Genomic DNA, 72,089 nt, shown 5'->3' on the forward strand with positions numbered 1-72,089 from the left:
TTAAAATGAGGAGCTTTCTGTGAAGATGCTATAAGGACATGTGTAATATGTTTATGTCATACGTTTAAGGTATATTTGGAAAAGCTTGATGCCCATAATAACTACACTAGGGTGTAACCATGGAGCAGAAATCTAGAGTAACATTTATAGCAATGGATTGAAGAATAAGCATATTATTCAAATCCTTGTCCATTAAGGGAGTTTGTGGGTCTAATTTTATGTGGAAATAGTATCAGCCTTGTGGGCATAATCTTATTTCTAATGTGGGATCTGTGTCTCTGTGGCAATGAGATGATTCTGGTCACGGAGACAGGAGAAGGCCCTTTGGGACATTCCTGCTTCTCCTGAAGATACTTTCAGAAGAATCTCTTCCTTCTCCCAGTCCCTGTTTGGGTCTGCCTGTCACCTTTGGGAATGCTGCCACTATGTCCACCCATGATGTGGGTTACCTGGCATTGGGAAGTGCCATAAAATTGATTTTACATCAAGATACTGGAGGCAACCTGGACGTCATTTCTCTCAGATCATCTGCAGTCTCTCACCTCTTTGGTGTCACGAGGTGTTATCAAAGTCTGGTAGTTAAATGTTCTGTTGTAACATGGTGCAAATTAGAGAAAAATTGGTTACAACCTTGATTCAGGACTTGGAAGGAAACTCAGAAAGAGAGTCAGAATATTTCCTTCTCGTGTGTCATCTTCAGCAGCAACTTTCTGGGGAACCTGAAAGGTGGAACATTGTGAGAAACCAGTCTTCAGGAGCCCACAGCACACAGGTAGATGGACTTAATCCCATGTCCACCCTCAATGGCACATGCATATGTTTTATTTCTTGTATGTGCCCTTTCCTACATTGTGAAGTCATTTCTGAAGCCTCCATTCCTTCCTGCAGATGAAAGTCTTCTAGATTTGTGTTTCCATCCTGGGTCAAACCAGCTTTTATATCCAATGGCTGAGGTTCACACCTGACAGCTGTCACCTCATGGTGGGACAATGGTGCACGGTGTGGTTCAGAGTCAGATACCACAAGACCATCATACCCACAGTCTCTGGAAAGGTTGAGAAAAGAGTATCCATAAAGTAAATTTACACAATCTCTCAGAGAAGCATGGACTCTGTTGTCCACAGATACTCCCACTGGCACTGATGGTTAGTGGTCAATGGACTCAAGAGCACATGCCTAATCTCCCTGTGACATAGTACCTGGAGAGGCCATGCATTTAGAAATATTTCCTCCAATTCTAGTCTCTGCCCTATTGCATTCTGCGGTGGGACATTTAAAAAGGATTCATGCATCATATCCCTCCTAAACTAACAAAGTCAATCTGCCTGTCCACTGTAAGTTTTTGGTGGATTATTTGACTTTCTTTCTCCAAATATTTCATTTTTCTCAGTGTTCCAAGCCCTTTGCCTTTCACTTAGTAAATTCAGTCTAATGGGAGAGCAGTAAATAAATAAATAATACATAAATAAATAAAAAATAAATTAAAAAAGAAGGACTTACAGGGACTGTTGACAACAGACGCAGCAGGGAAATTCAATTCCAATTCAGCCTCACGTTGCAGCTCTGATCTATCTGTTTTCATTTTCTCAGATCAGACTCTTTGACCTTGATGCATGAGTTCAGGACTTCTGTTCTCCACATCCCCCAGTTTCCATCCCTGAATGCATCATGTGCTGCAGGAAGACTGCAAACTGGCCATGCCATCCAAAATGCACCTGTGTTCACTGCACAGAGACATGGAGTGGTGCTAGTAATATTCCTGCAATCCTTGTCCTTCGGGAGAGCCCCTCACTACTTGCTCATAGCCCCAGGCTCACTGCCAGGAGGTGCATTCTTCTCTGAGTCTCCTAGTGAGAGACGTTATGTCGGTGGACAAAATATGTCAACCATTAATGCAAAATAATATAATAATTGCATAATATTTAATCAATTTGCTCATTCAAAGAGCAAGTGAACCATAAGACAACTGGATCAGAGCAAAGAGAGAAATAAATTAGGATATTCTGAAATAAAACACTGGATTTCAACTTTGAGCTTCAGCAATAAGAAGGAGTTATATGCTGTTATAAGAAGGAGCTGATCACACCCTCTTTGCTACAAGAAAATGTGGGACGGAGTAGTTAGGATGGTGGAGAAGGGGTCGCTATGCTTGGATTTCTGGAATACAGCTAGGTAGTCATCAAGTCATTCTGAGCAGCCAAGAAGACAATCAGAGGTCTGATAGAAGAAAACCCACAAGTCTTCAAATAGAAAACCGACCTCCTTTTGTTATGTAATAGGTGCAGAGTTGTCTTGGGACAGATAGAGCTGTGGGGGTGACATCAGGGATGGAGCCTGCATCTGGAAGCTACCCCAATGTATTGTAGCAGCAGAGCACAAAATATGAACTTTTAGAAGTGTGCTACTGTGGGGATGTGGCTGGCATAAAGGTGCTGATGTGGCAAAGTGAGGCAGAATTCCAGGGTCTGAGGTCTGCTGAGGCACAAGAAGGATGTGTTGTACCATTGTGATGCACAGATGCTAGGCAAAGAGCCAGGAACCCGGTTGAACAGTGAGTCTAAGTGCGGGCTTTCTGGTCTGATTTGCCATAAACAGTGAACCACAATCTGGTCATGGGATGTATTTCCTGAGACCTGTAGGAAAATGGAAAAAGATATAATACTCTCCCCTGGAGGAATAGCATGGGTCCACACCATAGGAGTCCCTAGAAGTTTTGAAACTCTATCATGTGCCTGAGATACAGCAGCTCAGTTACAGGTAGGGTGAACATGGGTTTCAGATGGAAACATTGGAGAGAAAGGGGTTGATTGCTGCTCTGTGCGGGCTCACTGAAGAGTGGGGTGTATGTGAAATTTCAACCTCTGCCCAGAGAGAAGATGCTATGTTCAACCTACCCATCAGTGCCATCAGGAAGCAAAACAGTGGCACCTAGTGGAGGGCAGACACACCTACAGGAAGCCCTGTCCTCTGCTCCCAAGAGGTGCCTTTCCATGAGGGAAAAACCACCAAGAATAATCATAGCAGGCACCTCCGCCAGAAGATCCTCAGAACAATTCCATCTCAGCAAGTTTAATGATCATAGAATGTGGCACACTTTCCGTTCCCATGGAAGTAGGCTTAGCTTTCTTTCTTTTTATTCTTGTTTTTTTAATTTTTATTTTTGACTTATTTTCTGATTCATCTTTCTTTACATTTTATATTACTCCCTCCTCATTTTTTAGGTTTAATTTTTATAAATACACATTCTTATTTTTTCTATTTTTAATTTTTTCATTGATATATATTTTATTTTTTGTGATCTATATTCTATTTAAGAAGCATTCATTATGACAAATCCTAATTTATTTGTCTTAATTTATTCTGCTCATCTTATTTCATTCTCCAGGAAAAAAAACAGTGAATGGATGAACAGACACTTCTGCAATGAATACATACAAATGGCTAACACACATATGAAAAAATGTTCATCACCCTTAGCCATCAGGGAGATTCAAATCAAAACCATATTGAGATACCACTTTACACCAGTTAGATTGGCCAATATTAACAAGACAGTAAACAACCTGATTTGGAGAAGGTGTGCAGAAAGGGCAACCCTCTTACACTGTTGGTGGGAATGCAAGTAGGTGCAGCCACTTTGGAAAACAGTGTGGAGATTCCTCAAGAAATTAAAAATAGAGCTTCCCTATGACCCTGCCATTGCACTCCTGGGTATTTACCCCAAAGATACAGATGTCGTGAAAAGAAGGGCCATGTGTACCCCAATGTTTATAGCAGCAATGGCCACATTTGGAAACAGTGGAAAGGGTCAAGATGCCCATTAACAGACGAGTGGATAAAGATTTGGTTCATATATACAATGCAGTATTATGCCTGCATCATAAAGGATAAATATCCGCCTTATGCATCAACATGGACACGTCAAGAGGAGATGATGCTGAGTGAAGTCAGTCAAGCAGAGAGAGTCAATTATCACATGGTTTCACTTACTGGTGGAGCATAAGGAATAACACGGAAGATTTTTGGAGAAGGAGAGAAGAACAGAATTGGGGAAAACTGAGGGTGAGATGAATCCTGAGAAACTGGACTCTGAGAAAGAAACTGAGGGTTTTGGAGTAGGGGGTAGTGGGGGGTTAGGTGAGCCTGGTGGGGGACATTCTGAAGGGCACGTATTGCATGGAGCCCTGGGTGTGGTGCAAACACAATGATAATTGGAGCACTGAAAAAATAAAATAAAAATTGAAAAAAGAAGATATTGAAAAGAAATGAGAGGATGGAAGAATTCACCATAAAAGAATGAGTCAGATGTAGATCTCCTTCCCAGGTTTTTAATCAATACAAACATAAATATGAAGTCTGTACTAGAATTTAAAGTGGTGATTTTAAGTATACTAGCTGGCCTTGAAAAAAGGTTAGAAGACAATAAGAATCCCTTACTGCAGTGATAGATGAACTATAATTGAATCAGGTCCAAATTAAAAACAAACAAACAAGCTCTAAAACCAAGACACAATCCCAAGTGGAGGCCATAAAAAACAAGGATGGACGGAGAGGAGCCAATCGGCGGTATTCAAGATGAAATTATAGAAAGTAATGACTGAGAAGATGATGGAATCCAAGATAATGGACCGCAAAGGTGGACTTAGGGAACTCAGGGACCTTTTAAAAACATTATAATATTTGTATCATAAGCGTCTCTGGAGATGGACAGACAGAAAAGGAGGGATTAGGTTTATTCTGTAAGATAGTAGCTGAAAAGTTCCATAATATGCAGAAGGACACAGACATCAAAATCCAGGAAGTACAGGGAATTCACATTAAATGCAACAAAAGCTGATGATCTCTCAGGCATATCATAGTCAAACTGACAAAACACAACACAGAGAAGGAAAGAATCCTGAAAGGAACTAGGGAACAAAAGAGCTTAACCTTCAGGGCTTTCAGTACAACACTACTCTGTTGTGTGATGATCAGAATCAAATCCCACAGAGTCATCACATCCACATCTTCTGGGAAGTTTGAAAAATCATCACCCTTAAGTGAAAGTTCCAGAAATTCTAGGAAACCCTGACTCCCTTGTACCAAGGTCCTCCTTGTGCGTGTCCACTGCATCCTTTCACAGAGCCCTGGGATAGTCAACTGGTTAGTCCTGTCTGTGGGAGGGAACATGTGACAAGCCCACTCTGAATCTCACTGAAGGAACTTATCAGGTACTTTTCACAACAAAAGCAGCAGAGAAACTCCAGAGCATCAGTGCTTGGGTTCCTGTGTCACTAATGTCTTCATCTGTTCCAGCTGCTGTAACAAGGTACAAAGACTGGGTGACTTTAAACAACACACACCTACTTCCCACATTCTCTTCTGTAGTCTTGGAAGTCGCATGTCAAGGTGTAGACAGATCTGGAGACTGGAGAGCCTACACATCTTAGAGTGTCCTTTCCCTGTCACCTCACACGGGACCAGGAGGCAAGGATCTTTCCCAGTCCTGGTGGGTAAAGGCCCTAATACCATCATGAGATTGCTGTCTCCTGACCTAAGTGCTTCCCTGAGAGCCCTCCTCCTCCTCCTCCTCATCCCATTACATTGTCGTTAGGATTCCCTGTGATGGTAGAGGTCACACACATTGAGCTGACAGCAACAACTAAAGGATCAGTTAGTTATTCCCTGCAGGTGGAAGGCCCCTCCAATCCAGCATCTGAACCTGAGGATTCTCATGGATATAGTAGAAGCTTCTGGTCTCTGTGTGCACACAGGGAACACAAGACCTTCAGAACCACCTCGTGACCTTAAGGAGTGGACACCTCCCCCTGCAGACACTGGGTAGAAAACAGTCTACTTCTATCATTATCTTTTTACTGTGGTGCTTCTATGGATTGTTCTAATTTTCCAAGGATTCATACTATTTTCTAGTTAGAATGGTTAGTTTCCTCTTTTCTTCTTTCAGTTTCGCACATGTTTAGTGGAATTAGTGCCTTCTAGGTCCTTGACATTCATTCCTCTCTCTTTTCTTTCTGCCTCACAGATGAACCTAATCCCTCCTTTTCTCTTTGCCTGCTACATTTTTCCGTCATGTCCCCTATCCCAGAGAGTAATTGCAGTGAGTCAAACAATCCTTTTCTTTGGCCTTGGTCACTAAAGGTCATGTATTATGTGACCAGACATATTTCTCCTTTCTTCTGACTTATCTACAAGACTTATGGTCAATGTGTAACCGACTCCATCTTCTTTGTTGGTTGTTACCTACTTTCTAATAAATATGAGACTGAGGAGTTGTTCAGGGCGACAGTCATTTCTACTGTTGCCCCGTGGTACCATTCTCTTGCAGCTGACTTTTTTGTGGCTCATTCTTCTCCTATGCACCATCAGGAAGCTGCAATAAACTGTTCTTTTAATGATGGGCAACATTTCAAAGATAACATAGAGCACAATGTGTCCATTTTTAAGCTGGTGATTGGGCTTGGGATCGTTCCCAGTTTTTTTTTTTTTCATTTATTTATTTTCAGCATAACAGTATCATTTTTTTTTTCACCACACACAGTGCTCCATGCAATCTGTGCCCTCTATAATACCCACCACCTGGTACCCCAACCTCCCACCCTCCTGCCACCTCAAACCCCTCAGATTGTTTTTAAGAGTCCACAGTCTCTTACGGTTCACCTCCCCTTCCAATTTCCCTCAACTCCCTTCTCCTCTCCATCTCCCAATGTCCTCCGTGTTAGTTGTTATGCTCCACAAATAGATGAAACCATATGATAATCGACTCTCTCTGCTTGACTTATTTTACTCAGCATCATCTCCTCCAATAATGTCCATGTTGATACAAAAGTTGGGTATTCATCCTTTCTGATGGTGGCATAATACTCCATAGTGAATATGGACACATCTTCCTTATCCATCCATCCGTTGTAGGGCATCTTGATTCTTTCCACAGTTTGGGGACTTTGGCCATTGCTATGACTATGAACATTGGGGTACAGATGGCCCTTCTTTTCACTACATCAGTATCTTTGTTGTAAATACCCAGTAGGGCAATTGTAGGGTCATTGGGAAGCTCTATTTTTAATTTCCAAAGAATCTCCACACTATTTTCCAACGTGGCTGAAACAACTTGGATTCCCACCAACAGTGTGAGAGCATTCCCCTTTCTCCACATCCCCTCCAACACATGTTGTTTCCTGTCTTGCTAATTTTGGCCTTTCTAACTGGTGTAAGGTGGTATCTCAATGTAGTTTTGATTTGAATCTCCCTAATGGCTAGTGAGGATGAACATTTCTTCATGTGTCTGATAGCCATTTGTATGTCTTCTTTGGAGAAGTGTCTGTCCATGTCTTCTGCCCATTTTTCAACATGATTATCTGCTTTGTGTGTGTTGAGTTTGAGGAGTTCTTTATAGATCTTGGGTATCAGTCCTTTGTCTGACGTCATTTGTGACTATCTTCTCCCATTCCATGGGTTGCCTCTTTGTTTTGTTGACTGTTTCCTTTGATGTGCAGAAGGTTTTTATGTTGACAATGTCCCAAGAGTTCATCTTCTCTTTTGTTTCCTTTGCCTTTGGAGACATATCCTGAAAGATGTTGCTGTGGCTGATGTCGAAGACGTTACTGCCTATGTTCTCTTCTATAATTTTGATAGATTCCTGCCGCACATTGAGGCCTATTATCCATTTCAAGTTTATTTTTGTGTACCGTGTAAGACAATGGCCAAGTTTCATTCTTTTGCACGTAGCTTTCCAATTTTCCCAGCGCCATTCATTAAAGAGACTGTCTTTTTTCCACTAGATATTTTTTCCTGCTTTGTCAGAGATTATTTGATCATAGAGTTGCAGGTCCATTACTGGGGTCTCCGTTTTACTGGTCTATGTGTCTGTGTTTTGCCAGCACCATGCTGTCTTTGTGACAATACGTTTGTAGTATATCTTGAAATCAGGAAACGTGATGCCTCCAGTTTGGTTTTTCTTTTTCAACATTTCCTTAGCAATTCCGGGTGTTTTCTGGTTCCATACAAATTTTAGGATTGTTTGTTCCTGCCCAAAGTAATGAAAAAGCATTCCTTGCTCATGGATCGGAAGAATAAACATTGTTAAAATGTCCAGAACAGTCTGTACTTTCAGTGCCATCCCGATGAAAATTCCACCAGCATTTTTCAAAACAAGGACTTTGAATGACACACTCAATCAGACTGATTTCTTATATTATGCTTTAAATTATTTTAATTTAAATTCAGTTCAGTTAACACAGAGTGCATTACCGGTTTCAGAGGTAGATTTTGTGATTCATCAGTTGCCTATAATAGCTAGTGCTCATTCCATGAATTGCCCTCTTTAATGCCCTTTGGCCAGTTACCTCATCCCCCATAGCCATCCTTCGTTTAAACAAAAAATTTTGAAGATAATTTCAGGATTTGGATTGGGGAATGTTCATCCTAGAATTATAGCTTTATTTATTTATTTTCTCACAACATTATCTGCTTAAATTCTTTTTTTAAAATTATGTTCAGTTAGCCACCATATAGTACATCATTAATTTTTGATGCAGTGCTCAATAATTCATTATTTGTGTATAACTCCCACTGCTCCTCCCAGCATGTGCCCTCCTTACCACCCGTCCCCAAGTTACCCCATTCCCTGACCCCACCCCTCCAAAACTCTGTCTGTTCCACAGAGAAACATATTGATTTCTGGTTTTATTTATTTGGGGCTTTTTCTTTTCATTATGATAAATCTAGGCAGAGGTTTCTCGATTTTATTTTATTTTTTCCAAAGAACTAGACCTTGTTTTCTTTGATCTGTTCTGCTGTTTTTGGTTTTTATATCATTTATTTCTGCTCTAGTCTTTAGTATTTCCTTCCTTCTGCTGTATTTAGCTTCAGTCACTGCATTTTCTCTAGATCCTTTAAGTGTAATGTTAGGTGGTGTCTTTTAGATTTTTCTTGTTTCTTGAGGTCTTCCTGTATGCTTTGTATTTCTGTTTTTGGAACCATCTTTGCTGCGGAAAAATTAAGTAAGAGAAAGTTATGAAGGTTTTATACTCTTGTGTGTGTGTGTGTGTGTGTAATGTTCAGGCTCTACATCCACACCACACCTGGTGGGGTTTCACTGCTTTCTGATGTTGTCACTAACATTGATGCTATGAAGATTGTTTAAGACAGTGACACCCTTCTCCAAAGACCATTTCTTCTTCTTCTTAACTTTTTAAAAGAAATCAAAAAAAATTAAAGTTGTATCTAGGAAGTAGTGGTGGTTGTTCTCTTGTGTTTTTTTTTGGCTGGCTTTCTGTGGGAGGGGCCTGCTGTGTGTCTTTTCAGGAAGTCTTGCTATAGCTGAGTCCTTCTGTCCCCTCTCAAGGTTGGGCTCTGAGGAAACTGGCTTTTCTGGCTTTTGTTCTCTGGAGTTTTTTTTTTTTTCTCCCTTTGTGGATTTTGGCATTTCTTTGGAGGTCTAGAGGAAAATAAACTGCACCAGGATGTCTGCCTCAGAGAGAAGCCTCAGTCTGTTCCTGTCTGGGTGTTCCAGAGCACATAAATTACCCCCCTGCTAATGGAAGAACACATCCCTAGCCACGGTCTCAGTGGTCAGAAGAACACCCGCTTTTACCCAAAGCCATGAGAAATACTAGTCCAGAGAGCTGGCTTCCTATGGCTGCCTCTGCCATGGCTGTGCAGGTCCAGACCTCCAGAGAGGTCCCAAGTAGAGATAGCACACTGAGATTTACAAGCTCTCCCAGGCTGGGAGTGTTCAGACTCTCCAGGTCCTAGAGAGCACTGGCTAGGATCTCTCTCAGGGAAGGGTGTGGAGCATGACTCAGACCCCATTCGCAGAGTGTGCATGCAGAGTACAAAAAGTGGTTCTAGAGAGCTCCAGCTGGCATCCACACAAGACTCTCTCACGTGAGCCGCCATCCAGATGCTTTCATGCATGTTGGCAGTTCAGGGACCAAGGCCTGGTTATCTGCTGCACTCTCTCTGGCTCAGCACCAGGGGTAGTGGTCCTGGGTTCATGGTCTTAAACCCCTGTCCCTAACCACCTGATTCAACCAAATTCCCCTTAAGATCTTTTGCTCTTTTTGAGTGCTTTCAACCAGACTCCAAGTTAATGCTGGTTCCCAATCACAGGGCACTCTCATATTGGGGTATTACTTTCCAATGGGTCACTTTTGGTGTCTCCCTCTCCCTCTTATTTATCTTCCAATATCAATCCGATGTTCCCACTCCACTTTACCTGTCCACTGGCCTCTTCTGCCCCCACAGAGATCCAGAAGTGTATAATTCTAATCTCAGGCTGATTACATGGGTGATCAGAGTTCTTTGGTAGATAATCAGCTCACTTTAGGGGACCGGTTGGAACAGCATCTCCTATTTCTCTGCCATCCTGTCTCCTGAGAAAAGGTGTTTATCAGGTGTGAGAGTAATTATTCAAACATTTGAGAGAATAGGAAGTATCCTGAAAGTGGACTGCGAGGTAGCTGGCACGCTGGGAGAGAGTGCAGAGGAAATGGTCTTGCCTTCCTCATGGAGCAAACTCCTTCCCAGGCTGATTGGCAGCTGGAGGAGTGTGCCCTCTTGCTGCAGCTGGGGAAGCAGCCCAGGAAGAAGAGAAACAAAGCTAATTAAGCCTAACCTATTCATTAGAAGGGTAACAATTAAGATCAGAGCAGAGATCAGTGAAATAGAAAGCAGAAATACAGTAGATCACATCAACGAAACTAGAAGCTGGTTCTTTGAAAGAATTAGTAAGATAAATAAGCCACAGGCCAGATTATCCAAAAGTAAAGAGAAAGGACTGAAATTATTAAATTATTAAAGTATTAAGTTATGTAAATTAAATTAGTAAATTATTAAATTACGAATGAAAGTGGAGATATCATGACTAACACCAAGGAAATAGAAACAATCATCAGAAATTATTATCAACTGCTATATGTCAATATGTTAAGCAACCTAGAAGAAATGGATGCATTCCTGGAAACCCATACACTTCCAAGACTGAAACAGGAAGATATTGACAACCTGAATAGACCAATAACCAGTAACGAGATTGGAGCAATGATCACAAACCTCCCAAGAACAGGAGTCCAGGACATGCTGGACTCTGTGTGGAATTCTACCAAATACTCAAAGAAGAAATAATACCTATTCTCCTGAACCTTTTTCAAAAAAGTAGAAACAGATGGAAAAGTTCTGTACTTATTCTATGAGGCCAGGATTACCTTGACCCCAAACTAGGCAAAGACCCCATCAATTAGGAAAATTTCAGACCAATATCCCTGATAAATATGGGTGCCAAAATTGTCATGTAGATCCTAAATAATTGCATATTAGTACATTAAAATGATTATCCATCATGACCAAGTGGGATTTTCCCTGGGCTGACAGCTCCATTCAACATTTGCAAACCAGTCAGTGTGATAGAACAAATTAAGAAGAGAAGAGAGAAGAACCACATGGTCTTCTCAATTGATGCAGAAATAGCATTCAGTAAAATACAGCATCTTTTCCTGATTAAAACTCTTCAGAGTGTGGGATAGAGGGAACATTCCTCAATTTCATAAATTCCATCTATGAAAAACCACAGCAAATATCATTCCTTTAAGATCAGGAACATGACAAGGTTGCCCCCTTTAGCCACTATTGTTTAGCATAGTGCTAGAAGTTCTAGAAACAGCAATCAGAAAACAAAAAGAAATAAAAGGTATTCAAATGGGCAAAGAAGGAGTCAAACTCTCTTTCTTCACAGATGACATGGCACTTTAAGTGGAAAACCCAAACGACTCCACCTTCCAACAACTAGAACTCATACAGCAATTCAGTAACATGGCAGGACCAAAACCTATGCACAGAAATCAGTTGCTTTTGTATACACTAACAATGAACCTGTGGAAAGAGAAAATAGAGAATTGACTCCATTTACAATAGCACGAAAATAATAAGATATCTTGGAATACACCTAACCAAAGAGGTAAAGGATCTATACTCCAGAAACTACAGAACACTTATGAAATAAATAAAAAAAGACTCAAAAAGATGGAAAAAAATTTTATGTTCATGGTTTGGAAGAATAAGTATTGCTAATATTTCTATGTTGCCAAGAGCAACCTATACATTCAATGCCATCCTGATCAAGTGCTGGAATAAAGAATCCTAAAATTTGCACAGAACCAGAAAAGATCCTGAATCAATAAGGAAATGTTGAAAAAGGATAACAAAGCTGGGGTCATCACGTTGCCTGATTTCAAACTATATTACAGAGTAGTGATCACCAAGACAGCAACCTGAGGGTTTTGAAGGGGCAAGGGTGGGACATTGGGTGAGCATGGTAGTGGGTATTACGGAGTGAACATAATGCATGGAACACTGGGTGTGGTACATAAAGAGTGAATTCTGGTACACTGAAAAGAAACTAAAAAAAAAAAAAAAGAAGTATGGTACTGTACAAAAAGAGACACTTAGACCAATGGAACACAGTAGACAGTCCAGACATGAGCCCTCAGCTCTATGATCAAGTAATTGACAAAGCAGGAAAAAATATCCAATGGAAAAAAGACAGTCTCTTCAATAATTGGTGCTGGGGAAATTACCTATATACAGAAGAATGGAATTCGACCATTTACTTACACCATACACAAATATAAACTCAAGATGGATGAAAGACCTCAATATAAGATAGGAATCATCCAAATCCTAGAGGAGAACATAGGCAGTAACCACTCCGACATTGGCCAAGCTAATTCTTTCAAGACATGTCTCCAAAGGCAAAGAGGACAAAAGCAAAAATGATGTTTTGTGACTTCATCAAGATCAAAAGCTTCTGCACAGCAAAGGAAACAGTCAACAAAACAAAGAGACAATGTACAAATGGGAGAAGATATTTGCAGATATTAGACAAAGGGCTAATATCCAAGATGTAGAAAGAACTCAAACTCAACACTAAAAAGAAAAAAACAAAAAACAGATAATCACGTCAAAAAATGGGCAGAAGACATGAACAGACACTTCTCTAAAGGAGACATACGAATAACCAAGAGGCACATGAAAAAGTGTTCATCATCATTCGCCTTCAGGGAAATTCAAATCAAAATTGGAAGGGGAGATGAACCATGAGAAACTATGGACTCTGAAAAACAATCTGAGGGTTTTGAAGGGGTGTGGTGTGGGAGGTTGGGGGAGCCAGGTGTTGGGCATTATGGAGGGTACATATGGCATGGAGCCCTGGGTGTGGTGCATAAACAATGAATTCTGTTACACTGAAAAGAAATAAAAAAAAATAAAATACATACCAGTAACAACAACAACAAGAAAACCACACTGAGATACTACCTTACACGAGTTAGAATGGCACAAGTAACAATGCATATACAATGAATCTTGGAGCACTGAAAACAATGAAATAAAATTAAAAAAAAAGAGAAGCCAAGAAACAACAAATGTCGGAGAGTTGTGGAGCGAGGAGAAGCCTCTGACACTGTTGGGGAATGCAAGTTGGTACAGCCACACTGGAAAAAAGCTGGAGGTCCTAAAAATGATGAAATCAGAATTACTGTATGACCCAGCAATTGCACTACTGCGTATTTACCCCAAAGATACAAATTAGTGAAAAGAAGGGCCACATGAACCCCAGTGTTCATAGCAGCAATGTCCACAATTGCCAAACTGTGGAAACAGTTGAAATGCCCTTCAACAGAGGAATGGATAAGGAAGATGCAGTTCATATCTACAACAGAATATTACTCCTCCATCACAAAGGATGAATACCCAACTTTTGTATCAGCATGGATGGGACTGGAGGAAATTATACTGGGTGAAATAAGTTAAGTAGGGAAAGACCATTATCATAGGTTTCCCTTATTTGTGGAAGATAAGGAATAGCATGGAGGACATTAGAAGAAGGAGGGGGAAAATGAAGTTCTGGGAATCAGAGGGTGAAATGAACCACGAGACACTATGGATACTGAGAAATAAAGTGAGGGTTTTAGAGAGGAGGATATTGGGGGTTGGGTTAGCCTGGGATGGGTATTAAGGAGGGCACATGCTGCATGGAGCCCTGGGTGTTATATGCAAACAATGAGTCTTGGAACACTACATCAAAAACTAATGACGTACTGTATGGTGACTAAAATAACATAACAATAAAAAATAAAAAGTAAGTGCCTGGCCCTCGGTCATAGAGTGTCTTTAGCTTTGTTGTCCCTGTCACCTCCTCAGTCCAGCACAGATGAGCCTTCTACAGGTTTCTGACACAGGCAGGATGTGGGTTCTCACATCGTGTCTCTAGCACAGTAATACATGGCCGTGTCCTCAGAGTTCAGGCTGTTGATCTGTAGATAGGCTGTGCTGACAGAGGTGTCCATGGAGAAAACAAATCGACCGGAGAAGCCCTGGGCATATGTTGGTTTCCCAGTGTTAGTGTCGATCCATCCCATGTACTGCAGGCTCTTTCCTGGTGCCTGTCGCACCCAGCTCATTGCATAGCTGGTGAAGGTGTACCCAGATGCCTTGCAGGAGACCTTCACAGATTCCCCGGGCTTCCTTACCTCAGCCTCAGACTGCACCAGCTGCACCTGGGAGTGGACACCTGTGGAGAGGGAATAGGAGGCGATGAAGTCATGATGACTGGCCCTGTTCCCCTCCTCTGCCAAAGGACTGGGGGAATCCCTTGCCTGTAGCCAACACCACCAGGAAGAGGATTCTCCAGCTCCAGTCCATGGTGAGGTGCTGTGCTCTCATGGTATCTACAAAGGATTGTGTGCAGCTGTTGGGTGATGTTCTCAGGGCCCAAACATGTGTATATTTAAGAGAGTATACCTTGGCTCATTTGCATATTCACAAAGCAGAATATTTCATATCAGGCAATGGCTCTTTCAGAGAGGAGACACATCAGAGGGGAAACACATTCCTGGGATGCTAAGGTCCCACATCTGAACATCTCTTTGAGGATATACACCCTTGCCACAGCCCCAACTCTGTGTTACCAGGGTCTCTTTCCACTGAGAATGAGCCCGAGTACAGAGCTGTGGAGGCTACTGGGTAAGGCAATTTCCTTAGGAGCAGAAATGAGTGCTGATCTGGAACCAGGGGACCAGGGATGGCAAACCTGATGTGTCAGTCCCTGTGGGCCAGTGTCTGTGATGCCCTGTGCACCTCCCTTCTCAGGTGGAGACGTGGGGTCTGGGTAGACAAACACCTGAACCTGAGGCAGGTCACCAGGATGATGTGTCTGATAGACCCAAATGCACATATTGTAATGAAATGCTGGTAAACCTAACATAACCACGTGTGTAAAAATTACACATTCCTACAGAGTCTCTTCTAATCGTAATGTGTTCAAATGTTAACATCAAGAAGTCATCTCCCTATTTAAGATAAAAAGTCATGATCATCAAACTAAAAATGATTTAATGAATGAAAGATGTCTCATTTAATGGTAAATGACTAAACCATTTCCTTGGAAGCCATGAACAAGGTTCCATCCTACCCTGTATCATTATTTTCATGGATAAAGAAGATATACATGGATATACAATGGAATGTACTTCTCCATAAATAAATTTGCAAAGACATTGGTGGAACTAGAAACTGTTATGCGAGGGTGAAATAAGTCGACCAGGGAGAGAAAATTATCATACAATTTCACTCATATGCGGAACTTAAGAAACAAAACACGATCATGGGGGAAGGGAGGGAAAAATAAAATAAGACGAAATCAGAGAATGAGACAAACCATGAGAAACTCTTAAATCTAGGAAACAAACGAAGGGTTGCTAGAGGGGAGGGGCTGGTGTCTGGGGTAAGTGGGTGATGGACATTGAGCAGGGTATGTGATGTAATGAGCACTGGGTGTTATATGCAACCGAAGAGTAACTGAACTTTACTCCAAAACTAATGATACACTATGTGTTAATTAAGTGAATTTAAATTAATATGAAAAAATCTTTTCATTTGGAGAAGCAAAGTAACAAGTACTAAATATGTAACAACAAACCAAATCCCTATTATTCATGTGTGACATGAGGAATCTGGTTTCTGGTCAGATCTGTCAAAGCCTGGATGTCTGTGGTTTGCCCATAAGCTGAACAACTGGAAGTCATCAGCTCTACTCAGACCCACCAGAGATGTTGTGATAGGATATCTTGTCTGATCTGGTGGCTGTGACAAATACCACTGCTGGGTAGTGTATAAACTGTGGAAATGAAGTGGAAACTCCATCAGAGTTATGAAAGATGGAAGTTCAATGTCAAGTCATGCAGCACATCCAGGCCACCTTGTTCAGCCTGTGCTGGGAGGGGGTCAGTCCTATTGATCTCCAAAATGTTGTGGAGCGTAGGTACAGGCTTCTCTTTAGAGGCTCATATTGTTCTCAGGGTCTTGACGAGGAGCTCTAGGGTTATGCTGAGATGGTCAACCATAACCAACCCCTCATCAAATATTTCCACATCCTTCCTGATTTCTCTGGAACAAGATCTCTCCTTCCTTCCAGTAGGAACAGGCTGAGGATTTTCCAAAATTTTCAGTTCTGCTTCATACTGATTAATGATTATGTCTTCATATCATTTGTTCATACCACACTTTATCATAAGAATTCCAGAGAAGCCTTCTGATGCTTTAAGCCTTTGCTCAGAAATTTCCTCAGCCTCTTACCAAGTTGCACCTCTCCCTAATTCTTCCTTTCAATCTCAATGCATGCATGCTCTCTACCAGTCTACAACATACGTCACCTCCCCTCTGTTTCCCAAAGGTACATTCCTCATCTTGTCTATGACAACATCAGAGTGGCCCATAATGTTTATGTCTTACCACATACAGTCCTTAAGCATTTAGATACTCTCTAGGAAGATTGGGGCTTTCATTGTAGGTCTCTTCTTTCCTTCTGGCATCTCCCATGAATCACCCTTTATGACCCCTTCCTGGCAATGTAGGCTGCTTCTGCACACATCACAGAAGCCTGCTAGCCCTTACCCATTATTCAGATCCAAACGGCTTCCATGATTTAGGTCCTTGTTAGAGCAGCTCCACACTTCTCAGGATGGTATAACAGAGAGCATCAACCAGGCAGCTTAGAAATAAATTTCTCCCATTTCTGGAGCCTTCCAAGTGCGAGATCAAGGTATTGGCATATTCATTGTGTAGTGAGTGCCTCCATCGGGATCATTGGGCATGTCTCTAAACTGTGTCTTCATATGGTAAATAGAAGGTTTTGAGGATCCTGTGGGATCACAACAGCTCTGATTCCATTCTTAACCAAACATTCTCCCAGAGCCCTTACTCCTTTGCCATCTCATTGGACATTACATTAGAACACTTGAATTTGCAGGGGACACATATATTCAGATCATAGTTCAGGGAAAACTGTGACCCCAAAATTGAGTTTACAAATGGGCATATGCAAGGAATCACAACTTACTAAGGCAAAAGCCACCTGCAGATATATCCACCGGACCCACAGGAAAGTAGAGAAATATCTAGAGGACCCACAAGAAAATAGGAAAATTGAAAGGCAGATGGTGAATTGACGAAGGCTCAGTGTGGAGATGTCTGAGTGGAAGCTCCTGTGGAATTGGTGACAACCTTAGGGTCTTCTACAAGTTTGTGTTTTCAGTCTTGAAGCCCCACCTCATTCCCCCAGGAATGAAAGGATGAACATTTGCTGTGCTTCCGAGGTGGGGAAAGATCCTCTTATGAAACTTGCCAGATAATTCAAGAACTGGAGGAAGTTATATACCAACATCCAGTTCATTCTAGATTTTGCGTGGGGTAAGGGAAGTACGCCCTCCTCTCCCCTCCCCTTAGGCCTTCCTGTGTCAACTCAGTGAGGTGTAACCTGAGATTTCTTGTGAGGATGACATCAAGGGTCTCAGGTCAGGAATAGAAAGACCAACCATAAACTACAAACACCTGTCTATACCCACACCTTATCCCCCTATGATAAGGATCTTCTATAATAATAACAACAAGAAAAAGCAAAGAGACCTAGAAAATCAGAAGTTATTTTTGAATTCTATATGGAATCCAGCTCAAAATGAGTCAAAAGCAGGGACATGAGAGGAACTGTCAATGTTGTCTCATCAGTGGTTGATTCATTATTTTTCTTCTGAATCATATTTTGGGCCAGAGTTCCCAGGTTAGACCCACTTTAGGGTTCTGTCATCATGGTAGACATTCGTTATTGAGCCTCACTCTACAACTGGCACCTGCTGGGGATCAGGAAAGAGTGACAGGACTCCAGCCCCATGGGGCTCAGGGGCCAGGACAGGTTGAGGGAGAAGTTACAATGGGGCAGAGAGAGGACATGGTGACTCTCTGTGGGATAATTGAAGAATAGCAACAGATGGGCAAGGATCCACACTGTACCAGCCAGATCTGATGATTCATGTGGGTTTCCTGTTTGGAAGCCCAGAAACACATTTCAGACGCATCCCCCAAGGCTGCTCTCATAGACTGCAGAACAGGACCCAGTAGTACTGCGATGGGTTTTTGTCTCTGGTTGTCAACTTTAAGGTCATCCTGCCTGTTTCTTAGGGGGAAATCAGAGAGCGTATCCCATCAGATGGGCTACCTTTCCACCGAAGAGATGGAGCGGTGCCTCCAGAAGGACAGTTACTGATCACCAGTGTCCACCCACTTGAATAATGAGCCAGAGGATAAACTGTACCTAGGAGGACAAGGACCCAGTTTGGGTAGATGTCCTGGGGGTATTTTTTTTTAATGAAATTAATTAATTTATTTTCAGAAAAACAGTATTCATTATTTTTTCACCACACCCAGTGCTCCATGCAATCTACGCCCTCTATAATACCCACCACCTGTTACCCCAACCTCCCACCCCCCTGCCACTTCAAACCCCTCAGTTGTTTTTCAGAGTCCATAGTCTGTCATGATTCACCTCCCCTTCCAATTTACCCCAAATCCCTTCTCCTCTCTAACTCCCCTTGTCCTCCATGCTATTCGTTATGCTTCACAAATAAGTGAAACCATATGATAATTGACTCTCTCTGCTTGACTTATTTCACTCAGCATCATCTCTTCCAGTCCCATCCATGTTGCTACAAAAGTTGGGTATTCATCCTTTCTGATGGAGGCATAATACTCCATCGTGTATATGGACCACATCTTCCTTATCCATTCATCCGTTGAAGGGCATCTTGGTTCTTTCCACAGTTTGGCGACTGTGGCCATTGCTGCTATAAACATTGGGGTACAGATGGCCCTTCTTTTAATGACATCTGTATCTTTGGGGTAAATTTTTATAACCATGTGGAGACAGTGTGTGCCCGATGAGGTCAGAGAACAGGAACAAACTCTCAGAAAGCCTGGGCTGTGCAGGTGATTCTCAGGGATGCTGAGAATTCCTGCAGGTCCGTTTTGGAGAAAGAGAAACAGGATATGGATAAAGTTGATGAAGCAAAGTTCCCTAGGGACTGGTGAGATCTCATCTGCATGTAGACAATGTTATCTCGTTCTGATTGGCTACATGGACAATATGAGAAATTAGAGATTGAAGAAATAACCTTATATATCCCTGAGTGAATCTAGAGAGGCTAGAGGGGAAACCCCCTGTCTCAGTAGAAGCCCCCCCCCACCTGCCACTGCTCCTGGGTCTGATTTGTGTCTGTGGTTCTTGAGTGCACCGTGCTGAAGTGAGCACCCCCTGGTGTCCTGAGCACCTCGAGAGCACTGAACTATGTGATCCTTCTGTCTAATCATTCCCTGGTGCCCTGAGAGCCCCTGCGCCCTGAGAGTCCTCTGGTGTTTTGACTGACTCCTGGTGACTTGAGCACCTGTTGGGGACCTGAGCTCCCTCTGGTGACCAGAGAGCCTCCTGAGGCCTTGAGAACCCCTGCAGTCCAGCTACTCCTGTGTCCCTGCAGGAAAGTTTCTGTCTTGGCTCACCACAAAGTGTACACACTGGGTTCACACATTGCAGTGACACACAGTGGTGTCCTCAGCTCTCAGCTGTTCACCTGCAGAATCAGCATGTTCTTGCCATTGTCTCTGGAGATGGTGAATTGGCCCTTCACAGTGTCTTCATGGTATATGTAACTACCACCACTCGTAATGGCTGAGTCCCACTGCAGCTCCTTCCCTAGAGCCTGGCAGACCCAACTCATGCCATAGTAACTGAAAGTGAACCCAGAGGCTACACAGGAGATTTTCAGGGACCCCCAGGCTTCTCCAGGTCTCCCCCAGCCTCCACTAGCTGCACCTCCCACTGGACACCTGCAGACACAAGACATCCTGGTCAGGAAACTGTCCTTCACTCACTGTTTTTCTTACTGATATCCACTATCTTATTCAATGTCTCTTGTTCTCTGTAAATGACCTTTTAAAAGAGTAACAAGGAAAATCCAGCAAAGAATAAACTCCATCATGAGCTGTCTGTGTTCTGTCCTGAACACTGAATGGAAAACCTGGGAATCCCGAGACTGGGGTTCCCATCTCAGCTGCAGGCTTGGGGCTGGGCTGGTTTTATCAGCAGAAGGTGGACCCTATTTGCATGACCCTTGACTCTGTAGCCAGCATGGTATCCGTACTGACAGAGAGGACAGTAACCAGAGCATCTGTGACTGCCTTTGATTTGGTGATACTGACAGGGTTTGGGAAAAGATGAAGTTTAAGTATATGATTTTCAGAGTACCTGCTGGGTTTCCATTGACCAGTTTGATTTCACATAGTCACACATATCGGGGTGTAGGTATCTTGTTTCCCCTTAAAGTGACATGATCCTACACCCAGAATTGTGGAGGGTTTGTGAGGTGTCCAAGAACACTGGGGTGAGAGTGAGCCCTGGGATTTGGACCTGTGCTCTTCTCCAAGGACCTACTACCCACCCTGATCCCCCTGCAGGACAGAGTGCACAGGTTCATGGAGAACGTAGGATGCTGCCTGTAGTGAGGACAAGATGACCTTGTTCTAGAATTTATCTGAAATACAGAATCAGGGTGCATGCATGTGTTCTTTCAAGTCTCTAAGGTTTCACTGTCACTGGGTTCATCCCAAGTCATCTCTGGGATTATTTGTAATCGTTTTGATGAGTGTTCTTGACGCAGGATGGACTGCACACAGGCAGAGAGTGTGATATGAGAAACACAGGTGTCAGGATCAACAGTACCCAGAGCAAGAAAATCCATTTTCCACAAATTTTCCTGTATTTGCAATTCTTCCTTCCTCATTCCTTCTTCACTCTGTCCTTACATAGCTATTGATCTTCATGTTACCTCACACTAGCTTTAATTTTCTAGATTTTATAATTTTGTACTTGTGTGAAATGTACCTTTATTTCTAGGGTTTCTATTGGTGAACCAAATACCTGACAATACCCCCATATTTATTATGTTTTTTTAATGATGGTCAACTTTCCAAAGATGACATAGAGCACAATATGTCCACTTTTAAGCCGACGACTGGGCTTGGAATTGTTCCCATGTTTCTGTATTTTTTTTAATTAATTAATTAATTAATTATTAATTTATCTATCTCTTTATTTTATATACCATATGGACATCATTAGTTTTGATGTAGTGTTTCTGTATTTCAATAAACTCACTGCTCAGATTGGAGTTGCAAGAGCTAAAGAAATAAATAGAATAAACTTCAGATCAACAAATTCATGTCAATATACCTTGAAATTGTGGTCATGAGACAAACAATAATCTTAAACTCTCAGGAGTAACAAGTACTCACAGGGGCTAAGAACCAGCATCTTGTCATATTGTGAATGCAGATCCCTGATGACAAAAACTATCACCAGGTTTAGATAGAACATTTAATGGATTTCTTGACATCACGTGTGCTAATGATGTTATAGTGTGAGGTTCTCCAGGACCATATCATTATATCAGTCCTGTCCTCATGCATTCCTATCCTGTAGGATGGGGACAAATCATAAAAAGCCTCCCCACACCCTGGTGGACCTGGCAGGATGGGAGAAAGATGATTCAGAGCAGGAATTCATGGAGATCCACGCATTCTGAGTCCACCACAGAAATAAAGAATTTACCTGCAGAGGAAGCCCTCAGAAGAACCATCCTGGGGTCACAGGTGGAGCCCCATAGGATCTGGGATGGGAACAGACATCACAACCTCAGTTCTGTTGAGGACCACACACATTTTTCACATGGAATGAAAGCCTTAGTATTCAGGGGAAAGTAGGGAAACAGGAAGCTGAGGACATCCAGGGACCACTGGAGCTGTGGGAGGGGACAACCGGGAAGAGCAGAATGACTGTGTACCCAGAGACAGGCAAAAATACATGGATTTGGTCCACTGGTGGAGGAGGGGCAGTGACACATGAAGGCCTCCCTCGACCCAGGTACCTGGGAACACCTGAGGCTAAGGCTACTTCATCGAGTCAGAGTCCTTGTAGTCTGAAGCCTTCAGCACACTAATGACTGTCACCCGAGTAGAGCAGAGGAGTGTACTGGAGAGTGGAAGTAGATTCTACATGGGGGAGCTCACGGCGATCACAGCGCTGATCTGGGACCAAAAACAGGAGATCTCTGGAGGAATCTGAGCTCTTGTGTGGCTACAGCAGAGACACATTTCACTGCTGCTACCCAGGCAGCCCATTTACCAATGGAGCCAGGAAGAGAATCACACACTCCACAGCATAGGCCTCACAAAGAGAGGGTGTGATCATCCACAGGAAGCATAAAACACAACAATATAATACCAAGTGCCCTGTGCATGGTAGACCTTCATGAAACCCCACCGTTTGCAGGGGCTCCGTACTGTTAGGGAACCTCTCTGTTCCACCTGCCCCTCTATTCTCTTGTGGTTAGAGTCCTCAGTATGCAAGTTTGGGGACAGAAGCTCCATGTACAAATCATGTGGACATTTGTCAAAGCTGGGTCACTCCACTGTATTTGGCAATTCAGAGCTGCTCCACTCATCATGAGTGGACTTAACTTCCCTGAAACACCTTCACTACCAGGAACGTTCATGTGTAAAGGACAGAATACGATGGCAGAGCTGTCAGATTTTGTCATCGCTCCAATCAGTGTCACCTCCCTGGGAACTGCCTGGGTGAACCCTCACCTCTCAGTGATACATTTACCCAAGTAACGCCTTCTCTGGTCCTGCAATGACACTTCACACCTGTGTGACAAGTGCAGGTCACCCCCTTTAACCTGTGTCCTCATCACTGCACTCAGTGGTTTAGGTTAGTGCTCTGTGAAGGCGCTTCTCTCATTGTCTTCATGAACAGAGCTGTGGATGCAGGATCTTGTCTCCTGGCTCCCCTGTACGTTGTTAATATGAATTAAATAATAAATACACTCCCTGCCTGATAGAGGGATTGAAGACCATGAGAAGGTGGCAAATTCAGTTATGAGGATACATCTGGACCCTGTCTTAGGGCCTGGAAGAGTGGGCTGACCAGCTCGGGGACTGCAGACAAGAAGAGACAGCCACAGCATCTGGGTCAATGGGAGTCCCAAACTCACAATTTGTTCTCTGTCTGCACAGACAGAGGTGAGTGTCCACCCTGGCTCCAGGGTGTGTGTGGACCTGGATAGAGAGCTGCTGACATCACAGGTCAGAGGGAAGGTTCACATTTATGTGGGTGTGGGTGGGTTGCTATGGGCTTCTCATCCCCAGGAACAAAACAGCTGGCACGTTGGAGGGTAACAGGTGTCTGTGATGTGGACATTGTCAGTGACAACTTTGGCTGGATACTAGGGTGTGTTACCTAAGTAGTTAAGAGACCCATTAAGAAAAGGACTGCTTAAGTGTGCCTGGGTGGCTCAGTAGGTTAAAGCCTCTGCCTTTGGCTCAGGTCATGACCCCAGGGTCCTGGGATCGAGCCCCACATTGGGCTCTCTGCTTAGTGGGGAGCCTGCTTCCTACTCTCTCTCTGCCTGCTTCTCTTCCTGCTTGTGATCTCTGTCAAATAAATAAATAAAATATTAAAAAAAGGAAAAGGATCACATCAACATCTGAGAGGAGAACACAGGAAGTAACCTTTTACATCCTCAACGGCAACAACTTCTTGCAAGATGGGTCTCTAAAAGAAAGAGAAACACAAATCTCCCAAAACAGATAATCATATCAAAAAATGGACAGAAGATATGAACAGACACTTCTCCAATGAAGACATACAAATGGCTATCAGACACATGAAAAAATGTTCATTATCACTAGCCATCAGGGAGATTCAAATTAAAACCACATTGAGACCTCCCCTTTCAATTTCCCCCAACTCCCTTCTCCTCTATAACTCCCCATGTCCTCCATGCTATTTGTTATGCTCCACAAATAAGTGAAACCATATGATAATTGACTCTCTCTGCTTGACTTATTTCACTTAGCAATTGGAAGGGGAGGTCAATCACGAGAGACTATGGACTCTGAAAAACAATCTGAGGGTTTTGAAGTAGCGGGGGGTAAGAGGTTGGGGTACCAGGTGGTGGGTCTTATAGAGGGCACGGATAGCATGGAGCACTGGGTGTGGTGCAAAAATAATGAATACTGTTATGCTGAAAATAACTAAGAAATAAATTATAAAAAAACCACATTGAGATATCGCCTTACACCAGTTAGAATGGCCAAAATTAGCAAGACAGGAAACAACATGTGTTGGAGGGGATGTGGCGAAAGGGGAACCCTCTTCCACTGTTGGTGGGAATGCAAGTTGGTGCAGCCTCTTTGGAGAACGGTGTGGAGATTCCTCAAGAAATTAAAAATAGAACTTCCCTATGACCCTGCAATTGCACTCCTGGGTATTTACCCCAAAGATACAGATGTAGTGAAAAGAAGGGCCATCTGTACCCCAATGTTTATAGCAGCAATGGCCACGGTCGCCAAACTGTGGAAAGTACCAAATGCCCTTCAATGGATGAATGGATAAGGAAGATGTGGTCCATGTACACTATGGAGTATGATGCCTCCATCAGAAAGGACGAATACCCAACTTTTGTAGCAACATGGATGGGACTGGAAGAGATTATGCTGAGTGAAATAAGTCAAGCAGAGAGAGTCAATTATCATATGGTTTCACTTATTTGTGGAGCGTAACAAATAGCATGGAGGACATGGGGAGATGGAGAGGAGAAGGGAGTTGAGGGAAATTGGAGGGGGAGGTGAACCATGAGAGACTATGGACTCTGAAAAACAATCTGAGGGTTTTGAAGGGGTGTGGGGTGGGAGGTCGGGGTACCAGGTGGTGGGTATTAGAGAGGGCACGGATTGCATGGATCACTGGGTGTGGTGCAAAAATAATGAATACTGTTACGCTGAAAATAAATAAAAAATAAATTTAAAAAAAAAAACAGAAAGGAATTTTTGGACTTCACCAAAATAAAAATCTTCTGCGATGCAAAGGAAACAGTCAACAAAACTAAAAGGCAACGTATGGAATGGGAGAAGATATTTGCAAATGACACTACAGAAAAAGGGTTGATATCCAGGATCTGTAAAAAACTTACCAGAATGAACACCCAAAAAACAAATAATCCAGTAAAAGAATGGGCAGAAGACATGAATAGACACTTCTCCAGAGAGACATACAAGTGTCCAACAGACACATGAGAAAATGTTCCACATCTCTTGTCACCATGGAAATATAAATTAAAACCACAATGAGATATCACCTTTCATGAGTTAGAAAGACTAAAATTAACAAGACAGAGAACAACAAATGTTGCAGAGGATGTGGAGAAAGGGGAACTCTCTTACGCTGTAGGTGGGAATGCAAGTTGATACAGCCACCTTGGACAGCAGTGTCTAGATCCCACAAAAGTTAAAAATAGAACTACCCTATGACTCAGCAATTGTTCTACTGGGTATTTACCCCAAAATACAGATGTAGTGAAAAAAGGCGCACATGCACCCCAATACTCATAGGAATAATGTCCACTATAGTGAATCTGTGGAAGGAGGTGAGATGTCCTTCCACATATGAGTGGATAAAGAAGATGTGGTCCATATCTACAATGGAATATTACTCAGCCATCCGACAGGATGAGTACCTACATTTCATCGATTTGGATGAAACTGGAGGGTGTTATGTCAAGTAGAATAAGTCGAGGAGAGAAAGATAATTATCCTATGGTTTCACCTCTATGTGAACATAAGGGGTAATGAGGAGGACCAGAGAGGAAGTCAATTATCATACGGGTTTACTTACTTGTGGAGCTAAGGAATAACACAGAAGATATTAGGAGATTAAGGGAAAACTGAATTGTGGCAAATCGGAGGAGGAGATGAAGCATGAGAGACCGTGGACTGTGAGAAACAAACTGAGGGTTTGGGAGTGGAGGGTGGCGGGATGGGTGAGCCTGGTGGTGGGTACTGAGGAGGACGCGTACTGCATGGAGCACTGGGTGTGGTGCATAAGCAGTGTATGCTGGAACTCTGAAAAGTAAAAATCAGGGAGGGAGACAAACCATGAGAGACTGTGGATCTGGGAAACAAACACGGATTGCAGAAGTGAGGGTGGTGGGAGACGGGGTAACCAGGTGATGGGGTTAAGGAGGGCAGGTGATGCGATGAGCCCTGGGTGTTACACACAACTAATGAAACTTTGAACACTACATCAAAACTGATGATGTACTATATGCAGGCTAAGTGAACATTAAAAAAGGATATAGACTTTTTTTCATTTTTTTTTAATTTCTTTTTAGTGCTCCAGAATTCATTGTTCATGCACCAAGGAAATAAGGGCTTTGAATGACACACTGGCCCAGATAGATTTCTTTGTTATTTACTTGGGCTCTTTCTGTCTCATCTTGGTAAACTTAGGTAGAGGATTCTCAGGTGTTTTGTGGCTTTTTCCCCAAAGTATCACGCGACGTGATGAGCATAGAGTTTTATACTGAACAGATGGAGCATTGAATATTATATCAAAAGTCAATGATGTACTATTTCTCAGCTAATTGAATTAGAAAACATATGCAGACCCTGGTTTCTTTGATCTGTTCTGTGTTTCTTAGTTTCTATATAGTCTCTTTCTGCTCTACTCCTGCTCTTTCCTTCCTTCTGCTCTATTTAGGATTCAGCCACTGCTATTTCTCTAGCATCTTTAGGTGTAATGTTAGGTTGTTTTTAGGAGATTTTTCTTCCTTCTTGAGGCCTTCCTGTATGCTGTGTATTTCTGTCTTGGGACCACCTTTACTGCAGAGAAATTACAGGATGGTGGTAACGGTTTTCTACTATTTTCTTAAATTTAATTTTATTTTTTCAATGGAGGTTTTATACGTGTGTGTGTGTGTGTGTGTGTGTGTGTGTGTGTGTGGTCTTCTGGCTCCACTGGAGGTTCATGTGATCCACAGTGAGTGCCACTGAGATTCTTTTAAAGGTTTTGTTGACCTGCATCAGGATATTTGTAATTTATTGGTATTTAAGGACAAGAGGAAACTAATGTAACTGACTCCTTTTTTTTTTTTTTTTTTTTGCATGTTAGTATATTTGTCTTCCTGCTACAACTAAGTTTCTAAGTCAGAGAGTGAATAGGTAAGCACAGGATAATGTCAAGGAGGCTCCCTTGGTGAAACGGCTCTATGGAAAGGAAACCCCAGACCCTGACAGGAAATATGTCATAGACTCCATGTGCACCTGCTCCTGGGACTAAAGACAGAATTGGTGAGGAGTGTGCACCCTCTGCTGGTCTGATACCATTGTAGTCTGAGGTTTGTGTCTGGGCTCACACTGATGTCCCTGCACTGTGTCTCTTGCACAGTAATACACGGCCGTGTCCTCGGTTCTCAGGCTGTTCATCTGCAGATAAAGCGTGTTCTTGCCGTTGTCTCTGGATATGGTGAATCGGCCCTTCACAGAGTCTGCATAGCTTGTGCTACTTCCACCACTGCTAACGTATGCGACCCACTGCAGCCCCTTCCCTGGAGCCTGGCGGACCCAGTGCATGCCGTAGTTACTGAAGGTGAATCCAGAGGCTACACAGGAGAGTCTCAGGGACCCCCCAGGCTTCACCAGGTCTCCCCCAGACTCCACCAGCTGCACCTCACACTGGACACCTGCAGACACAAGACATCCCAGTCAGGAATCTGTCACACACCCTTGGTTTCTCTCACTCATATCCACTCACATCCTCAATTTCTTTGGTTCTCTAGAAATTACCTTGTAAAAGAGCAGCAAGGAAAACCCAGCCCAGCACAAACTCCATGGTGAGTTCTCTGTGTTCTGCCTGCTCAGTGAATGTAAACACCTGGAAATCCCAGGCCTGGGGCTCCTTTTCCAGCTGTATGGTCCGGGCTGGGCTGTTTTATTCAGTGGAGGGAAGACCCTATTTGCATGTCCTCTGAGTATATAGTTAGCTCCAGACATAGGTTCAATTCTTTACAAGTTAAAAACAAAGATTGCATTGTTTGTGGATCACTTTGTTTAGATGGCGCTTTGAAAATATGCAGTATTCTTTTTTTGTTTGTTTGTTTAAAAAATGCATTTATCGGGCCCCTGGGCCTCTCAGTGGGTTAAAGCCTCTGCCTTTGGCTCAGTTCATGATCCCGGATTCCCGGCATCGAGCACCCCCATCAGGCTTTCTGGTGGGCCAGGGAGTCTGCTTCACGACCCCCCTCTCTCTGCCTGCCTCTCTGACAACTTGTTATCCCTGCCTGTCAAATAAATAAATAAAATGTTAAAAAATGCATTTATTGTTTAAAAGTGTTGGAACAGGACATCAAAATATAAATTCCCATTCAGAGTTAAGAGTTCTATTAGAGCCATATTTAAATATACCTTCAATATATTAATGGATAAACTTTGCAAAAGTACTAGGACTATCAGTTTCCAAGCTTTCTGTTGTGTTCCATTGTCCTGTGTGTCTGCTTTTGTGCCAGCACCATACTGTTTTTGAAGGGATCCAGGGCTGAAAGAGTTAACTGTGTAAAGCTTCTGCTAACTTGCTTAACTTGCTTTTTGTAACTGCTTCACTAGCCTTGTGGCTAGAACTTTGAAACATAAGAACATGACCTTCCCTCCTCTTGTCCCACATCCTGAGCACGTTCCCTGCTTAGGAGATGTCTTTGAATTATGCTTATGGTTAACAAAGAAGAGAACTGTTTTGTCCTAGTTTCACAGCCGCCCAGCTACACCCGGACAATAAGATATGGCTAAAAAATGTATATGTGCTGCCGAAGCGAGCACAAGATATGGCTAAAAAATGTAAACTGTGCAGAGCATACCAGGAACTGTAACTATGTAAAGAGGCCACTGTGATTATGGCTTTGTGACAAGCCTTTGTCTAAAAATGCATAAAAACCCCATACTCCCTTGGATTGGGGCTCTCAGCCTCTGCCTGGTTTTCAGGAATGCTGGAACAATAAAACCCTTGCTGTTGCAGAAAGAGCCGCCTTGGTGTCGTTCCTCCGCAACTCCCTGGGTTGAGGACTTCTCGACCCTAACATTTTCATGAAACAGCTTTGTAATCTAGCTTGAAATTGGAGTGTGGTGACTCCAGGTGGTTTAGTCACTTGTTCACTATCTTTCTTTTTTAAACTTTTTAAATATATTTTTTATTTATTTTCAGCATAACAGTATTCATTATTTTTGCACCACATCCAGTGCTCCATGCAATCCATGCCCTCTATAATACCCACCACCTGGTACCCTGACCTCCCACCCCCCACCCCTTCAAAACCCTCAGATTGTTTTTCAGAGTCCATAGTCTCTCATGGTTCACCTCCCCTTACAATTTACCCCAACTCCCTTCTCCTCTCTAACACCCCTTGTCCTCCATGCTATTTGTTACACTCCACAAATAAGTGAAACCATATGATAATTGACTCTCTCTGCTTGACTTATTTCACTCAGCATAATCTCTTCCAGTCCCATCCATGTTGCTACAAAAGTTGGGTATTCGTCCTTTTTGATGGAGACATAATACTCCATACTGTATATGGACCACATCTTCCTTATCCATTTGTCCGTTGAAGGGCATCTTGGTTCTTTCCATAGTTTGACGACTGTGGCCATTGCTGCTATAAACATTGGGGTACAGATGGCCCTCCTTTTCACTACATCTGTATCTTTGGGGTAAATACCCAGGAGTGCAATTGCAGGGTCATAGGGAAGTTCTATTTTTAATTTCTTGAGGAATCTCCACACTGTTCTCCAAAGAGGCTGCACCAACTTGCATTCCCACCAACAGTGGAAGAGGGTTCCCCTTTCTCCACATCCTCTCCAACACATGTTGTTTCCTGTTTTGTTAATTTTGGCCATTCTAACTGGTGTAAGGTGGTATCTCAATGTGGTTTTAATTTGAATCTCCCTGAGGGCTAATGATGATGTACATTTTTTCATGTGTCTGATAGCCATTTGTATGTCTTGATTGGAGAAGTGTCTGTTCATATTGTCTGCCCATTTTTTTGATATTGTCTGTTTCGTGTATGTTGAGTTTGAGGAGTTCATTATAGATCCTGGATATCAACCTTTTGTCTGTACTGTCATTTGCAAATATCTTCTCCCATTCCGTGGGTTGCCTCTTTGTTTTTTTGACTGTTTCCTTTGCTGTGCAGAAGCTTTTGATTTTGATGAAGTCCCAAAAGTTTATTTTCGCTTTTGTTTCCTTTGCCTTTGGAGACATATCTTGAAAGAAGTTGCTGTGGCTGATATAGAAGAGATTACTGCCTATGTTCTCCTCTAGGAGTCTGATGGATTCCTGTCTCACGTTGAGGTCTTGTATCCATTTTGAGTTTATCTTTGTGTATGGTGTAAGAGAATGGTCGAGTTTCATTCTTCTACTTATATCTGCCCAGTTTTCCCAGCACCATTTATTGAAGAGACTTTTTTCCACTGTATATTTTTTCCTGTTTTGTCGAAGATTAATTGATCATAGAGTTGAGGGTCCATATCTGGGCTCTCTACTCTGTTTCACTGGTCTATGTGTCTGTTTTTATGCCAGTACCATGCTGTCTTGGTGATCACAGCTTTGTAATAAAGCTTGAAATCAGGTAACGTGATGTCCCCCAGCTTTATTTTTGTTTTTCAACATTTCCTTAGCGATTTGGGGTCTCTTCTGATTCCATACAATTTTTTGGATTATTTGCTCCAGCTCTTTGAAGAATACTAGTGGAATTTTGATCGGAATGGCATTAAAAGTATAGATTGCTCTAGGCAGTATAGACATTTTAACAATGTTTATTCTTCCAATCCTAGAGCATGGTATGGTCTTCCATCTTTTTGTGTCTTCTTCAATTTCTTTCATGAGTTTTCTGTAGTTCCTCAAGTACAGATCCTTTACCTCTTTTGGTAGGTTTATTCCCAGGTATCTTATGGTTCTTGGTGCTGTAGTGAATGGAATCGATTCTCTAATTTCCCTTTCTGTACTTTCATTGTTAGTGTATAAGAAAGCCACTGATTTCTGCACATTGACTTTATATCCTGCCACGTTGCTGAATTGCTGTATGAGTTCTAGTAGTTTGGGGGTGGAGTCTTTTGTGTTTTCCATATAAAGAATCATGTCATCTGTGAAGAGAGAGAGTTTGACTTCTTCATTGCCAATTTGGATACCTTTTATTTCTCTTTGTTGTCTGATTGCTGTTGCTAGGACTTCTAATACTATGTTGAACAAGAGTGGTAAAAGTGAGCATCCTTGTCGTGTTCCTGATCTCAACGGGAAGGCTGCAAGCTTTTTCCCATTGAGGATGATTTTGCTGTGGGTCTTTCATAGATAGATTTGATGAGGTTCAGGAATGTTCCCTCTATCCCTATACTTTGAAGCGTTTTAATCAGGAACGGATGCTGGATTTTGTCAAATACTTTTTCTGCATCAATTGAGAGGACCATGTGGTTCTTCTCTCTTCTCACATTAATTTGTTGTATCACAATGATTGATTTGCGAATGTTGAACTATCCTTGTAGCCCAGGGATGAATCCCACCTGGTCATGGTGGATAATCTTTTTAATGTGCTGTTGGATCCTGTTGGCTAGCATCTTGTTGAGAGTCTTAGCATCCATATTCATCAGTGATATTGGTCTGAAGTTCTCCTTTTTGGTAGGGTCTTTGCCAGGTTTGGGTATCAGGTTAATGCTGGCTTCATAGAAAGAGTCTGAAAGTTTTCCTTCTGCTTCAATTTTTTGAAACAGCTTCAGGAGAATAGGTGTTATTTCTTCTTTGAAAGTTTGGTAGAATTCCCGAGGGAATCCGTCAGGTCCTGGGCTCTTGTTTTTTTGGGAGGTTTTTGATCACTGATTTAATCTCATTATTAGATATCAGTGTATTCAGGTTGTCAATTTCTTCCTGGTTGAATTTTGGTAGTTTATAGTTTTCCAGAAATGCATCCATTTCATCTAGGTTGCTAAACTTATTGGCATATAACTGTTGATAATAACTTCTGATGATTGTTTCTACTTCCTCAGTGTTCATTGTGATCTCTCCCTTTTTATTCATAATTTTATGAATTTGGGCTTTCTGTCTTTTCTTTTGGATTAGTGTGGCCAGTGGTTTATCGATCTTATTGATTCTTTCCAAAAACCAGCTTCTACTTTCATTGATACGTTCTACTGTATATCTGGTTTCTACCTCATTGATCTCCACTCTAATCTTGATGATTTCCCTTCTTATGTGTGGAGTTGGTTTGATTTGTTGTTGATTCTCCAGTTTTTTAAGGTGTAGAGACAGCTGGTATATTCTGGATTTTTCTATTTTTTTGAGGGAGGCTTGGATGGCTATGTATTTCCCCCTTAGGACCGCCTTTGCTGTATCCCATAGTTTTTGGATCAAAGTGTCCTCATCCTCATTTGTTTCCCGAAATTGTTTAATTTCTTCTTTGCTTTCCTGGTTGATCCAAACATTCTTGAGCAGGATGTTCAAGAGAACTCTGTGGTGACACAGGTAAGTGAGAGAGTTTGTGCGGTTCTGCGCACCTGGGTCTCCTTGTCTGTTTTCATCTGTACCCGTGCACCCAACACAAGGAGAGTCACAGGAACAGGTACATTAGATTAGAAGCTGTTTTTAGACATTCCTGAAATGTCTGAGATATACGCACAATACATCTTCCAATAGACAGAAGACCCCTAATGAGTTTCCCTCTTCTTGGGACCGGCTGTCTCCAGGAGCTTCATGCTGAGGTGAGGACTGGGCCTGACACTGCTCCAGCTACAAGGGCACAGACTCACCTCAGACACAGAAGATGGATTCCATGCCGACCCCCCTCAGATGGCCCCATTCCTGTGACTTCTCTGATGTGCCGTTTTCAGTACTGGTTTCATGGGAAATCAAGAGATTAACCGCCTAGAAGTTATTTATGAATTCTCTAGGGGAAATCCTGGCCAGTCGATGGGACAAAAGCAAGGATATGAGAGGAAGTGACAGTATTGTCTCCTATAGTAGTTGATTTAATATTTAAATTCTGGATCATGGTTTGAGCTGTAGATCCCAATTGCAGCCACAATTTAGGGCTCTGCCATCATGGTAGACATTCACTATTGAGCCTCTCTCCATCTTGCACTTGGTGAAAATCTGGGAAGAGTTACAGGGCTCCAGCTCCATGGGGCTCACGGTCCAGGACAGATTGAGGAAGAAGTCAGAAGAAGGAGAGAGTGAGGTTGGGGGTTGGTTTCTGATGGATATTCAAGGGACAGCACAGGGTGGGCAAGGATCTGGGACCTGCCAGCTGGATCTCAGGATTCATATGGATTCCCTGTTTGGAAGCCAAGAAACACATCTCAAACACATTCACCAAGGATGCTTTCATGAACTCTCCCCACCAGAACAGGACCCAGCAGGACAGGGATGGGTTTTCCTCTCTGGGATGTCATCCCACCACTTTCTTGGGGAAATCTGAGAGCCCCTCATAACAGGTGGGTTGTTTTTCCATGCAGGAAATGGAGTGCTGCCTACAGAGGGGCAGTTCCTGATCACCTGTGTCCACCCACATGTATAATGAGCCAGAGGATACAATGGAGCCAGAAGGTCAAGAACTGATTTGGGCAGTCATCCTGGGGGAAGCTAATAAACATGTGAGGACAGTATGTACCCCCTAAGGGCAGAGAATAGGCACGCAGCATGCAGAAAGCCTGGGCTGTGCAGGTGCATCTCAAGGACGATGGGAATCTGCAGCATGTGTTTCTGTGGAGAATGAAAATGGGACATAGAAGAGGTTGATGAAGGGAAGTTCCCCAGAGACTGGGGAGATCTCAGTTATGTGGAGGCAAAGTTATATTCTTGTGGTGGCTGTATGGAGAACATGAGGTATTAGCTATGGAAGAAAAAAAAAATATATCCTTGTGGACAGCTGAGAGTCTGGAGAGGAAATCCCTGATCTCAAAAGGAAGTCCTACCCCACTGCACCTGCTCCTGGGTCTGATCTCTGCTGTGGATGCTGAGCACTCTCTGCTGCCCTGAGTGCCCCTGCAGCTCAGCACATCCTGTGTCAACATGGAGGTTTCTGTCCTGGCTCACGTTGAGGGCCCCTCACTGTGTCTGTTGCACAGTAATACACGGCTGTGTCCTCGACTCTCAGGCTGTTCATCTGCAGATACAGCGTGTTCTTGCCGTTGTCTCTGGAGATGGTGAATCGGCCCTTCACAGAGTCTGCGTAGTATGTGCTACTACCAGTATTGCTAATATGTGCGACCCACTGCAGCCCCTTCCCTGGAGCCTGGCGGACCCAGTCCATGTGATAGTTGCTGAAGGTGAATCCAGAGGTTGCACAGGAGAGTCTCAGGGAACCCCCAGGCTTCACCAGGTCTCCCCCAGACTCCACCAGCTGCACCTCACACTGGACACCTGCAGATGGAAGACACCTTGGTCAGGAAACTATCACATATCCAGTGTTTCTCTCACTCATATCCACTCATATACTCAATTTCTTTTTTTTCTCCATAAATTACCTTTTTTAAAAGAGCAAGAAGGAAAACCCAGCCCAGCACAAATTCCATGGTGAGTTGTCTGTATTCTGTCCTGATCACTGAGTGAACACCTGGGTATCCCAGGCCTGGGGCTCCTCTCCCAGCTGCAGGATCTTGTCTGTGCTGGTTAAATCAGAAGAGGGAAGGCCCTATTTGCATGTCCTCTGGCTATATATTCAGCTTGGGGATCTATTCTCACAGAGAAGCAGTGACCCACACAGTTGTGAATACCTTTAATTTAGTGCTAATGACCAATTTTGAAAAAAAATGTTTTTTATTATGTAACTTTCCAGTGTGTATACTTGTGTTTGTAAGGTGTCCATGAACATATACGGGGTGAGATTGACCCCAGGATCTAGGTCAGTGCTCCCCCAATAGGATCTGCTGCCCCCATCCCAAATCATCTGCAGGACCGAATGTCAGGCTATAAGGAATGTGGATCCCTTCCTCTAATGGGGATGGATTTATTTTGCTTATACTATACTTTACCATAAATACAGAGAAAATCAGCATCGTGTAGGTATATTTTCATTTCTTTAAACATTTCACTTTCTCTGCATTCTTATAGAATCATTTTGTTATTACCTATAATAAGTTTGACATGTATATTCGACACAAGATGAACAGCCCACATATGGAGTGTGTGATATGACAAACATAGGTGTCACAGTCAACTTTATTGACAGTGAGTGCATCAATTCTTCCTAAAATTTCCAGCATTTCCCACCTTGAATTCCTTCTTCTCTTTCCCTTATTTACCCTGTCCCCACAAAAATATTGTTCTTTCCCATGCCACTTTATACTAGCTTTAATTCTGTAGAATTCATAAATGGGTCATTTTACTCTATGTACGTTGTCTGTAAGGCTTCTTTGCCCCAGAATCAATCCTTGTAGAAACAGTCGTCTTGCTGTCTGTATCAGTAATCACTGGTTTTAATGACTGACAGCTCTGAAGGCAGCAGTTGGAAGCACCAGCTGGAGGAAGATCTGAAAGAGCAGACAGAAGCCACTTGCTGCAAGCCTCATCCACACACCCTCTTGACCCAGGAGTTCTTTGTTCCAAAAAAGAGAAGAACTCCCTTGTTGTTCAGGAACCATTTCTGCTGGGGAAGAGAACCAAAGGCAGCAAGAGGTGGACCAGAGAAGGTTGAGTTAGAAGCTCATAAAGTTGGTGCAGCCACTTTGGAGAACAGTGTGGAGATTCCTTAAGAAATTGAAAATAGAGCTTCCCTATGACCCTGCCATTGCACTACTGGGTATTAACCCCAAAGATACAGATGTCGTGAAAAGAAGGGCTATCTGTACCCTAATGTTTATAGCAGCAATGGCCATGGTTGCCAAACTGTGGAAAGAACCAAGGTGCCCTTCAATGGGTGAATGGATAAGGAAGATGTGGTCCATATACACTATGGAGTATGATGCCTCCATCAGAAGAAAGGATGAATACCCAACTTTTGTATCAACATGGACGGGACTGGAAGAGATTACACTGAGTGAAATAAGTCAAGCAGAGAGAGTCAATTATCATATGGCTTCACTTATTTGTGGAGCATAACAAATAGCATGGAGGACATGGAGAGTTAGAGAGGATAAGGGAGTTGTGGGAATGGAAGGGGAGGTGAACCATGAGAGACTATGGACTCTGAAAAACAATCTGAAGGTTTTGAAGGGGCTGGGGTGGTAGGTCGGTGTACTAGATGGTGCGTAATATAGAGGGCATGGATATTATATATTATATATTATATAGAGAGCAAGAATATTATATATTCTTTTTTATATTTTTTCTTTAGAAGAATATACACACACATATATATGTGTATATATATATTAATATTTTATATAAAAAAGAATATATACATATTCTTTTTATATTTTTTCTTTATTATTTTTTTTTGTTAATTTTCTTTTCTGAACTTCTTTTTATCCCATTTCTTTCCCCCAATGATTTGGGGTCTCTTCTGATTTGGTTTATATATATATATATTAGTCTGGTGAATAGAACAGGTTCATCCACTTAATTTGGGGAGTATTTTGCTCTCTTAGAAGAAAATAGCTCCCCAAATTTTAAAGAATGAAAAACATATATAAGAGTAAACACGATGAAGGAATGGAATATCACTATAAAGATGAAAAATTTTTAAAAAAAATTCTAAAAAAGGAGTTGTTAAGATAAGTTGGTTGGGAGTATAAAGTAAAAGAAAGTGGAGAGAATTTGCTGAGGTTGCAGACTGGAACAAAGCCCTGTGCTAGTTTTAGATTATATTTTGATCTATTGGAAGAAGTTTTATCCCAAAATTTCTTATAAGAAAAAACCCTATGGGTATACAAAAATAAGGTTATATACAACGAAGGATAAAATATGACTATAATAATGAAGGTTCAAAAAGATTTTTTAAGGAAAGGTATTGTTAAGATAAACTAGTTAAAAAATGTTAAAAGAGGTAAGAGTAAAATTAAAAATATTAGAATAAGAAAAAATAAAATTAAAAAAATTAATTAAGTTTGTAAGACTAATGAATCATGGGGAGAGAGCCATGAATTCCATGCTTTGCTTCCTCCTCCTCTGGAATTCTGCTGTGCTCCTAGGTCAGTGAACTTGGTTCTTGGCTGGATTTCTTGCTGATCTTCTGGGGGAGGGGCCTGTTATAGTGATTTTCAAGTGTTGTTGCCCCAGGCGGAACTGCACCGCCCTTACCAGGGGCCCGGCTAAGTCTTCCGCTCAGGTTCGCATTTGGGAGCTATTTTTCCCTGAGCGCTTTCTGTAGAGTTCCGGTGGATGGGAATGAAAATGGCGGCCCCCCAGTCTCCGGCCAGAGGAGCTGAGAGCTCGGGCCCCACTCCTCAGTGGGCCCTTGGAGAAAAGCGTTCAATCACTCCTGCCTCCCTGGCCTCTGGCTGTGCTCTGACCTCACCGGGCCTGTGACTGAGTGTCTCTGTCTCTGGTGCACAGGACCGCCTGGAGTCTCCAAACCCCACAGATCCCTGCACTCTTCCAGGGGAGTCTTCCTAGATCTTGTGGGATCCCTGCTCACAGAGCAGTGGTCGGTGACATGAATCAGGGTTTAAGGTAACCCCAAGCTGAGAGCTCCCTCCTCAGCTCTGTCTCTGCAGTCGGCTTCCCCACTCCAATACCGGCGAGCTCTGCGACACTCAGACACCCCTGCTCCTCCTGTGACCCCGTGGGACCTGAGACCATGCGCTCCCCACGTGGGCTTCACCCCGGCTTAGCTTAGCTAAGTCCCGGGTCCCAGGACAGCCTTCCCTGTGCTAAGGCAGAGAGTGCAGCGGAGAAAACCAGGTCTTGGTCCCTAAGCCGCCAGCGCAGCGGAGAATGCAGGGGTTCTGGTGCTGTGAGGGGCTGGGAGCCACGCTGGTCGGCAGAAGGCTCGAGCCCTACTACAAAGCCTGAGATACGCGCGCACGTCCCTCATGCTCCCCTGAGAGAGTTACAAAGGCCCGGCCGGCGCTCTTTGACCCGCGCTATCGTTTCAAAGCCGAAGCTGCGTGCCCCAAACTCTCCCCTGACAGAGGTGCGCAAAAGCCCAGCCCGGTGCTCTCGGACCTGCGCCCCGTTCTCAGTGCCTGAGACGCGCGCGTGACCCACAGCCGCCCCTGAAAGAGGTGCACGCAAGCCGGACACTCTTAGACCCAGCAAGACCAGGCACTCCCAGCCCGGGCCAGCGGGAAATCTCAGTGTGCGATCGCTGCTTGGAGCCTCTCTGGCAGTCCGGAGCTCCCAGACAGCCACCACTGCCTTGGCTTTGGGTACAAGCAAAAGTTCCTGCACCCCCAGGGTCTTCAACTTGGAACCTGCTCTGCCAGCGGCCAAGGGGGAACTTATTTAGGCTCTGCACCCAGACTGAGGCTTCTCTCTGAGAGGGAGATCAGGGTGTGGCTTGTTTTCCTCTAAAACTACAAAACTATCAAAGGCGGTCAAGGTGAGAGAAAAAAAAAGTGAACAAACATAAAAACCACCAGAAAACAAAAGCCTGAAAAAAACCAGTTTCCTCAGAGCCCACCCCCTTGAGGGGGGCTGGAGGACTTAACTCAGGAAACATCACTGACTGAAAACCCACGTGGCAGGCACCTCCCCCAGAAAACAAATCAAGAAAGAAAAAAAAAAAAAAAAAGGACCACAAGAGAACAACCACTACTTCATAGGAAAACTTGTATTGTTCACTCGTTGCCACTATTCCGGTTCATTTTTTTTTTTTTTTTACACATAGGTAATTTTTTTAACCTATTCACCATCACAACGAGCTGTACAGTACATCAAATTCCATAATACCCATCTAACCTGAACTTTTTGATACATACACCTATCTTTTTCTTTTTCTTTTTTTTTTCTTTTTTTTTTTAATTATTTTATTATTTTTTTTTATTTCCAGCATAACAGTATTCATTATTTTTGCACCACACCCCGTGCTCCATGCAATCCGTGCCCTCTATAATACCCACCACCTGGTTTCTTTTTCATTTTTATTTTTTGAATTCCTTTTTTTAAAATTTTAGTTTAGTTTAGTCTAGTTTATTCTTTTTATTTTTATCCTCTAATATTCACATAGAGTTAAACTTCAAGGTAATCCCCTTTCCCCAAACAATACTACCCCTATAGGTAAACCAATTTTTAATCCCCTTTATCTTAGGAAAGTTGAGTCTTTAACAAAGATACCAAGATACATCCAGGAAGAATCAAAACAACCTTCCTCGCCCACACTGAGAATTTATAAGAACTCTCCCATCTTCTTCTTCCACCAGTGTTTCTGTGTTTTTGTGTTTGTCCTGATAGTATATAACTCTTACACGTGGGGTTCTTTTTGACGAGGTTCTTCCTTTATTTGCAAATATATATTTTTTTCTCTTGTCATATAATTGTATCAGTCTTTTTGTCTCTTTTTGTTTGTCTACTTCATAAATCTTACCTTGGCGCCCATCTTGGCTGGACCTTCTCTTTCATCTTCCCTTTCTTTCCTGTCTCTCTCTCTCTTCTTTTCCTTTTCCTTTTCTTTTTCTTTTCTTTTGTCTCTCGTTTGGGTGGGGAATCTTGATTGCTCAGAAGTGTTCCAGGGTGCACCTTGACTGCACCACAGTTGAGACATCCAGCTACATCTGTTCAGGCATCTCCCACCAAAATGAGTAGTAGGAGGAATGCCCAACAGAAGAAAAATACAGAGGATGGACCTTCTGCAACAGAGCTAATGGCTATCAACATAGACAATATGTCAGAAAGAGAATTCAGGCTAACAATTATTCAGGCAATGGCTAGGTTGGAGAAAGCCATGGATGACCAAATGGAATTGATTAGGGCTAAACTGAAAGCGACCAGATAGGATGTTCACAATGTTAGGGAGGAGCTTAAAGCTACCAGGGAGGAGGTTCACAATGCTCTCAATGAGTTTGAATCTAATCTAAATTCTCTCAAAGCTAGGGTAACTGAGACAGAGGATAGAATTAGTGATCTGGAGGACAAACAGATAGAGAGAAAGGATCAGGAGGAAGCCTGGAACAAACAGCTTAGAAACCACGAAAACAGAATCAGGGAAATAAATGATGCCATGAAGCATTCCAACGACAGAATTATTGGAATCCAAGAAGAGGAGGATAAAGAAAGAAGTCTAGAAGATATAGTGGAACAAGTCCTTCATGAAAATTTTCCCAATCTCACGAATGGAACCAGGGTTCATGTACTGGAGGCTGAAAGGTCTCCACCCAAGATTATACATTCCAAAAAAACATCACGACACCTGATAGTCAAATTGAGAAATTATAATTGTAGGTATAATCTCTTGAAAGCCGCCAGGGCAAAGAGGCTCCTTACTTACAGAGGGAGGCCCATCAGAATAACGTCAGATCTGTCCACAGAGATGTGGCAAGCCAGAAAAGGCTGGCAAGATATATTCAGGGCACTAAATGAGAAGAACATGCAGCCAAGAATACTTTATCCAGGAAGACTGACATTCAAAATGGATGGAGAGATAAAGAGTTTCCAAGACTGGCGAGGCTTAATAGACTATGCAACCACCAAGCTGACACTGCAGGAAATATTAAGGGGGGTTCTATAAAAGAGGAAAAATCCTAAGAATAGCATTGAACAGAAATATAGAGACAGTCTACAGAAAGAAAGACTTCAAAGGTAACTCGATGTCAATAAAAACATATCTATCAATAATCACTCTCAATGTGAATGGCCTAAATGCACCCATAAAATGGCACAGGGTTGCAGATTGGATAAAACGACAGGAACCATCCATATGTTGCCTACAAAAGACCAATTTTGAACCTAAAGATACACCCAGACTGAAAGTGAAGGGGTGGAGAAGCATCTTTCATGCCAATGGGCCTCAAAAGAAGGCTGGGGTAGCAATTCTCATATCAGATAAATTAGACTTTAAACTAAAGACTGTAGTCAGAGATATAGAAGGACACTACATAATCCTTAAAGGCACTATCCACCAAGATGATCTAACAATTTTAAAATCTATGCTCCCAATATGGGAGCAGCCAATTACTTAAGAAAACTGTTAATCAAGATAAAGAGTCATATTGATATGAATACACTAATCATAGGAGATCTTAACATGCCTCTCTCAAGAATAGACAGATCATCGAAGCAGAAAATCAATAAAGAAAGAAGACCATTGAATGACACATTGGACCAGATGGACCTCATAGATATATACAGAACATTCCACCCTACAACAACAGAATGCTCATTCTTCTCAAGTGCACATGGACCCTTCTCCAGAATAGACCACATACTGGGTCACAAATCAGGACTCAACTGATACCAAAAGACTGAGATGATTCCCTGCATATTCTCAGATCATAATGCTTTGAAACTGGAGCTCAATGACAAGGAAAAGTTCAGAAGGAACTCAAAAACCTGGAAGCTAAAGGTCACCTTGCTTAAGAATGCTTGTATCAAAGGAGATCAAAGAAGAACTGAAACAATTCATGGAAACCAATGAGAATGAAGACACTTCTGTCCAAAACCTATGGGATACAGCAAAGGTGGTTTTAAGGGGGAAATCCATAGCCATCCAGGCCTCCCTCAAAGAAATTGAAAAATACAGAACTCACCAGCTGTCTCTACACCTTAAAGAACTGGAGAATCAACAAAAATCAAACCAACTCCACACATAAGATGGGAAATCATCAAGATTAGAGCTGAGATCAATGAGGTAGAAACCAAAGATACAGTAGAACGTTATCAATGAAACTAGAAGCTGGCTTTTTGAAAGAATCAATAAGATCAATAAACCATTGGCCACACTAATCCAAAAGAAAAGAGAGAAAGCCCAAATTCATAAAATTATGAATGTAAAGGGAGAGATCACAACGAACAACAAGGAAGTAGAAACAATCATAAGAAGTTACTATCAACAGTTATATGCCAATAAGCTTAGCAACTTAGATGAAATGGATGCATTTCTGGAAACCTATAAACTCCCAAAACTGAACCAGGAAGAAATCGACAACCTGAATAGACCGATATCTAATAATGAGATTGAAGCAGTGATCAAAAACTTCCCAAAAAACAAAAGCCCAGGACCTGACGGATTCCCTGGGGAATTCTACCAAACTTTCAAAGAAGAAATAACACCTATTCTCCTGAAGCTGTTTCAAAAAATTGAAGCAGAAGGAAAATTTCCAGACTCTGTCTATGAAACCAGCATGACCCTGATCCACAAACCAGGAAAACACCCTCCGAAAAGGAGAATTTCAGACCAATATCACTGATGAATATGGATGCTAAGATTCTCAACAAGATGCTAGCCAACAGGATCCACAAGCACATTAAAAATATTATCCACCTTGATCAGGTGGGATTCATCCCTGGGCTACAAGAATGGTTCAACATTCGCAAATGAATCAATGTGATACAACAAATTAATATGAGAAGAGAGAAGAACCACATGGTCCTCTCAATCGATGCAGAAAAAGTATTTGACAAAATCCAGCATCCGTTCCTGATTAAAATACTTCAAAGTATAGGGATAGAGGGAACATTCCTGAACCTCATCAAATCTATCTATGAAAGACCCACAGCAAATATGATCCTTAATGGGAAAAAGCTTGTAGCCTCCCCTTTGTGATCAGGAACAACACAAAGATGCCCACTTTCACCACTCTTGTTCAACATAGTATTAGAAGTCCTAGCAACAACAATCAGACAACAAAGAGAAATAAAAGGTACCCAAATTGGCAATGAAGAAGTCAAACTCTCTCTCTTCGCAGATGACATAATTCTTTATATGAGAAACACAAAAGACTCCACCCCCAAACTACTAGAACTCATTCCGCAATTCAGCAACGTGGCAGGATATAAAGTCAATGTGCAGAAATCAGTGGCTTTCTTATACACTAACAATGAAAATACAGAGAGGAAAATTAGAGAATCGATTCCATTTACTATTGCACCAAGAACCATAAGATACCTGGGAATAAACCTACCAAAAGAGGTAAAGGATCTGTACTTGAGGAACTACAGAACACTCATGAAAGAAATTGAAGAAGATACAAAAAGATGGAAGACGATTCCATGCTCTAGGATTGGAAGAATAAACATTGTTAAAATGTCCATACTGCCTAGAGCAATCTGTACTTGTAATGCCATTCCAATCAAAATTCCACCGGTATTTTCAAAGAGCTGGGGCAAATAATCCAAAAATTTGTATGGAATCAGAAGAGACCCCGAATCGTTAAGGCAATGTTGAAAAACAAAAATAAAGCTTGGGGCATCCCGTTACCTGATTTCAAGCTTTATTACAAAGCTGTGATCACCAAGACAGCATGGTACTGGCATAAAAACTGACACATAGACCAGTGGAACAGAGTAGAGAGCCCAGATATGGCCCCTCAACTCTATGGTCAATTAATCTTTGACAAAACAGGAAAAAATATACAGTGGAATAAAGACAGTCTCTTCAATCAATGGTGCTGGGAAAACTGGACAGCTATAAGTAGAAGAATGAAACTCGACCATTCTCTTACACCGTACACAAAGATCAAATCAAAATGGATAAAAGACCTCAATGTGAAAGAGGAATCCATCAGAGTCCTAGAGGAGAACATAGGCAGTAATTTCTTCGATATCAGCCACAGCAGCTTCATTCAAGATATGTCTCCAAAGGCAAAGGAAACAAAAGCGAAAATAAACTTTTGGGACTTCATCAAAATCAAAAGCTTCTGCACAGCAAAGGAAACAGTCAAAAAAACAAAGAGGCAACCCACGGAATGGGAGAAGATATTTGCAAATGACAGTACAGACAAAAGGTTGATATCCAGGATCTATAATGAACTCCTCAAACTCAACATACACGAAACAGATAATCATATCAAAAAATGGGCAGAAGATATGAACAGACACTTCTCCAATCAAGACATACAAATGGCTATCAGACACATGAAAAAATGTTCATCATCACTATCCCTCAGGGAGATTAAAATTAAAACCACATTGAGATATCACCTTACACCAGTTAGAACGGCCAAAATTAACAAGACAGGAAACAACATGTGTTGGAGAGGATGTGGAGAATGGGGAACCCTCTTCCACTGTTGGTGGGAATGCAAGTTGGTGCAACCTCTTTGGAGAACAGTGTGGAGATTCCTCAAGAAATTAAAAATAGAACTTCCTTATGACCCTGCCATTGTACTCCTGGGTATTTATCCCAAAGATAGAGATGTCGTGAAAGAAGTGCCATCTGTACCCCAATGTTTATAGCAGCAATGGCCACGGTCGCCAAACTATGTAATAAACCAAGATGCCCTTCAATGGATGAATGGATAAGAAAGATGTGGCCCATATTCACTATGGAGTATTAGGCCTCCATCAGAAAGGATGAATACCCAACTTTTGTAGCAACATGGACGGGACTGGAAGAGACTATGCTGAGTGAAATCAGTCAAGCAGAGAGAGTCAATTATCATATGGTTTCACTTATTTGTGGAGCGTAACAAATATCATGGAGGACAGGGGGTGTTGGAGAGGATAAGGGAGTTGAGGTAAATTGGAAGGGGAGGTGAATCATGAGAGACTATGGACTCTGAAAAACAATCTGAGGGTTTTGAAGTGGCGGGGGTTGGAGGTTGGGGTACCAGGTGGTGGGTATTATAGAGGGCACGGATTGCATGGAGCACTGGGTGTGGTGAAAAAATAATGAATACTGTTTTTCTGAAAATAAATAAATTAATTTAAAAAAAAAGAGAGAGAAGTCTAAGCTAAAATGGGCCCCAAGGTAAGTTTTATGAAGTATACAAACAAAAACAGACAAAGAGAAAGAGTGACAAAAGTATTTGACATGAGAATATATATATATATACATGTATATATATATATGAAATAAAAAAGAACCTCATCAAGAAGAACTCCAAGTATAAGATTATATGCTATTAGTAAAACTCAAATACACAGAAACACTGGTGAATGAAAAAGATGGCAGAGTAGTTATAAATTTTCAGTGTGGGCGAGGAAGGTTGTTTTGATTTTTCGTGGATGTATCTTGATATCTTTGTTAAGGACTCAACTTTCCTAAGATAAAGGGGGATTAAAAATTGGCTTACCTATAGCATTAGCATTGATTGGGGGAATGAGATTATCTTGAAGTTTAACTCTATATTAATATTAAAAACTAAACATAGAAAAAAATAAACTAAACTAAAAATTAAATTAAAATATTAAAAAAATAGAAAAGCAGAAGAAAACGGGTATATGTATCAAAATGTTCAGGTTAAAAGGTTTCTATGGAATTTGATGTACTGGACATCTCACTGTGTTGGCAAATAGGTTAAAAAATTATCTATAAAAGAATGAACCAGAATATTGGGAACGAATTAAAAATAAAGGTTGTATCTATGAAGTCCTGGTGTTTGTTCTTTTGTCGTCTTTTCTTTTTTTTTTTTTTTACCCTGGTTGGCTCCCTGGGGGAGCGGCTGCCATGTTGGTTTTCAGGCAGTGTTCCCTGAGTTAAGTCCTCCAGCCCCCTCAAGAGGGTGGGCTCTGAGGAAACCTGTTTTTCAGGCCTTTGTTCTCTGGAGGTTTTTATGTTTGTTTGTTCATTTGTTTTCTCTTCCCTTGACAGCTTTTGATGGTCTTTGGAGGTTTAGAGGAAAGCGATTGCACCCAGACCTCCCTCTCAGAGAGAAACCTCAGTCTATTCCCCTCTGGGAGCTGCAGAGCACAAAAGTTCCCCCTGGGCCGCTGGAAGAGCACGTCCCATGTTGCTGGCCCTGGGGACACAGGAACTCCTGCTTGTACCCAAAACGACAACAGCGGTGGCTCTCTGGGCAGCTCCAGACTGCTAGAGAGGTTCCAAGCAGCTATAGCACACTGAGATTTCCCGCTGGCCCGGACTGAGAGTACTCAGGCCTTCCGTGACGGAGAGCACTGGGATGGCGCCTGCACGCACCTCTCTCAGGGGAGGGGGTGGGGCACGACTCAGGCTCTAATAGCACGACATGGTGTGCGCGTGGGGACTGCAAAAAAGTCTGTGCTTCTGCTGGCTGACAGGGCTCCCAGCCCCTCACGGGACCTGGACCTCTGAAGGAGCAGGAGGCTGGCTGAGGACAAAGCAAAAGCTGGCGCCTTGCACCCCCCCTTCACCCGCTCTCCTCCATATGTGTAGCATTGTAATGCCAGTTGAATATTACCCCCACCTTAAAAGACTCCTTCTACCTCCGCCTCCTTCCGTTTTTCAAGGAGGGGGGGTGACATTAGGGCTATTGATAAGGTAACTTCTTTGTTGTAAATCTCAAGGACATTTGCAAACCAAGGGAGACTCCTACCTTGCAGGACTGTGATCTCTGCAAGTTAACTATTGATCGTTTTATGGCAGTCAGGGGTGCCTGAGGAATGCTACACATATGGAGGGGAGCGGGTGAAGGGGGGGTGCAAGGCGCCAGCCTTTGCTTTGTCCTCAGCCAGCCTCCTGCTCCTTCAGCATCCCTCAGGCACCCCTGACTGCCATAAAATGATAAATAGTTAACTTGCTGAGATCACAATCCTGCAAGACAGGAGTCTCCCTTGGTTTGCAAATGTCCTTGAGATTTACAACAAAGAAGTTACCTTATCAATAGCCCTAATGTCACCCTCCCCTCCATAAAACACCGAAGGAGGCGGAGGTAGAAGGAAAAGTAAATAAAGTTAAATTTCTTCTAAACCGAAATCTCATTAACAAGGATGCTTGATAGCAGGAATGTAACATTCCACCAGGAGACTCCCATTTGTCTTTACTTGATAAGTAACCAGGCCTTCAATATCCTGATAGTGCTTTTTTCGCATGCGTGGGCTAACCGGCCAGTTCTGCTTCTGTAAGATTGCTTTGCCTGCTTTCACGCGGGGTCCCTGGACCCAATCCACTGACGCCAAGTATGCCTGTTCAAACTGTCAATCAATCAGCTCAGCCCCACCCGAAACTTGTTTGTACCTGTCTATAAAAATCCCGCACCGACCCAGCTCCGGACCTCTCGGCGTTATTGGCAAGCGGCGCAGAGGTCCAGGTTCGAACCTGCAATAAACACCCTTGCTGATTGGCTTTGACTCACGTCTCTGGTGGTCTTTTAAGGTGGGGGTAATATTCAATTGGCATTTCACCTCACGTGCTCTCAGACCTGCTTGTGGCTCAGGGACCAAGACATGGCTTCCACACTGCACTCTCTCTGGCTCAGCACCGGGGTGGCTGCCCTGGGTCCAGGGACTTAAACCTCTGTCCCTAACCACCCTGATTCCCAGAACTTCCCCCTGCAATTCTTTGTTCTTTTTGAGTGCTTTCAACCAGACTCCAAGTTAATGCTTGTCCCCAGTCGCAGGGCGCTCTCGTATTTCCAATGGGTCTCTTCTGGTGGCTCCCTCCCCCTTTTGTTTATCTTCCCATATTAGTCTGAAGTTACCACTCCTCTGTACCTGCCCACTGGTGTCTTCTGCCCCCATAGAGATCCAGACGTGTATAATTCTAATCTCAGGCTGATTTCATGGGTGATCGGATTTCATTGGTAGGTAATCAGCTCACTTTAGGATACAGGTTGAAAAGGGGCCTCCTCCTACTTCCCCCCCATCTTGTCTCCCCCTCACTATTATGTTTTATATTTTATACTAAATAACTCTACAAATAATAGAATAATGGGAAGTGGGCATTATAATATCTTGAACAAAAATCCCAAGCAGATTGTTACTTTAGGTTGTTTTTTATAAGTTATATTGCACAGTAAATTCATCTGTTAAATATAATTATGTGAACTCTTTTTGGTTGTAAAATATATTACCAGTTATTCAAGTAATTCCAATAATACTTCCAGGAGTAGCAGAATCGAAAAATATACAGATTTATAGTGTAATAATTCATCAGAGGTTATCAGTAAATGAAACATACCATGGATATTATGGAAAGAAGGATATGACAATTAGGCAATGCATCCAGACATTTTCTGCCAATGTTTGTATATTAGAACAGAAAGAAATGTATATATACCTCATATGAAACACAGCTGGGGACAGCCTGCTGATTATGCAGAGAAAAAACAGAGATGAGATTTGGGGAACAATGGAGAATACTGAAAGTCCACAGTTGTTCAAGAGAACTTGGTGGTGACACAGGTAAGTGAGAGAGTCTGTGAGGTTCTGCACACCTGGGACTCCTTGTCCAGGTTCATCTGGATCAGTGAACACAACACAAGGAGACTCACAGGAGGCCGGTACACTAGATTGGTAACTATTCTTAGACATTCCTGTAATGTATTAAATACACACACAAGACAGCTGCCAACACATGGAAGACCCGCTAATGAGTTTCCCTCTTCTTGGAACGACCATCCCAAGATGCTTCATGCTGAGGTGAGGAGTGGGCCTGACCCTCCTCCAGCTACAGGCAAACAGATTCACCTCAGACACAGAAGATGCATTCCATGCAGAACCCCCCCTCGACGTTACAAGAGTAGAAGGAGTCTGAGTGGAAGGGCCTTCCTGTGACTCCTCTGATGTGCGGAGATCAGTACTGGTTTCACAGGAAATCAAGAGAGCAAACAGCCCAGAAGGTATTTATGAATTCTCTAGGGGAAATCCTGGCCAGTTCAATGGGACAAAAGCAGGGATATGAGAGGAAGTGACAGTATTGTCTCATATAGTACCTGCTATATTATTTTATTTCTGGATCATGGTTTGAGCCATATATCCCCATTTCAGCCCCACTTCAGAGCCCTCCCATCATGGTAGACATTCATTATTGAACCTTTCTCCATCTGGCACTTGGTGAAGATCTTGTCAGTGTGACAGGACCCCAGTTCCATGGGGCTCAGGATACAGGACAGGTTGAGGGAGAAGTCAGAAGAAGGAGAGAATGAGGTTGGGGGTGGTTTCTGATGGATATTCAATGGATAACACAGGGTGGGCAGGGATCTGGGACCTGCCAGCTGGACCTCAGGATTCACATGGATTCCCTGTGTGGAAGCCGGGAAACACGTCTCAAACACAGTCACCAAGGACGCTCTCATGGACTCTCCCCACCAGAACAGGACCCGGCAGGAAAGGGATGGGTTTTCCTCTCTGGATTGTCATCCCACCAGTTTCATGGGGAAATCTGAGCATCCCTCATAGCAGGTGGACTCCTTTTCCATCCAGGAAATGCAGCGGTGCCTACAGAAGGAAGTTCCTGATCATCTGTGTCTGCCCACATGTACAATGAGCCAGAGGATACACTGGAGCCAGGAGGACAAGAACTGACTTGGGCAGTCATAAACATGTGGGGACAGTGTGTGCCCCGCTGAGGGCAGAGAACAGGCACGCAGCATGCAGAGAGCCTGGGCTGTGCAGGTGTTTCTCAAGGACGGTTGGAATTTGCAGCATGTGCTTCTGTGGAGGACGAAAATGAGACATAGAAGAGGTTGATGAAGGGAAGTTCCCCGGAGACTGGTGAGATCTCTGCTCTGTGGAGGCAAAGTTATATTCTTGTGGTTGGCTGTACGGAGAACACGAGGTATTAGAGATGAAAGAAAAAAAAATATCCCTGTGGACAGCTGAGGGTCTGGAGAGGAAATCCCGGATCTCAAAAGGAAACCCTACCCCACTGCACCTGCTCCTGGGTCTGATCTCTGCTGTGGATGCTGAGCGCTCTCTGCTGCCCTGAGTGCCCCTGCAGCTCAGCGCATCCTGTGTCAACATGGAGGTTTCTGTCCTGGCTCACGTTGAGGGCCCCTCACTGTGTCTGTTGTACAGTAATACACGGCCGTGTCCTCGGCTCTCAGGCTGTTCATCTGCAGATACAGCGTGTTCTTGCCGTTGTCTCTGGAGATGGTGAATCGGCCCTTCACAGAGTCTGCGTAGCTTGTGCTACTTCCACCAGTATTAATCCATGCGACCCACTGCAGCCCCTTCCCTGGAGCCTGGCGGACCCAGTACATGTCGTAGTTGCTGAAGGTGAATCCAGAGGCTGCACAGGAGAGTCTCAGAGACCCCCCAGGCTTCACCAGGTCTCCCCCAGACTCCACCAGCTGCACCTCACACTGGACACCTGCAGATGGAAGACACCTTGGTCAGGAAACTATCACATATCCTGTTTTTCTCTCACTCACATTCACTCACATACTCAATTTCTTTTTTTCTCCATAAATTACCTTTTAAAAGAGCAAGAAGGAAAACCCAGCCCAGCACAAATTCCATGGTGAGTTGTCTGTATTCTGTCCTGATCACTGAGTGAACACCTGGGTATCCCGGGCCTGGGGCTCCTCTCCCAGCTGCAGGATCTTGTCTGTGCTGGTTAAATCAGCAGAGGGAAGGCCCTATTTGCATGTTCTCTGGCTATATATTCAGCTTGGGGATCTATTCTGACGGAGAGGCTGTGACCCACGCAGTTGTGAATACCTTTAATTTAATGCTAATGACAAATTTTGAAAAAAAAATGTTTTTTATTATATTACATTCCAGGGTGTATACTTGTGTTTGTAGGGTGTCCATGAACATATATGGGGTGAGATTGAATCCAGGATCTAGGTCAGTGCTCCGCCCACAAGAATTGCTTCCCCCCACCCCGAATCATCTGCAGGACAGAGTGTCAGGCTATGAGGCATGTGGAACCCATCCTGTAATGGGGATGGATTGATTTTGCTTATTTTATACTTTACCATAAATACAGAGAAAATCAGCATCGTGTAGGTGTATTTTCATATCTGTAACATTCACTCTCTCTACGTCCCTTTAAAATCAACGTTGTTATTACCTATAATAAATTCAATGTGTATATGCGACACAAGATGAACGGCCCATATACGGAGTGTGTGATATATAAACACAGGTGCCACAATCAACATTATGGACAGTGAGTGCCTCAATTCTCCCTAAAATGTCCGGATTTCCCCCTGGAATTCCTCCTTCCCTTTCCCGTGTCCTCCCTGTTCCCACATAACTATTGTTCTTCCTCATGTCACTTTATGCTGGCTTTAATTCTGTAGAATTCATAAATGGGACATGGAACTCTATGTACTTTCTCTGTAGGGCTTCTTTGCCCCAGAATCAATCCTTGTGGACACAGTCGTGTTGCTGTCTGCATCAGGAATCGCTGGCTTTAATGACTGACAGCTCTGAGGGCAGCAGTTGGAAGCACCAGCTGGAGGAAGATCTGAAAGAGCAGACAGAAGCCACTTGCTTCAGCCTCATCCACACACCCTCTTGACCCAGGAGTTCTTTGTCCCAAAAAAGAGAAGAACTCCCTTGTTGTTCAGGAACTGATTCTGCTGGCTGTGGGGAAGAGAACCAAAGACAGCAAGAGGTGGACCAGAGAAGGTTGAGTTAGAAGCTCAGAAAGACCTGTCCATGGAAGATGTGAGGCACCAGGAGGAAGCACAGCATTGGGGAGCTGTCCTGCTGCAGAAGAAACCGGTGCCCGAACAAATCGGACACTCAGGCACCAGCCTGTGGATGTCATGTCAAGTGGCCAGCCTCTGACGATGCCCATAACTCCCACATTCCTCACTCAGCTCCACTGCTAACCCCAGCTGTGAGCTGCAGGCACCACCTGGGAGCAGCAGCTGCTCTTTGCCTCAAACCAGGAGCCTTCTTTCCTTGTCACCAGTGCATGGAGAGGACCCATTTCTGCAGCCACACCTGCCCACACTCCCACAGAGTGTACCGGACATGTGTGGAATCTCCTTTTGTTGAGAATAGTTTTCCTGCATTACTGAGGCTCATTAGGAGGCTCGACAAATGTGTGTCTCTTACTGTCCCAAGAACTTATTTACATTGAGCCATTGTGGACCTTGACTGTGGATGTTAACTGTGACTAGAATGTAGTCTCTGTCAAAGCAGTGCAAATGTATTGCTACTCTGCCACCCTCCTGGTTTTCTATTTTAATCAGAAAATAAGAACCATTATGCTTTCCTGAAAACATGATCTCTGCTTCAGATTCTGTCCGTTTCTTTGTACAAAGTGCATTTAGAACAAAGGAGTCGAGCTCCAATGGGAATGCCTCAGGAGCTGTACAACCAGGAAGAAGACCGTGTTGCCCCACATGGAGCCTCCCGGCAGCCATGTCATGCTTTGGGACAGAGCTGGTGTGAACCTACATTGTTCCTTGTATGTGCTGACTATAACAGGGAACACCATGGTCTACACACATGCATCAGTCCTCCCACAAACTGAAGTGGAAGCCAGATAGTTGATTCCCTTCTATGATTTCTGTCTCCCCATCTTTTCAACTCTGTTAAGCCCCTTTATTGGTCACCTTCTTAGGGGGAAATGAGTAGTTTGAGAGGAGGAGTGTCCATGAGCATTGGAAAGCACAGGTTCTGTCCTTAGAGGAATGTGTGCCATAAGGGTTTCCTGTCCTTGCCCGTTTTGTTAACTTCCTCCCAGGATCCCCTCAGGAAGGCAACCATGTGTGCTGGGCTTCACACAGTCTCTGCCTTTTTCGGTCAATGTGCTTTTTCTCATCTGCTAGACTTCGTCCTAAGCCTTGGTTCAGCTCAGGTAAAAACTTTATCATAAGTCCTTCCTTGACCACATGGCCTCCTCAGGTAAGATGATCACTTACTTCTTCGTGGCTCCCAATGTTCCCCATGTGCATCTCCCACAGAACACGTATACCACCATGGTACTTGTTCACAAGCTAGAAGAAGCAGAGATGCCTACAATTTTCTTAGTCCTCAAACAGAAGAGTTATCTTCGTCACCTCTGCACTGTGTGTCGCTGGTGCAGAATTCATTCAACCCATGTTGAATAGTGGTTTTCCTGCAGACTGGCCATTGCTTATGACCTCTACTCTTTACATGTACCTGCTTTTGTACATGGGCACAGAACAGCATCCGTATTCTGTCCAGGCCAGTTCTAGGCACCATGTAATGTAGTCAACCTATCGGACATTCTTTCCACTAGTTCATGCAGTGAACAATATGAAGAGGCCATTGTGGTCTCAGTGATGATGACAAAAAAAAAAAAAAAAAGAGAGAGCGAGAGAGAGACATGATTTCTAGACCCCGACCATTCTGAAAACCCACAAATAAATACAAAATGCAGATCCTTTATTCTTTTTTTTTTAAGATTTTATTTATTTATTTGACAGAGAGAGATCACAAGTAGGCAGAGAGGCAGGCAGAGAGGGAGAGGAGGAAGCAGGCTCCCTGCTGAGCAGAGAGCCCGATGCGGGACTCGATCTCAGGACCCTGAGATCATGACCCGAGCTGAAGGCAGCGGCCTAACCCACTGAGCCACCCAGGCGCCCGATCCTTTATTCTTTACTCAGAAGTCTAGTGTACAGTTCTATAACTGTTTGTGTAGTTCATTAACTAATATTTATTTGGTTTTAACTGCACAAACTGTAGCCCTCCCTGGTCTCTGTGATTACAGCAATGAACAGAAATAGAAGAACTTGCCTTCGTGGGGCTTACCTTTTAGGAGGGAAGACAAACCAAAAAACCAGCAACAACCCTCTCTTTCTCCACATAGTAAAGGGTTCTCTGACTGACTCTGGTGTGGAGAGTAGTTAGGAGTGAGACAGGGACATGGGAGATTGGAATCTGGAAGGTGAGGAGATTCTTGAGGGCATCCAAGTGAAAACTGATAGGAGCCCAGTCCAGGGTGGCAGCAGCGAAGGGGTGAGAAATGATTGGATTCTGAGTGTGTCCTGAACTTGTCACCGGCAAGACTTGCTGACTAATTGGCCATGAGTGAGAGAAAGAGACAGTTAAGGGGAGCACCCAGCTATCAGCCCCAGAGTTTAGGTCTCCATCCTTCATCCTGTGAGAAGGCCAGTTCCACCCAGTCCTCGTATCTCTTGTGGACTCCTGGAGGGTTTGTCACTGTGTCTCATTATCTCTGGCTTTACTGTTTGTCCTTCTGTCCATGTTTGTCCCTTCTGTCTGTCTATCTTGTCTAGCATGCTCGACCCCACCCTGAACCTTGTATTAACAGTTCTCTGTTGCATCGCTATCATTCATGTATTTCCATCTGATTTAGCTTTTGTAATATATTTTACACACTTTTTTTGTTTTTGGTTGATTCAGGTAGGAGAATAAATGCAGCCCTTATGTTGAGGTTTCTGGAAATAGTGTCCTTGAGAAGTACAGATGGGAAGGATACTCCTACCCCATTCTCTCCATTCCAAACTACCCCCTCCAGACACAACCATGATGACATTGTCATGTGTGACAGTACCAAGGGTTTACATTAGAGCAAATTAGAATTGAGGCACAGGCATCCATTGCCTCTTGCATCCCAGAGTCCTTCTGCTTCTGAGTTGCCATCTATGTCTCCCATCATGTCTTGCCTAGAATTGGGTTTTCTCTCTCTGGACCACCTCGGATTACCTTCATTTATGGTGCAACCTCCCCTTCATTCTGAAGCTCAGAATCTGCATTTTTATCTACAGAGACTGTCAAGGTCTTGTTCCTTCAGGCTGTATCCTAGAGAGAGCTTGTCTTGGAATACTCAGAGGTCATTCTGAAATTTTCCTGAGCAATGAACATATCTTTGATAGGAATTTCTGACTTTTCCTGAGAAATAATGTCTGTCACTCTATGCTCCATTTTTGCAAAGGTCCTAGTTCATGCACATATGTAGATTGTTAGAATTCCCACAATTTCTGGGAAGGACTCTCTGGTTTTCAATGTTGTTTTGACTTGGCTATGGCTTCCCCTTGCTCATGGTGTTGTTCTTACTAACAACCTTGAAAGATGACTGTGCACTCTTATTGGTTGGTTCTTTCCTCTTATGTGATGGCTTGTTGCAAACTTGACTGCTGTTTTGTTCTATCCAGGGGTTCTCCACAGTTTTTCCCTGCAACGTGGAGATTTGCTTGATAGACAGGAGCTGCTCCAGTGTTTAATGGAGAGGAGGCCTGGACAACCCACTGGAACACAAGATAAGATGTCACTGACTAAAGTGAGACAGGAAAAGTACTGTGGGAGTGCAGAGATTCCTGTTAGAGGTGCGATTTCACTTCTTACAGTTCTTTCTTTTTTTTCTAAGTAAAAACTACTGAAGTACAATGTAGTTTTGAAACAATTAATATAATGCAGACATTAAAAAAGAATCACTGATTTTAAAGATTAACACATTTCCAAAGAATGAAGAAAGCAGTATTTTAATTTTTTAAGAAGTTGTTTGGGGTTCAAATTGTTATCAGCATCTGATGTTGCAATAAAGTTGCTTCCCCCCTAGATATGTAGCTAAGGAACTCAGAAAATGTATTATTTACATGATTTCCAGAAGAAACATGAAACTGAAGAAGATGCAGAGGAATAATTTTGCATCAATATGCGAGTTTCTCTACCCTGTTAAAATTCTGCTTTACATAGGTGTTTTTGAAAGATTATTGTCAATTATGGGAATATAAATGAAACATAATTAAAATGAGGAACTTTCTGTGAAGATGCTATAAGGACATGTGTAATATGTTTATGTCATACGTTTAAGGTATCTTTGGAAAAGCTTGATGCCCATAATAACTACACCAGGGTGTAACCATGGAGCAGAAATCTAGAGTAACATTTATAGCAATGGATTGAAAAATCAGCATATAATTCAAATCCTTGTCCATTAAGGGAGTTTGTGGGTCTAATTTTATGTTGAAATAATATCAGCTTTGTGGGCACAATCTTATTTCTAATGTGGGATCTGTGTCTCTGTGCCTTGAGATGATTCTGGTCAGGGAGGCAGGAGAAGGCCTTTTGGGACATTCCTGCTTCTCCTGAAGATACCTTCAGAAGAATCTCTTCCTTCTCCCAGTCCCTGTTTGGGTCTGCCTCTCACCTTTGGGAATGCTGCCACTATGTCCACCCATGATGGGGGTTACCTGGCATTGGGAAGTGTCATAAAATTGATTTTACATCAAGATACTGGAGGCAACCTGGATGTCATTTCTCTCAGATCATCTGCAGTCTCTCACCTCTTTGGTGTCACGAGGTGATATCAAAGTCTGGTAGTTAAATGTTCTGTTGTAACATGGTGCAAATTAGAGACAAACTGGTTACAACCTTGATTCAGTACTTGGAAGGAAACTCAGAAAGAGAGTCAGAATATTTCCTTCTCGTGTGTCATCTTCAGCAGCAACTTTCTGGGGAACCTGAAAGGTGGAACATTGTGAGAAACCAGTCTTCAGGAGCCCACAGCACACAGGTAGATGGACTTAATCCCATGTCCACCCTCCATGGCACATGCATATGTTTTATTTCTTGTATGTGCCCTTTCCTACATTGTGAAGTCATTCCTGAAGCAAAGCCTCCATCCCTTCCTGCAGATGAAAGTCTTCTAGATTTGTGTTTCATCCTGGGTCATACCAGCTTTTATATCCAATGGCTGAGGTTCACACCTGACAGCTGTCATGGTGGGACAATGGTGCACGGTGTGGTTCAGAGTCAGATACCACAAGATCATCATATCCACATTCTCTGGAAAGGTTGAGAAAGAGTATCCCTAAAGTAAATTTACACCATCTCTGAGAGATGCAGGGACTCTGTTGTCCAAAGATACTCCCACTGGCACTGATGGTTAGTGGTCAATGGACTCAAGAGCACATGCCTAATCTCCCTGTGACATAGTACCTGGTGAGGCCATGCATTTAGAAATATTTCCTCCAATTCTAGTCTCTGCCCTATTGCATTCTGTGGTGGGACATTTAAAAAGGATTCATGCATCATATCCCTCCTAAACTAACAAAGTCAATCTGCCTGTCCACTGTAAGTTTCTGGTGGATTATTTGACTTTCTTTCTCCAAATATTTCATTTTTCTCAGTGTTCCAAGCCCTTTTCCTTCCACTTAGTAAATTCAGTCTAATGGGAGAGCAGTAAATAAATAAATAATACATAAATAAATAAAAATAAATTTAAAAAAAGAAGGACTTACAGGGACTGTTGACAACAGACGCAGCAGGGAAATTCAATTCCAATTCAACCTCAGGTTGCAGCTCTGTTCTATCTGTTTTCATTTTCTCAGATCAGACTCTTTGACCTTGATGCATGAGTTCAGGACTTCTGTTCTCCACATCCCCCAGTTTCCATCCCTGAATGCATCATGTGCTGCAGGAAGACTGCAAACTGGCCATGCCATCCAAAATGCACCTGTGTTCACTGCACAGAGACATGGAGTGGTGCTAGTAATATTCCTGCAATCCTTGTCCTTGGGGAGAGCCCCTCACTACTTGCTCATAGCCCCAGGCTCACTGCCAGGAGGTGCATTCTTCTCTGAGTTTCCTAGTGAGAGAGGTTATGTCGGTGGATGAAATATGTCAACCATTACTGCAAAATAATATAATAATTGCATAATATTTAATTGATTTGCTCATTGAAAGAGCAAGTGAACCATAAGATAACTGGATCAGAGCAAAGAGAGAAATAAATTAGGATATTCTGAAATAAAACACTGGATTTCAACTTTGAGCTTCAGCATATAAGAAGGAGTTATATGTTGTTATAAGAAGGAGTTGATCACACCCTCTTTGCTACAAGAAAATGTGGGACGGAGTAGTTAGGATGGTGGAGAAGGGGTCGCTATGCTTGGATTTCTCGAACACAGCTAGGTAGTCATCAAGTCATTCTGAGCAGCCAAGAAGACAATCAGAGGTCTGATAGAACAAAACCCACTAGTCTTAAAATAGAAAACCGACCTCATTTTGTTATGTAACAGGTGCAGAGAGTTGCCTTGGGACAGATAGAGCTGTGGGTGTGACATCAGGGATGGAGCCTGCTTCTGGAAGCTACCCCAATGTATTGTAGCAGCAGAGCACAAAATATGAACTTTTAGAAGTGTGCTACTGTGGGGATGTGGCTGGAATAAAGGTGCTGATGTGGAAAAGTGGGGCAGAATTCCAGGGTCTGAGGTCTGCTGAGGCTCAAGAAGGATGTGTTGTACCACTGTGATGCACAGATGCTACGCAAAGAGCCAGGAACCCGGTTGAACAGTGAGTCTAAGTGCGGGCTTTCTGGTCTGATTTGCCATAAACAGTGAACCACAATCTGGTCATGGGATGTATTTCCTGAGACCTGTAGGAAAATGGAAAAAGATATAATACTCTCCCCTGGAGGAATAGCATGGGTCCACACCATAGGAGTCCCTAGAAGTTTTGAAACTCTATCATGTGCCTGAGATACAGCAGCTCAGTTACAGGTAGGGTGAACATGGGTTTCAGATGGAAACATTGGAGAGAAAGGGGTTGATTGCTGCTCTGTGAGGGCTCACTGAAGAGTGGGGTGTATGTGAAATTTCAACCTCTGCCCAGAGAGAAGTTGCTATGTTCAACCTACCCATCAGTGCCATCAGGAAGCAAAACAGTGGCACCTAGTGGAGGGCAGACACACCTACAGGAAGCCCTGTCCTCTGCTCCCAAGAGGTGCCTTTCCATGAGGGAAAAACCACCAAAAATAATCATAGCAGGCACCTCCGCCAGAAGATCCTCAGAACAATTCCATCTCAGCAAGTTTAGTGATCATAGAATGTGGCACACTTTCAGTTCTCAGGGAAGTAGGCATAGCTTTCTTTCCTTTGATTCTTAAGTTTTTTTATTTTTATTTTTGATTTATTTTCTGATTCATCTTTCTTTACATTTTATATTACTCCCTCCTCATTTTTTAGGTTTAATTTTTATAAATACACATTCTTATTTTTTCTATTTTTAATTTTTTCATTGATATATATTTTATTTTTTGTGATCTATATTCTATTTAAGAAGCATTCATTATGACAAATCCTAATTTATTTGTCTTAATTTATTCCCCTCATCTTATTTTATTCTCCAGGAAAAAAAACAATGAATGGATGAACAGACACTTCTGCAATGAAGACATACAAATGGCTAACACACATATGAAAAAATGTTCATCACCCTTAGCCATCAGGGAGATTCAAATCAAAACCATATTGAGATACCACTTTACACCAGTTAGATTGGCCAATATTAACAAGACAGTAAACAACCTGATTTGGAGAAGGTGTGCAGAAAGGGGAACCCTCTTACACTGTTGGTGGGAATGCAAGTAGGTGCAGCCACTTGGAAAACAGTGTGGAGATTCCTTAAGAAATTAAAAATAGAACTTCCCTATGAGCCTGCCATTGCACTCCTGGGTATTTACCCCAAAGATACAGATGTCGTGAAAAGAAGGGCCATGTATACCCCAATATTCATAGCAGCAATGGCCACATTTGCGAAACAGTGGAAAGGGTCAAGATGCCCATTAACAGACGAGTGGTTAAAGATTTGGTTCATATATACAATGCAGTATTATGCCTGCATCATAAAGGATAAATATCCGCCTTATGCATCAACATGGACACGTCAAGAGGAGATGATGCTGAGTGAAGTCAGTCAAGCAGAGAGAGTCAATTATCACATGGTTTCACTTACTGGTGGAGCATAAGGAATAACACGGAAGATTTTTGGAGAAGGAGAGAAGAACAGAATTGGGGAAAACTGAGGGTGAGATGAATCCTGAGAAACTGGACTCTGAGAAAGAAACTGAGGGTTTGGGAGTAGGGGGTAGTGGGGGGTTAGGTGAGCCTGGTGGGGGACATTCTGGAGGGCACGTATTGCATGGAGCCCTGGGTGTGGTGCATACACAATGATAATTGGAGCACTGAAAAAATAAAATAAAAATTGAAAAAAGAAGATATTGAAAAGAAATGAGAGGATGGAAAAATTCACCATAAAAGAATGAGTCAGATGTAGATCTCATTCCCAGGTTTTTAATCAATACAAACATAAATATGAAGTCTGTACTAGAATTTAAAGTGGTGATTTTAAGTATACTAGCTGGCCTTGAAAAAAGGTTAGAAGACAATAAGAATCCCTTACTGCAGTGATAGATGAACTATAATTGAATCAGGTCCAAATTAAAAACAAACAAACAAGCTCTAAAACCAAGACACAATCCCAGGTGGAGGCCATAAAAAACAAGGATGGACGGAGAGGAGCCAATCGGTGGTATTCAAGATGAAATTATAGAAAGTAATGACTGAGAAGATGATGGGATCCAAGATAACGGACCACAAAGGTAGACTTAGGGAACTCAGGGACCTTTTAAAAACATTATAATATTTGTATCATAAGCGTCTCTGGAGATGGACAGACAGAAAAGGAGGGATTAGGTTTATTCTGTAAGATAGTAGCTGAAAAGTTCCATAATATGCAGAAGGACACAGACATCAAAATCCAGGAAGTACAGGGAATTCACATTAAATGCAACAAAAGCTGATGATCTCTCAGGCATATCATAGTCAAACTGACAAAACACAACACAGAGAAGGAAAGAATCCTGAAAGGAACTAGGGAACAAAAGAGCTTAACCTTCAGGGCTTTCAGTACAACACTACTCTGTTGTGTGATGATCAGAATCAAATCCCACAGAGTCATCACATCCACATCTTCTGGGAAGTTTGAAAAATCGTCACCCTTAAGTGAAAGTTCCAGAAATTCTAGGAAACCCTGACTCCCTTGTACCAAGGTCCTCCTTGTGCGTGTCCACTGCATCCTTTCACAGAGCCCTGGGATAGTCAACTGGTTAGTCCTGTCTGTGGGAGGGAACATGTGACAAGCCCACTCTGAATCTCACTGAAGGAACTTATCAGGTACTTTTCACAACAAAAGCAGCAGAGAAACTCCAGAGCATCAGTGCTTGGGTTCCTGTGTCACTAATGTCTTCATCTGTTCCAGCTGCTGTAACAAGGTACAAAGACTGAGTGACTTTAAACAACACACACCTACTTCCCACATTCTCTTCTGTAGTCTTGGAAGTCGCATGTCAAGGTGTAGACAGATCTGGAGTCTGGAGAGCCTACACATCTTAGAGTGTCCTTTCCCTGTCACCTCACACGGGACCAGGAGGCAAGGATCTTTCCCAGTCCTGGTGGGTAAAGGCCCTAATACCATCATGAGATTGCTGTCTCCTGACCTAAGTGCTTCCCTGAGAGCCCTCCTCCTCCTCCTCCTCCTCCTCATCCCATTACATTGTCGTTAGGATTCCCTGTGATGGTAGAGGTCACACACATTGAGCTGACAGCAACAACTAAAGGATCAGTTAGTTATTCCCTGCGGGTGGAAGGCCCCTCCAATCCAGCATCTCAACCTGAGGATTCTCATGGATATAGTAGAAGCTTCTGGTCTCTGTGTGCACACAGGGAACACAAGACCTCAGAACCACCTCGTGACCTTAAGGAGTGGACACCTCCCCCTGCAGACACTGGGTAGAAAACAGTCTACTTCTATCATTATCTTTTTACTGTGGTGCTTCTATGGATTGTCCTAATTTTCCAAGGATTCATACTATTTTCTAGTTAGAATGGTTAGTTTCCTCTTTTCTTCTTTCAGTTTCGCACATGTTTAGTGGAATTAGTGCCTTCTAGGTCCTTGACCTTCATTCCTCTCTCTTTTCTTTCTGCCTCACAGATGAACCTAATCCCTCCTTTTCTCTTTGCCTGCTACATTTTTCCGTGATGTCCCCTACTACAGAGAGTAATTGCAGTGAGTCAAACAATCCTTTTCTTTGGCCTTGGTCACTAAAGGTCATGTATTATGTGACCAGACATATTTCTCCTTTCTTCTGACTTATGGTCAATGTGTAACCTACTCCATCTTCTTTGTTGGTTGTTACCTACTTTCTAATAAATATGAGACTGAGGAGTTGCTCAGGGTGACAGTCATTTCTACTGTTGCTCCCTGGTACCATTCTCTTGCAGCTGACTTGCTTGTGGCTCATTCTTCTCCTATGCACCATCAGGAAGCTGCAATAAACTGTTCTTTTAATGATGGGCAACATTTCAAAGATAACATAGAGCACAATGTGTCCATTTTTAAGCTGGTGATTGGGCTTGGGATCGTTCCCAGTTTTTTTTTTCATTTATTTATTTTCAGCATAACAGTGTTATTATTTTTTCACCACACCCAGTGCTCCATGCAATCTGTGCTCTCTATAATACCCACCACCTGGTACCCCAACCTCCCACCCTCCTGCCACTTCAAACCCCTCAGATTGTTTTTAAGAGTCCACAGTCTCTCATGGTTCACCTCCCCTTCCAATTTCCCTCAACTCCCTTCTCCTCTCCATCTCCCAATGTCCTCCGTGTTAGTTGTTATGCTCCACAAATAGATGAAACCATATGATAATCGACTCTCTCTGCTTGACTTATTTTACTCAGCATCATCTCCTCCAATAATGTCCATGTTGATACAAAAATTGGGTATTCATCCTTTCTGATGGAGGCATAATACTGCATAGTGAATATGGACACATCTTCCTTATCCATCCATCCTTTGTAGGGCATCTTGATTCTTTCCACAGTTTGGGGACTGTGGCCATTGCTATGACTATGAACATTGGGGTACAGATGGCCCTTCTTTTCACTACATCAGTATCTTTGTTGTAAATACCCAATAGGGCAATTGTAAGGTCATTGGGAAGCTCTATTTTTAATTTCCAAAGAATCTCCACACTATTTTCCAACGTGGCTGAAACAACTTGGATTCCCACCAACAGTGTGAGAGCATTCCCCTTTCTCCACATCCCCTCCAACACATGTTGTTTCCTGTCTTGCTAATTTTGGCCATTCTAACTGGTGTAAGGTGGTATCTCAATGTAGTTTTGATTTGAACCTCCCTGATGGCTAGTGAGGATGAACATTTCTTCATGTGTCTGATAGCCATTTGTATGTCTTCTTTGGAGAAGTGTCTGTCCATGTCTTCTGCCCATTTTTCAACATGATTATCTGCTTTGTGTGTGTTGAGTTTGAGGAGTTCTTTATAGATCTTGGGTATCAGTCCTTTGTCTAACGTCATTTGTGACTATCTTCTCCCATTCCATGGGTTGCCTCTTTGTTTTGTTGACTGTTTCCTTTGATGTGCAGAAGGTTTTTATATTGACAATGTCCCAAGAGTTCATCTTCTCTTTTGTTTCCTTTGCCTTTGGAGACATATCCTGAAAGATGTTGCTGTGGCTGATGTTGAAGACGTTACTGCCTATGTTCTCTTCTATAATTTTGATAGATTCCTGCCACACATTGAGGCCTATTATCCATTTCAAGTTTATTTTTGTGTACCGTGTAAGAGAATGGCCAAGTTTCATTCTTTTGCACGTAGCTTTCCAATTTTCCCAGCGCCATTCATTGAAGAGACTGTCTTTTTTCCACTAGATACTTTTTCCTGCTTTGTCAGAGATTATTTGATCATAGAGTTGCAGGTCCATTACTGGGGTCTCTGTTTTACTGGTCTATGTGTCTGTGTTTGCAAGTACCATGCTGTCTTTGTGACAATACATTTGTAGTATATCTTGAAATCAGGAAACATGATGCCTCCAGTTTGGTTTTTCTTTTTCAACATTTCCTTAGCAATTCCGGGTGTTTTCTGGTTCCATACAAATTTTAGGATTGTTTGTTCCTGCCCAAAGTAATGAAAAAGCATTCCTTGCTCATGGATCGGAAGAATAAACATTGTTAAAATGTCCAGAACAATCTGTACTTTCAGTGCCATCCCGATGAAAATTCCACCAGCATTTTTCAAAACAAGGACTTTGAATGACACACTCAATCAGACTGATTTCTTATATTATGCTTTAAATTATTTTAATTTAAATTCAGTTCAGTTAACACAGAGTGCATTACCGGTTTCAGAGGTAGATTTTGTGATTCATCAGTTGCCTATAATAGCTAGTGCTCATTCCATGAATTGCCCTCTTTAATGCCCTTTGGCCAGTTACCTCATCCCCCACAGCCATCCCTCGTTTAAACAAAAAATTTTGAAGATAATTTCAGGATTTGGATTGGGGAATGTTCATCCTAGAATTATAGCTTTATTTATTTATTTTCTCACAACATTATCTGCTTAAATTCTTTTTTAAAATTATGTTCAGTTAGCCACCATATAGTACATCATTAATTTCTGATGTAGTGTTCAACAATTCATTATTTGTGTATAACTCCCACTGCTCCTCCCAGCATGTGCCCTCCTTACCACCCGTCCCCAAGTTACCCCATTCCCTGACCCTCACCCCTCCAAAACTCTGTCTGTTCCACAGAGAAAAATATTGATTTCTGGTTTTATTTATTTGGGGCTTTCTCTTTTCATTATGATAAATCTAGGCATAGGTTTCTCGATTTTATTTTATTTTTTCCAAAGAACTAGACCTTGTTTTCTTTGATCTGTTCTGCTGTTTTTGGTTTTTATATCATTTATTTCTGCTCTAGTCTTTAGTATTTCCTTCCTTCTGCTGTATTTAGCTTCAGTCACTGCATTTTCTCTAGATCCTTTAAGTGTAATGTTAGGTGGTGTCTTTTAGATTTTTCTTGTTTCTTGAGGTATTCCTGTATGCTTTGTATTTCTGTTTTTGGAACCATCTTTGCTGCAGAAAAATTAAGTAAGAGAAAGTTATGAAGGTTTTACACTCTTTTGTATGTTTGTGTGTGTGTGTGTGTGTGTGTGTGTGTGTAATGTTCAGGCTCTACATCCACACCACACCTGGTGGGGTTTCACTGCTTTCTGATGTTGTCACTAACATTGATGCTATGAGGATTGTTTAAGACAGTGACACCCCCCTCCAAAGACCATTTCTTCTTCTTCTTAACTTTTTAGAATGTACAACTGTTTAATATAATTACATGAACTTCAGGATGTATTAAATATCAACAACATTTTTTCTATTTCACTATGAAGTGCATCATATGCAAAAGTGAATCTGTGGTCTTTTTAAAAAATTTACTTTTTATTTATTTTCAGCATAACAGTATTCATTATTTTTGCTTTACTTTGTTTACTTTGGATTATTGATGCCTTTATGGCTTCATGTCCAGCATGCACTTTATGCTTTTTCTATCAAGTGTACACGTTGATCTGGATGGATATATGATGCATACTGAGTGCCTCTGAGATTCCTGCAAAGGTTCAGTTGATGGGCATCAGGATATTTGCGATTCATTGATATTTAGGGACAGGAATAAACAACATGAATGAATCTGTATTTTGTGCATTTTAATATAATAGTTTTCCCATTAGAACAAATTTTCGAATTCAGAGAGTGAAAAGCTAAGCACAAGATCATGTGTGCAGAGAGGGCCCTTAGGGAAAGTGTTCTCTGGAGAGAAATCGCCAGATCCTGACAGGAAACTTGTCCATAACCTCCATCTGCATCTTCTCCTGGGCTTAAAGACAGAATTGGTGAGGAGTGTGCCCCCTCTGGTTGTCCCTATCTTCTTCTACAGTGAGGTTTCTGTCTGGGCTCACACTGATGTCCCCTCGCTATGTCGATTCACAGTAATACATGGCTGTTCCCTTGGCTCTCAGGCCGTTCATCTACAGATACAGTGTGTTTTTGCCATTGTCTCTGGAGATGCTGAATTGTACAGAGTTTGTGTAGCTTTTGTGACTTCCATCATTGCTAATCCATGCGACCCACTGCAGCCACTTCCCTGGAGCCCAGTGGACCCAGCTCATGTGGTAACTGCTGAAGGTGAATCCAGAGCCTGCATGGGAGAGTCTCAAGATCCCCCAGGCTTCACCATGTCTTTCCCAGATTCCACCAGCTACACCTCACACTGGACACCTGAGAACACATGACATCTTGCTCAGGAAACTGTCGCAGCTCCACCGTTTCTCTTACTCGTATCCACTCTCATACTCAAGGTCTCTTGTTCACCATGAATTACTGTTTAAAATAGCAACAAGGAAAACCCAGCGAAGCACAAAGTCCATAGTGAGTTGTCTATGTCTTGTCTTGATTACTGATTGGAACACCTGGAAATCCTGGTGCTGGGGTTCCTCTCCCAGCTGCATGGTCAGGGCTGAGCTGTTTTAATCAGTAGAGAGAAGGCCCTATTTGCATGTTCCTTGAGTATATATCAAATTTTCCCGGTAGCATCCTCATGATGGCAGTGACCTAGAGCAGTTGTGAGGGTCCTGGGGGAGTTTGGTCACCATGATATCTTGGAGGAAACTGTACTCTTTTATTTTGCGATTTTGGTAGAGAAACTGCTTAACTCCCATTATATTCCTTTTTTCACTATGCACCCCATCATTGTGATGTAGGTACCCATTTTACCAGTATTTTACAGGTGGGTATGTACACAATGCAGCACAGAATGGTTGTGTGAATTTCCAGGTGAGCACAACAGGTGAAGTTGAGCCCCAGTGTCAGAGTCTGTGTGCCTCATCATGGGAACTGTTTGCTCCCTTGAACCTCCTGCAGACAGAGCTGGACATGAGATTAGCAGGCATCCTGATTTCCAGAATTCCCAGTAGACTGACGTGTGGCGACCAGGTCTTTTTTTTTTTTTTTCTTTTCAGTGTAACAGTATTCATGGTTTTTGCACCACACCCAGTGCTCCATGCAATCCGTGTCCTCTCTAATACCCACCACCTGGTTCCCTCAGTCTCCCAACCCCCGCCCCTTCAAAACCCTCAGATTGTTTTTCAGAGTCCATAGTCTTTCATGGTTCACCTCCACTTCCAATTTCCCTCAACTCCCTTCTCCTCTCCATCTCCCCTTGTCCTCCATGCTATTTGTTATGCTCCACGGGTGAATGGATAAGGAAGATGTGCTCCATATACACTATGGAGTATTACGCCTCCATCAGAAAGGACGGATACCCAACTTTTGTAGCAATATGGACGGGACTGGAAGAGATTATGCTGAGTGAAATAAGTCAAGCAGAGAGAGTCAATTATCCTATGGTTTCACTTATTTGTGGAGCAACCAGGTCTTTCTGTCACAAAACTTGGAGACACTGAGAAGCCTTGACAGAAACTCACAGAGCTTGTGGAGACGCTGTGGGCTATCAACAACCACAAGGACATTTATACCTGTTCTCTCTGTATACATCCATGGAAAACTTTAAATAAAGATAAAAGAATGGAATTATTATTTAAACAATTAACATCAGAACACTTGAGATCAGAACACATGCTGTTAGTTAAAGACAGTTCTTCATTTCTGAAATGGAGATCATTGTACTTCTATGCTCATATTCATTGTCACGATGATATCAATTATATTTATCCCAGTGCTTCACCCTTGGCAAGTTGGTTTTTGTCATTTTGATGGTTTATTCCAAAAATGGAGGACTCTTTTGTATTTCCACAGATTTACAAACTGTTTACTGTGTTTCTGTGTGGGAGAAGTTAACAGAGCATTTAGCTGGAAACCATCAAGAGGAGACCAGCCATCAACCAGCCTCTTGTCCTGGATCATGAGCTTCATGGTTCTTGAGTCAGAGGGATTGTGAGTGCACCCTGTTGGTCCCAGTGCACCAGCAGGTGTCACAGACCCTTGCAGAGATACAGGGACTCCTCTTTTGCCTTCCCTATTTATCCAACATGCAAAGAGTTACCCTCTCAGCATAACCACTATGGATTGTCCTATGGTAGGATATGTCCTCATACTTACTTCCTTTACTTGAGCTCCTCACTCTGCTCATAGGCTACAGTATCCAATATTTATTATATTCAGATGTGAGCAGGAATGTTGGATCAAGTCCCTATGATCTATCAGGTGCTCTTAAGCCGCTGAAGTTTTTCCCTCCTGAGGGTAAATTCATAGGTTCTATTGTATGGGAAATGTCTCCTCTCTCAGTAAGGTGAGGGTCAGCTGCTTTTCCTGGGAGGAATAGTCCTAGAAACCACTTCTCCATATGCTTCCCATTATAATTGATGTGAATCACTAATGAAATTGCCATTGGTCTGAGAATTGTCTTCAGCAGGTATTGGATTTTAGTCATTCTGTCAGGTATGAGGTGACATCTTTCCATGGCTTTGATTTGTGCTTCCCCGATGATGGCTAACGTTCAGCATCTTTTCATGTACCTGATAACCATCTGGATGTCTTATTTCAATAAGTGTTTATTCCTTCCTTTCTTCTGACCATTTTTTAACTGTATTATTTGCATGTTGAGTGTGGTAAAGTCTTTATAGATTATGGATATTAAACTTTATCAGATAAGTTTTTTTCAGATATCTTCTCCCATTTAAGATTCATATGTGGAATTTATGAAGAAAAACAAATGAACATAAGTGAAGTAGGAAAAGAAAAAAAAATGAAGAAGGGAAACAACCACAAGTGACTCTTAGTAATAGAGAACAAACCGCAGGTTGTTGGAGGGAGATGAGTGAGGATTGGGGAGATGGATGATGAGCATGAAAGAAGGCACCAGTTTTGATGAACACTAGGTGTTGTATGTAATGATGAATCACTGAATTATACTCCAGAAGCCAATATTACACTGTGTGGTAACTAATAAAATTTAAATTAAATATAAAATAAGAAAAATACAGCAGGTACTGGAATACATGTGTGGTGTCCGACAGTGAGGACCAGGTGAACAACACATCATAAACATGCATCCTCAAGCTTGGGCTTGTTCCTGCGGAGGAATGGGAGGTGCAAGGAAAGGCCAGCTGTCACTTGTCCATGCTTCACGAGTTCTTAGATGCACCGCTGTGAACCAGCCTGTCCCAGAAGCTCAGGACGACCACACTTGGGCAGGATGTGGGATGCAAGGTGTTTGGACAGCTGCCAGTGAGGTGTGGGCACAGACGAGTTAGGAAATGCCAACCCATATGGCACCACACAGAGAGTCATGACTGTTTTTGTTAATTATGTCATGGAGAAAATGGATAAATGCAAGGAGTTGAGTCTCTTTACTCTAAATCCCAATGAATATCCCTTTGGGACATAATTTCTCTATTTCTACCTAAATTAGAGAAAACGTTGAAATTGTTATGAAACTATAAAACCATTCACTAAACATATGAGCATAAATTTTCTCTGTTAGTTGTTAAAAATGCCTACCTTTAATTGTTTATTTTAGAAAAAACCCCCACATAATATGTAGAATCTTAAATATTTGAAATGCAATGGTGACAAGCATATACACCACATGATTTCACACTGAAGCATCTCCAACAGTCTCATTTCTTCCACCACACCTGACATGTGGACCAGCCCTGCAATGATCAGGGACTCAGGACTGGACCTTAGTCTTTCCCCTCATAAGATGTCATCTGCATCTTTCCAAGAGCTTCCTGGTGTTACTGGTTTAACCGAGTAGAGTTGAGATACATAGAGTATGTTAATGTTTACTGGTTGTGTTGTTCTATTCTTCTGTCACATACAAAGGACATAAACAGAAGGCAACTATACAAAAGTTAAAATAAAACAAATGAATAGTCAAGAAGCAAAATTTAAAAATAGGCAAGTAACTCCCTATCCCTACAAGCTATAAAACTTTGAACAGTGTGGAGATTCCTCAAGAAATTAAAAATAGAACTTCCCTATGACCCTGCCATTGCACTCCTGGGTATTTACCCCAAAGATACAGATGTCCTGAAAAGAAGGGCCATCTGAACCCCAATGTTTATAGCAGCAATGGCCACAGTCGCCAAAGTGTGGAAAGAACCAAGATGCCCTTCAGTGGGTGAATGGATAAGGAAGATGTGGTCCATATACACTCTGGAGTATTATGCCTCCCTCAGAAAGGACGAATACCCAACTTTTGTAGCAACATGGACGGGACTGGAAGAGATTATGCTGAGTGAAATAAGTCAAGCAGAGAGAGTCCATTATCATATGGTTTCACTTATTTGTGGAGCATAACAAATAGCATGGAGGACCTGGGGAGTTAGAGGTGAGAAGGGAGTTGGGGTAAATTGGAAGGGGAGGTGAATCATGAGAGACTATGGACTCTGAAAAACAATCTGAGGGGTTTGATGTGGCAGGGGGGTGGGAGGTTGGGGTACCAGGTGGTGGGTATTATAGAGGTCACGGATTGCATCGAGCACTGAGTGTGGTGGAAAAATAATGAATACTGTTATGCTGAAAATAAATAAATTAATTTTATCATTAAAAAACCCCCACTCACTGAGATACCACTTTACACCAATTAGAATTGCCAAAATTAACAAGACAGTAAATTACATGTGTTGGAGAGGATGTGGAGAAAGGGGAACCCTCTTACACTGTTGGTGGGAATGCAAGTTGGTGCAGCCACTTTGGAAAACATTGTGGAGATTCCTTAAGAAATTAAAAATAGAGCTTCCCTATGACCCTGTAATTGCACTCCTGGGTATTTACCCCAAAGATACAGATGTAGTGAAAAGAAGGGCCACTTGTACCCCAATGTTCATAGCAACAATGGACACGGTCACCAAACTGTGGAAAAAACCAAGATGCCTTCAATGGATGAATGGATAAGGAAGATGTGGTCCATATACACTATGGAGTATTATGCCTCCATCTGAAAGGACGAATACCCAACTTTTGTAGCAACATGGACGGGACTGGAAGAGATTATGCTGAGTGAAATAAGACAAGCAGAGAGAGTCAATTATCATGTGGTTTCACTTACTTGTGAAGCATTAGGAATAACACAGATGACATTAGGAGAAGGAAAGAAGAAGTGAAATGGGGTGAATCAGAGGGGGAGATGAACCACGAGAGACTGTGGCCTCTGAGAAACAAACTGAGTGTTTTGGAAGCGAGGGGGTGTGGGGATGGATGAGCCTGGTGGTCGGTATTAAGGAGGGCATCTAGTGTATGGAGCACAAGGCGTGGTGCATAAACAATGATTCTTGGAACTCTGAGAAAATAAAATTAAATTTAAAAAGTTTTGTATTCACTTGGGTGTGTATGTGTGTCTCTGTGATTGTTTGTGACCTTCAAACTCTATCCACACAACATCCTGGTGCAGGTTTCCTCTTCTATTCCATGTTGTCATTAATATTGATACTGTGAGTACAGTTCAAGTTTGACACTGTACCAGGGCTGTTAATTCTCTTGCTTTGCATTGTTGATGCCTCTGTAGGCTCATATCCAGCACGCACTTTACACTGGTTTTGACAAGCTTGCACACTGAGCTGGGTGATCCTCTAATGAACAGAGAGTGTAGCTGGGAATCCTGTAAGGTTCAGATGACATACATGGAGATATTTGTAATTCATCGGTATTTAGAGACAGGAACAAGCAAGTGTAATTGACACTGTCTTTTGTGCTGTTCATAAAGTTGTTGTCCCAAATTTCTAAATCAGAGACTGAAGAGGAATCCCAGAATCATGTGTCCAGAGAGGTTCCCTTCGGGAAAAAGCTTGAAGGCATGAATGGCAAAGACCCTGACAGGAAACCTGCCCATATCCTCCAGCTGCACCTGTTCCTGGGGCTTAAAGACAGAACTGGAGAGTGTTGTGCACCCCCTGGTGGTCCAGATCCCGTCCTACAGTGAGGTTTGTGTCTGGGCTCACACTGATGTCCCCTCACTGTGTCTCTCGCACAGTAATACACGGCCGTGTCCTCGGTTCTCAGGCTGTTCATCTGCAGATACAGCGTGTTCTTGCCGTTGTCTCTGGAGATGGTGAATCGGCCCTTCACAGAGTCCGCGTAGTATGTGCTACTTCCATCATTGCTAATAACTGCGACCCACTGCAGCCCCTTCCCTGGAGCCTGGCGGACCCAGTGCATCCAGTAGCTACTGAAGGTGAATCCAGAGGCTGCACAGGAGAGTCTCAGAGACCCCCCAGGCTTCACCAGGTCTCCGCCAGATTCCACCAGCTGCACCTCGCACTGGACACCTGCAGACACAAGATACCCCAGTAAAGGATCGGTCACACCCCCGTGTCTTCTCTCACTCATATCCACTCACATCCTCAATGTCTGTTGTTCACCATGAATTACCTTTTAAAAGAGCAACAAGGAAAACCCAGCCAAGTACAAACTCCATGGTGAGTTGTCTGTGTCCTGTCCTGAGCACTGACTGGAACACCTGGGAATCCTGGTGCTGGGGCTCCTCTCCCAGCTGCAGAGTCAGGTTTGGGCTGTTTTAATCAGCAGACGATGGACCCTATTTGCATGTCCTCTGGC

The 72,089-nt window shown here is 42.6% G+C and overlaps 1 pseudogene and 1 gene segment (V, D, J or C); both read right to left on the reverse strand.

Moving 5' to 3' along the window:
* Positions 1–14,223: 14,223 nt before the first annotated feature.
* LOC116591960 lies at positions 14,224–28,155 on the reverse strand (annotated as a pseudogene).
* On the reverse strand, positions 18,891–50,538 carry LOC116591961. The segment is given in 5 exon segments: positions 18,891–18,900; positions 25,211–25,217; positions 34,343–34,669; positions 49,998–50,294; positions 50,398–50,538. Coding segments are annotated over 4 exon segments (675 nt in total).
* Between the last annotated feature and the right edge of the window lie 21,551 nt (positions 50,539–72,089).

The sequence above is a fragment of the Mustela erminea genome, chromosome 5 (assembly GCF_009829155.1).
Source record: "Mustela erminea isolate mMusErm1 chromosome 5, mMusErm1.Pri, whole genome shotgun sequence".
Classification (NCBI taxonomy): Eukaryota; Metazoa; Chordata; class Mammalia; order Carnivora; family Mustelidae; genus Mustela; species Mustela erminea.